Source organism: Phaseolus vulgaris, unplaced genomic scaffold (assembly GCF_000499845.2).
Source record: "Phaseolus vulgaris cultivar G19833 unplaced genomic scaffold, P. vulgaris v2.0 scaffold_29, whole genome shotgun sequence".
NCBI classification, from domain to species: domain Eukaryota; kingdom Viridiplantae; phylum Streptophyta; class Magnoliopsida; order Fabales; family Fabaceae; genus Phaseolus; species Phaseolus vulgaris.
Window position 1 is genome coordinate 228,846 of NW_027174097.1, and position 71,388 is coordinate 300,233.

At 44.1% G+C, this 71,388-nt stretch overlaps 4 protein-coding genes across 6 annotated transcripts; 2 read left to right on the forward strand and 2 right to left on the reverse strand.

The window, feature by feature from the left end:
* Positions 1–6,175: 6,175 nt before the first annotated feature.
* On the forward strand, positions 6,176–6,742 carry LOC137817309 (uncharacterized). Its single transcript, XM_068620562.1, has one exon. The coding sequence runs from the start codon at positions 6,176–6,178 to the stop codon at positions 6,740–6,742; it is 567 nt and encodes a 188-aa protein (XP_068476663.1).
* Positions 6,743–11,927: 5,185 nt separating this feature from the next.
* Positions 11,928–12,548, forward strand: LOC137817310 (uncharacterized). The gene has a single exon (XM_068620563.1). The coding sequence runs from the start codon at positions 11,928–11,930 to the stop codon at positions 12,546–12,548; it is 621 nt and encodes a 206-aa protein (XP_068476664.1).
* A 16,265-nt stretch (positions 12,549–28,813) lies between these two features.
* LOC137817301 (low-specificity L-threonine aldolase 1-like) lies at positions 28,814–33,549 on the reverse strand. 3 transcript variants are annotated; one of them, XM_068620552.1, is made up of 12 exons: positions 33,428–33,515; positions 32,954–33,018; positions 32,648–32,799; positions 32,069–32,522; positions 31,550–31,661; positions 30,949–30,999; positions 30,672–30,743; positions 30,450–30,582; positions 30,280–30,338; positions 29,963–30,063; positions 29,146–29,233; positions 28,814–29,033 (listed from the first exon to the last, which is right to left on the reverse strand). In XM_068620552.1, the coding sequence occupies exons 3-12, from the start codon at positions 32,667–32,669 to the stop codon at positions 28,995–28,997; spliced, it is 1,131 nt and encodes a 376-aa protein (XP_068476653.1). In that variant the 5' UTR covers positions 32,670–32,799; positions 32,954–33,018; positions 33,428–33,515; the 3' UTR covers positions 28,814–28,994. The 3 variants fall into 3 exon arrangements, with proteins under 3 accessions (XP_068476653.1, XP_068476655.1, XP_068476654.1); XM_068620554.1 differs by lacking the exon at positions 32,648–32,799 and having other exon boundaries at positions 33,428–33,519; XM_068620553.1 differs by lacking the exons at positions 32,648–32,799; positions 32,954–33,018 and having other exon boundaries at positions 33,428–33,549.
* A 32,836-nt stretch (positions 33,550–66,385) lies between these two features.
* LOC137817311 (uncharacterized) lies at positions 66,386–67,111 on the reverse strand. Its single transcript, XM_068620564.1, has one exon. The coding sequence runs from the start codon at positions 67,109–67,111 to the stop codon at positions 66,386–66,388; it is 726 nt and encodes a 241-aa protein (XP_068476665.1).
* Between the last annotated feature and the right edge of the window lie 4,277 nt (positions 67,112–71,388).

Here is a 71,388-nt window from a genome sequence, read left to right on the forward strand (position 1 = left end):
CACACCCCTAAGCTTCTATAATTTCCTAAACTAAAGCCTAGAGATGCTTTTACAAAAGAGGTGTCTAATGTTTCTCTCTAAGCACCTTTTATTACACAAGAAACTATAAAAAGAGAAAACAACCTTCCACTATTTCCTAATGCCTTGAGCTTGCTCCTTATAAGCCTATGAGGTGGGCTAATGACTCCTTGAGCGTCTATCACATGAGCCTCTACCTCTTCTTGTCCTTGATTATTGGCTTCCACTGAGATAAGAAACAAAGTTGAACTTTTACCTTATAGAGATTTAAATGACTTGATTCAACTTAGCATTAAAGTTGAAAAACAAATTTTGAGGCAACAATCAAGTCAAAAACAAAGTTCATACTATGTATCTTATGACAAGGATGAGTTTCCTAGAGTGGAAGAGCATACAAAAGAAACATCTCTAGAACATCCCCAAAACCTAGTCGAGTATATCTCACACACTCAAGCTAGAGAAATTCAATGTTTAGAATGTCTTGGTAAGGGCCATCTAGCATCTCTATGTTCCAATGAAAGATCTATGATCTTAAGGGACAAAGATGAGAATAGTAGTCAAGAAAAAGAAGCTAGAAAGAGTGATGAAAATGTAAAAATAGAAAAGCAAGAGAAAAACCTTGGAAAGCAAAAGGCGTGGGAGAAGAGTGTTTCTTCCCACAAGGTCATTCAACAAGAAGGAAAAGTTGAAAATACCTTTGAAAATATGCTTCTTGTTGAACAACCTAGCCTTACCTTTTGTAAAGGAACACTTGCAAGCCTGGTAAAAAAAGAAGAATCCTTAAAAGAGGCTTGCATAGATAAAAATGTAGTAGATTATTTTTCATATGTGCTAAGATCTCACCAAGTGAAGGTCAAGTTATCTATAGGCATCTACAAAGACAAATTTTTATGTGAGGTAGTGCCTAAAGAAACTTTTCATGTCTTATTGAGACAACCATTGCAAAGAATTAAAATTTTCATGAACAAAGGTTGTATCAACGAGGCTAGCTTCACACATAAAAGAGAAATTCTTCATGAAGGAGAACTCATGGGCCAAATTAGAGTTGATAAATCTCTAGAGCTTTTAAAAGGAAAACTCTTATCACCCATGAGAAAAGATGTTCAAAGACATTACCCTAGATACATTCCTTGTTTTAAAAATACATCTAAGGCGATGTCTCATGAACTTTATACTCCTTTACCTTTTGCAAATGATCCATGGAAAGATATAAAGCTAGATTTTATATTAGAGCTTCCTTGGACCACAAAAGGTATTGATTCCATTTTTGTGGATAAGCTCTTCTCTAGAGAAGTAATGAGACTTCATAGTTTACCTCTAAGCATAGTACTGAAAAGAGCTCCAAACTTTGAAAACCATTTTTTGAGGATACTTTTAGGAAAACTTGGAACTAAGTTGTATTCTTCAAATTCTTATCATCCTCAAAAGAATGGTCAAACTGAAATTGAAAACATAGCTCTTTCTACTATACCTAAAATAATCATGAAGTGCACACACAACTCTAGAGATGAGCATGCATACAATAAAGTAGTCCACAAGACTACTAATATTTCTACATTTGAAGTTGTATGTGGACTTAATTCTCTTTCTCCTTTTAAGTTGTCACAATTTCCTAAAGGATTTATGCCTAAGGAAGAACTAACAAATATTGAAAGTTTTAAAATGAGGATTAAAGAACACATACAACGACCAAAAGAGAAATATTGTAAAAAGTTGCCAAAAACAAAAGAAAAACAAAATTGGCAACTTCATAAAATTGGTATAACTGCTTCAACTAACTCATTTGCTTTATTTGATAATCCCTAGATGGACGTTTGATCCGGGAGGATGAGCTTAGTTGTCAAAGCAAGAGGCTGCTATCTGAGATCAACACTGTGGATCTGAGGATAGATTTTCTCAAGAAGGAGGAGATGATGGACACCATCCAGCCATATACATCCATCTCCCTAGCCATGAAGAAGAAGAAGCAATGGATTTGAGGACAAATCCTTTTCAAGAGGGAGGGGATGATGGAAGAGGCCCCAACACCAATCCTATCAAAGGCCACCAAAATGCTACATTTAAGGCAATCACTAGAGTCATAGTCAAAGAGGGGTCAAGGGGACATTTTTACATGTCATAGACTCTAGTGTGAGATAGTTCTTCTTCCTTTTCTAGTTAAAGTAGCATAGTTTAAATCTTTTTGTAAATGTGATGAAACATGCAAAGTGGTACTTAAAAGGCTAAACCTAAGTTTAATTAGAAATAACCATTTCTAAGTAAACTTAGGACCGACCCAATTAGCTAGACCTAATGGGCGTAAATTCTAGACCAACCACACAAGGAATACTTCAAGAATTTACCTCCATTTAGGTGCCACTTCACCCATGTGCTCCCATGTGCCATGTGCTCCATGTGCTTCCATGTGCTCACACTTGCATGTAATTTGGCTAGCATTTCATTTGTATTTGGCTCTTCAAATTCCAGCCCTCCAATCCTATATAAGGAGGTGCTTGGCTCTCATTTTGGTAAGATTAATTTGAGTATTGTTATGCTGCCAAACTTGAGCCATACATACTCCCTTTGCCTACAATCTCTCTAGATTTAGGTTATTGATCTTCAACCCATTCACCCACCAAAGAGGGCTGGTCGAACCTCCCTCACATCCATACTTTTCCTGCACCTACAAGGCTACCACAACTCTTAGGAGAGCCTTGTCAACCTCAATCCACTAAGCTTCCGCAAACCACCCAAAAATCACAAAAGAGAATAGCTCAATGCCATCACCATGCACCTCTATTTATACAAGGCAAGGGAGTTGGAAGAGTCACTCTTCTAGTTCCTTCTCTAAAATAGCGCCTAAGAGCCTTACATGAGAGGTGTCTTTTGGTTTTCCTCTTTGGCACTTTCCTAAGGCTACTCCTATATTATTTACAAAAGATATTAATTGGCTTGGACCTCATCTTTTGAGAAGACTAATAAGAAGAACTTCAAATGCTTTGGGCTTTTTCCATTTCTCCTATTAATGAGGTCTTTATTTGCTTGTTGAGATGACCCTTCAAGTATAGCATCCTTGGTCATCTTCATGTATTTTTGGATCATATCACCGGTTGTTTATAGCAGTAGAGACTAAAATCAAATCAATTAGTTTATAATGACTTAGAGAGAGAGAGATTACACAATCAATTTATATTGGTTCACTCAACCCCTGAGCTATATCCAGTCCCCAGAACAACCACTAGATATTCCACTAGCAATCAATCACAGATTACAAACACTCAACACCACAAAGAGGTGATCTCGACCACACAAGAACACTCACCCTCTTTGCTTTTCACACAACCATAGTCAAAACACCCTCTGACCTTACAGATTAACAAACTTTAGAAGTATAGAAAAGAAACGATTACAAGAATAAAAAAGGAACAGATTACACCTGGTATTTCAAGAATCACAGAGCTCCTAAGATCAGTTATTGAACCAATGCACAACCTCTAGGCAATCTTGCAAAACTTTAAATCAAATCTCTTCTAGAAAACGTTTTCAATCTCACTTTCTGTGTGTTTTTTAATGCAAAGAGAAACCATATTTATAGCTCTTAAATCTAGTCGTTTTAGGCAGTTAATCATGAGCCAAATTAGTTTTAATTCAACTAAAAACAGATTTAAAAGGTTTTTGAAAAGGTGTTAAGAAATGTGACAATCAACCGGTTGAAATGTCGTTTTAACCGGTTGAATTGGTTTTAACAATTAGTCAACCAAGTCAAAAACAGTTTTGTAAACCTTCAAACAAGCTAAGTGTAAAACAATCGATTATATCGTGAATTCTGTTGAAGATGGGAAACTTTGATGTGCCAAATCCAAGTGAAGCCTGAAGCTGTGTGTTGTTCTAGGTTTAGGTTTTGGGTTGGGGTTTAGAATCTTTGTAAGATCATTTTTTTTAATCTCAAACAAAGCTCATTTCAATCAGTTTTAAATATTAAAGTGTTTTTCCATGCAAAGGGAAAAACAATCGATTAAAATGTCGAGATAACCGGTTGTTTGTAACTTAGCTGGCAAAGAAGGTTTTGTACCGTCCCGTATCCGGGCGTTGACTAAGTCAAGGTCAAAGTCAACGACTGGAGCGTCAAAGTCAACGCAGGGCGTCACCTAGGTGGAGAGACGCCAAGTGCCAGCATCGCCAAGAGGAAGCGTCGCCAAGACAAGGCGTCGCCTAGGTGAAGGCATCGCCCAACCAGGGCGTCGCCAGATCAAACAGTGCTAAAGCAAGGCAATCACAATGTGGTTCCCCGATACCCATGGGTAGGAAAGACCATGGAGGGAGCGACGCCGTGGGAAGGCCTCAGGTCCCGATAGCTCGGGAGAGCGATAAAGAGAAGGAAAAGGTGGCTTCAAGGCCATAGTGATAGCATCAGCGTAGGGCAGCCTGACTCGCGAAGTACCCCTGCCGCCCCAGAGACGCCTTCGGGACAGATACGACCCAAGAGGAAGGTCACGCCCAGGGTAACCGGATGCAGGGTACGAGAGGAAGGCAGATACGCTCTCAGAGTAAGTGACTAGATGATTGGGGGCATGAGTTGGCACCCAAAAAGTCACCCCTAGCGCAGTAGCACTCCCAAGCAGGAGGACTCACACGTAGAAACGTCCCCAGGTGGGCCGAAACGCCCCCAGATGGGGTCACGGCGTCGTGAGGCCCTCCACGTGTACAACAGCCATGTCAGAATGGAAACACCCTTTAGTCAGGTGCCAGGTAATTAAAGTCATTCAATATAGTTTCCCTTTCGAGCATTCAGGTACTGTAATGGCTCCCAAGCGTTTCAACGTCTTAAATGCACTACGTTTTCTAAATTAAATACGCTGATTGAGTGCATTACATTTGTAATTAAAGGCGCTTTAAGGCGCTTTAATGCTGGGGTAGTTAAAATAGCACGAAGAATGTTGGAAAGGGGGTTGGAACTTTTGGCAAATTTTCCAGAGAACTCTCTAGTTGCTTGCTCGTGCTTGAGGTTACGTGCAAGGGACTGGGGAAAGATCTTTGCCTGAGGGAGAAAACACACACACATATACACAGTTCTTTTTACCACCTTCAAAGTGCCATACGCGGTGCTCAGAGACGTAGGTGAACAGTTTTGGTGTTTCTTGCTGGCTGACTTGAGCGTCGGAGTGCAAACGGCCGCTAGGGCGCCTCTTTGTCCTCTTTTTTGCAGGAATCCATAGGTAACCAGTGGGAAGGAGTCCCTAGCTGACGGTTGAGGTCGCGCACGAAGACGTCCCGGTCAACCGGACGGAACAGGTTTTAAAACTGTTTTATAACTGACAAGAGAATTCAACCAGTTAATTCGTGGTTTTAACCGATTAAATGTGTGTGCTTGTAACAGTTTTTTGAAAATCTGATTTTAACTGATTTGCTCCAACGTTAGCATTTTAAGTCTTATAAATATGTGTTTGGTTCAAACATTTAAAAAGATATGAGAGTGATTGAGATTGATAAAACAAAAACCTTTTAATTCTCTGAGTTGAGACTGATTTGAGAGATTACCAAAACTGTTTGTGAAAAGTTTTCAACCAAGTTTTTAGCAAGATTGCCTTGTGCTTTGCTGCCTTTGAAAGAACTAATCAATAGGGTGTTGGTGTTTTGTGTCTTACCAGGTGTTTTCTAATCCTGTTCAAGTTCTTGTAATGGTTCATATAACTTTTTGTATAACTATCTAAAATCTTATAAAGTTAGTTGGATTCTGGCTTGAGGTGGTTGTTGTGTGCAAGAAGGGTGAGTAGGCTTTGTGGGATTCAAAGTCACCTTCTTATGTATGGTGTTTGTGTAATCTGTGATTGATTGCATAGTGAAAACTCAGTGGTTTGACTGAGGACTGGATGTAGCTCTGTGATTGAGTGAACCAATATAATCTCTGTGTGTAATTCTCTCTATCTCATCTCTCATTAAACTGTTTGTATTTTCCGCTGTGATAAACAACCGGTTAAATTGCAACTTTACCCGATTAAATTTCTAATACCTGTTTCTGTTTGGCTTTTGAATTGGTTTTTTGAACTGCTTTCGTGTATTTTTTTTAAAGCTTCATTCTAAGCAAAGTATTTGTGAATTGGCATCAAGAGTTGCTTCTTGAAAGGTATTCAAGTTTTCTAATTTCCGGTTTTTGAAAATCTTTTTTATGGCTGATAAAATGCCCTTTGGGGAAGGAGCCTCAATAAACAGGCCACCTTTGTTTTGTGGAGTTAATTACCAATTCTGGAAAGTTAGAATGAAGATTTTTATACATTCAACTGACAAAGGCATTTGGGAATCAATTGAAAATGGTCCTTTTGTACCTCAAATTAAGAAAGACAATGTTTTAGTTGATAAACCTTCATCTGACTGGACAGAGGCAGAATCTAAGAAAGCTAAATTTGATTGGATAGCTAAGAACATTATAACATCTGCTTTGAGTAGTGATGAATTTTTCAGGGTTTCACAATGTAGCTTGGCCAAAGAAATGTGGGACATCTTGGAGGTCACACATGAAGGCACAAATGATGTAAAGAGAGCTAGGAAGCATGCTCTAATCCAAGAGTATGAACTCTTCAGAATGCATAAGGGGGAATCAATATGTGATGTGCAAAAAAGGTTCTCTCATATTGTGAATCACCTTATAAGTCTTGGTAGGAAGTTTAATAAAGAGAAACTCAACATCAAGGTGCTGAAGTGTCTTGATAGAACATGGCAACCAAAGGTGACTGCCATTTCAGAATGAAAGGATCTCACCTCATTGATTATGGCATCTCTTTTCGGCAAACTAAAAGAGCATGAAATGGAGATTCAAAGGCTTGTTGTTCAAGAGAGTGAAGACAAGCATAACAAGAGCATAACACTCAAAGCTAGCAAACAACATGTTTCCAGTGTAAGTGAAAAGGAAAACATAAGCTTTCTATCAAAAAAGTTTTCTACATATCCAGCAAAAATTTTAAAAACTCTTTCTATTCCTCCTATTTTCATTGAAAAATATTCTTTTTCTCACAAAAAATGTTTAATGGTTAGAAAACTACTTGATAATGAAAAAGAAAGAGAGGAAAAAGAAAAGAGAGAAAGAGAGAACGAAGTGAAGATAGAAAGAGAAGCAACAGAAAAGAAAGATAGGATAAATAATTTTTCTAAAAAGTTGATTAATATTGAGCCCAAAGGAAAGGAGTCTAATACTAGTATTTTCAATATCTCTTTTCTTTATTCAAGTATATTGTTTAAAAATGTTAATCAACTTAATACTCTCCATAGAAAAAATTATTTTCATCATAATTGTCAAAGTTTTCAAAAAAATTCTCCTATGGATAATTATCTACTTCTACCTTTGTTTATTCACATGTTCGAATACAACATAAATCATCTTATAAACATCTTTTGATTCAAAATGATGGGGATTTTGTTGTAAGTCAATGCATGAAAGTCAAGCCTTCTTTAGGACATTATGATACAAATGTTTTAAGTCACATTATTCCTAAAGAAGCTTGTGATGTTTTATTAAAACGACCCAACAATTTTCACCATAAATTTATTTACCAAGGTTGTTTTGATCAAATTACTTTCACTAATAAAGGCAATAGGTTTGTTGTTAGTCTCTCTATGCCCTCACAAGTAGTGGAAAACCCATTACAAAAACTTTTCATTTTTTACAAATCTTTATCTGAGGCTGCATAAAAAAAAAAATTTAAATTTTTTAGAACAATCCTGTGAGGAGTTACTTGATGCGAACCTTTTATACGGAGCTAAACCAGATTTGGTTCAAACACCTTGTGAAGCCTTGCTAGTAATACACCAGAACGCTAAAACATTGAAGCAACTTCATGAGGTACAAATAATGAAAACACCGTATATATTAGATGACCATGTTACCATGACACAGAAAATTAATTGCATACTTGTATCACCTAATCGAGGTAATTCTTCTTCCTATTAGATTTTTTCTTATTCTACGTTGTTTTCTGAATTTTGTTTGGTGTTCTATTTTCCTACCTTAGGAAATAAGAACCACCATAAAGGTACATGTACCTTCTAGTCCTCGGGCATTGAACGGCCTCAGGCGTTGACCAAAGTCAACATGGTGGGACCCCGAAGGTGGGGTCCGCTGGAAAGTACAACAGGGCAGGAAGGAGTCTCCTTAGGCTCATGGGTAAGGGACCCCAGGAGGGGGCGACACCAAAGCAGGGCGTGGAGTCCTCGGGCCTCGGCACCTCAACAGTAAAAGTGGATAAACAAGGTGGTTTTCAAGCCACACCCCAGTTACCAGTAGGGAGAGGCCTAGATTACAAGGGACCCGTGCATGGGATGTAGGGACGCGGTAGTACGCACCATCGTTAAAGAGCCACTGGGACAAAGACGACCCGTAAAGGGTCACATACCAGGGGTGATCTGCATGCATGGCACGTGAGTAGGGTAGGGAACTCTCAGGGCGGATGACTCAGAGATTGGATGCATGAGTTGGCATCCAAGCAGTCATCCCGTGCCAGTTGCGCCTCGGCAGGGAAGTCTTACGCACTAAATGGCCCTAAGTCTGGGTGCTAGTGTCGTTAAGACACGCCTACAAAATGCTTAAGTCATAGTAATACAGAAGGGCAAAGACACTAAAGGTATTTTATGATTGACAACAGACATAACCAGGTACGTTTTACAGTTTACAAGATTACAAAGAGAGAGAGCACATAGTGATTTCAGAGTTAGAGTTTGGTGTTCATTGCCCGAGAGACTAACTTGACCGTCAAAGTGCAAACGGCCGCGAGGGTTCTTGGAAGCGAAGGCAACAGAGATGCACGAAGACGTTAGGTCAATCGACGGGAACATTCGGCGCCCACCGTGGGGCCCGATCTAAAACATTTGTCCCAACCGCAAGAAAGTTTAAGATTCCTCAAGAAACTTTGAAGATTCATCAAAACAATTCAAGATTAGTCAAGAAACGTTCAAAGAATGAGGAATACCAGGCAAAGCTCTACTACACATGTTAGAAGTGAAGGTTTGACCCTGCAGTAGGTTATGGAGATGATGCAGGGCCTTCAGGAAGCGATGACGGCGTCAAGGGCTGAATAGGAGTGTATCGAGATGGACCTGGCGGCATCGCAGACAAGAAATAAGGAGTTGCACCGCACCAAGGAGGAGTTGCGGCGCGGGCTGTGAAACCAGGCAGGGAGTCGCGAAACAGAGGAGTAAGAGTGCATCACGCCTCCCAGAGAGTTCCCCGTGCCTTTTTCGCAGGCAATGATGGATGCGGTGATACCATCCACGTTCGTAGGGCCGAAAGCTACGTTCAATGGTATGGAAGATCCAAAGGCTCATCTCACCGCGTTTCATACGCAGATGGTGCTGGTTGGCGGTTCTGACGTTGTGAGGTGCAAGTTGTTCATGAGCACGTTGGTAGGGATGGTGATGGACTGGTTCATCAGTCTCCCAAACGGCCATGTGACCTCATTTGCACAGCTGTCGCAATTGTTCAGGGAGCAGTATATCGCGAATCGTGCTCCCCCATCCAATTCTTACAACCTCTTTGACGTGAGGCAGTATCAGGGGGAGACGCTGAAGAAGTTTGTGAATCGTTTCGGGGCGCAGAGATTAGGCGTCGTGCGGTGGCGCACATCGCAGTAGAAGGTGAGGTGAACGAAAAGCGCGTGTGTGTTGTCCCCACGCGCCCACGTGCGCAACCCATGAGGGTGCATGAGGCTGCAACGGGAAAGAAGAGCCAGGGGAGGAAGCAACCCTATGAGTCTAAGAAGCCCCAGGCTAAGGGGCGTGCGAGGGAGAATAAGCCTGTGAGGCACAGTTTCGTGGTGGAGCTGAAGGATCTCATAGATGTGCCCAACATAGCGGAAAGGCTGAAGATGCCGACGAAGAATGACATGGTGCTGGGACCCCACAAGGATGCATGGTGCGAGTTTCACCAGGCGTTCGGTCACCCCATACGCAGCTGCTTGGCGTTGGGGCATCAGTTGAACGAACTGGTGAAGAGTGGGTTTTTGAATGATTATTTGGCAGAGTCACAGGGGATTGGGACCCCAACAATGTCAGGAGAGGATCAGGGGCACGAGATGCCCGTATATGGGGAGATCCATACAATCTCAGGTGGATTCTCAGGTGGAGGGTGCACTGCCTCTCAGCGTAAAAGGTATACACGTTCGATGATGTTGGTAGAAGCGCAGGTGGTGGATGACGTGCTCGACGTTGACCTTGCTTTCACAAAGGCCGACCTTCGCAACGTCATTCCACGTGATAATGACCCTATGGTGGTTTCGGTGGTAACCGTAGGGAGGAAGGTGCACAGGGTGTTAGTGGACCAGGGCAGTTCACCGGATGTAATGTTCTGGTCCACCTTTAACAAGTTGCAGTTGTTTCCTGACTAGCTCAGACCTTACACAGGGTGTTTGTACGGATTTCCAGGAGATTAGGTGGAAGTGCGAGGGTACTTGGAGCTGAGGACCAGCTTTACGGATGGCTCTGCATCCCGCACAGAGAATATAAGGTATTTAGTGGTTAATGCACATTCAGCCTACAATATCTTGTTGGGAAGACCTGCTCTCAACAGGTTAAAGGCAGTGGCGTCGACGCGCCACATGAAAATGAAGTTGCCAGACCTGAGTGGGAAGGTGATAGTGATAAAGTCTGACCAACAAGAGGCCAAGAAATGCTATGAGAACAGTCTCAAAGCCAAGAGGGGGTGTTCATGGTGGTGGAGCGCCCACCAATCAAAGATGACCGCGCGGGAGTTGCTCGTGGAGAAAGTGCTCGGGAGAAGCGACCCGAGCTAGTTGGGAACGTGGTGGAAAGGCAGATTGGGGGTAAGACGTTTAAGCTTGGTAGATCATTGGACCAAGCAGAGCAAGACCAAGTGGCTGGGGTGATAGCGCGTCACTTGGACGCTTTTGCATGGTCCGCTTCGGACATGCCAGGTATAGACCCAGACTTCTTATGCCACCGCCTTACCATGGACCCTAAGGTCAGGCCTGTCCGCCAAAGAAGGAGGAAATTCAACGAGGAAAGGTGGTTGGTTGTCCAGGAAGAAACGAAGAAGCTGTTGGACGTCGATCACATCAAGGAAATTCAATACCCTAAGTGGTTGGCGAACGTGGTATTGGTAAAGAAGGCCAATGGGAAGTGGAGGATGTGCGTAGACTTCACTGATCTCAACAAGGCGTGCCCTAAAGACTCGTACCCCGTACCCAGTATGGAAGCCTTGATGGACAACGCCTCGGGTTGTAGGATGCTCAGTTTCCTTGACGCGTTCTCAGGGTATAATCAGATCAATATGCACCCCAGAGACGAGTGCAAAACAACATTTATGACCGAGACATCCTGTTACTGTTATACAGTGATGTCGTTCGGTCTGAAGAATGCAGGAGCCACCTATCAGAGGTTGATGGACAGGGTCCTTGCACCCATGTTAGGGAGAAACGTCCACGTCTACGTAGATGATATGGTGGTGACTTTACCGGAGAGGGGCCAGCACATAGATGATTTGGAAGAGCTATTTGCTACAATAGCGAAGTCCGTTTGAAGTTAAACCCCGAAAAGTGTGTGTTCGGGGTCGAGGCAGGGAAGTTCTTGGGTTTCCTACTCACCGAGCGTGGGATAGAGGCAAACCCATAGAAGTGTGCGGCAATCCTTGCCATGAGGAGCCCCGCCACGGTAAAAGAGGTGCAGCAGCTGACAGGGCGGATGGCCGCCCTGTCTAGATTTGTATCCGCTGGAGGGGACAAGGGCCACCCCTACTTCTAGTGTTTAAGGAGAAACAGCTGGTTTATGTGGACCGTAGAGTGTGAGGAGGCATTTCGCAAGCTAAAGGAGTATTTGGCCGCTCCTCTCATGTTGTGCAACCACAGTTGGGCATGCCGCTCCGGTTGTATTTTGCCGTGACGGAGCGGGCGATAAGCTCAGTCCTCGTTCAGGAGTAGGACTAGATACAAATGTCAATATACTTTGTGAGCAAAGTACTGCAGGGACCAGAAGTAAGGTACCAAGCCCTGGAGAAGGCAGCCTTGGCCATAGTGTTCTCGTCCAGGAGGTTTCGTCATTACTTTCAGAGCTTCATGGTGGTAGTAATGACAGACTTACCTATCCTGAAGGTGCTGCAGAAGTCGGACGTGGCAGGAAGAATGGTGCGCTGGGCGGTGGAGCTCTCAGAGTTCGACATTCAGTATGAGTCTCGAGGCCCCATCAAAGGCCAGATGTACGTGGACTTTGTGGTAGAGCTCTGCTCAAGAGGTATGCAGCCGAAAGAAGAGGTCAGCTTCAGATGGGTGCTTTCCATGGATGGGTCCTCCAATCAGCAGGGGAGTGGAGCTGGCGTGATCTTGGAAGGGCCAAACGGGTTGTTGATCGAACAGACCCTAAGGTTTGCTTTCAAGGCAAGCAACAACCAGGTGGAGTATGAAGCCCTCATAGCTGGAATGCTCTTAGCCAAGGAGATGGGGGCACGCAGTCTGCTCGCAAAGAGTGATTCTCAGCTGGTTACGGGGCAAGTGACCAGGAGTACCAGGCCAAGGATCCACAGATGGCTGCGTACGTGGAATACGTTCAAGTCTTGAAGAGTGCGTTCGCGGTGTTTGAGTTGGTGCATGTCCCAAGGGAGCAGAATGCCCGCGCTGACCTACTAGCCAAGCTGGCCAGTTTGGGTAAGGGGGGAAGGTAGATGATGGTGATATAGGAAACCCTCGAAACGCCATGAACGTTTGTCGTTGATAACATGGTAGGCGTCCATCAGATCAGCACGTTTAAGGGAAGGGCGAGGAGTCACCGGTCGTTGACTCAAGAGACTCTGAGGACGCCCAGTGTAAGCGCCTACCCGGTTTCGCTGGAAGAGGGAGATCCCATGCAAGTATGTGTAGGGAGATCACATGGATGACGCCCTATAGGCGCTACCTTGCTGATGGGATACTCCCACTGGAGTCCGCGGAGGCCAATAAGATAAAGAAGAACTCTGCCAAGTACACCCTCGTCGATGGTGAACTGTATAGACATGGTTTCACCCACCTGATTTTGGTGTGTGTAAGCGGAGACCAGTGTACATGTATAATGACAGAGCTCCATGAGGGGATTTGTGGCAGCCACATGAGAGGGCGGTCCTTGGCGTCGAAGGTTGTCCGTGCAGGTTAATACTGGCCCACAATGAGAGAATATTGCATAAGGCACGCCTAGCGGTGTAAACTGTGTCAACAGCACGTTGACTGGCATAAGGCGTCGCCAAAAGAGCTGAGGTCGATTTATAGCTCGTGGCCTTTTCACACATGCTGGTAGTGGCTATCGAATACTTCACAAAGTGGATCGGGGCTGAGCCAGTAGCATAGATTACAGCCCACAAGGTACAACACTTCGTATGGAAGAATATAGTGTGTCACTTTGGCGTGCCGAGGCGTCTCGTCTCTGACAACGGTACACAGTTTGCAAGCTAGCAGTTGGGCAAGCTATGTATAGAGGTCGGGATAAAGCAGGTGTTCGCATCGGTCGAGAACCCCTAGACGAATGGGCAGGTAGAGTCCGCCAACAGAGTCCTACTCAAGGGTTTGAAGAGAAGACTCAAGAAGGCTAAGGGGACCTGGGCGGAAGAAGTTCCCAGAATAGTGTGGGCTTACCACACCACGCCTCAGTCCACCACTGGAGAGACACCTTTTAGCTTGGTGTACAGGTCAAACGCGATGATCCTAGTAGAGATTCAGGAGAGCTCGCCGAGCTTTCAAAGTTTCGTGGCCGAGGAGTCTAACGAAGAAAGGAAGGTGAACCTAGATCTGTTGGACGAGGTAAGAGAGGAGGCGAGGATCAAAGCTGAAGCAGTAAAGAGAAGGGTAGAGCATAAGCATAGCTCCAAGATAAAGCCCCGGCAGTTCCGAGTCGCTGACCTGGTAATGCGTAAGGCTCACCCGTACCAGTTGGAGAACAAGTTGTCCCTCAAGTGGACTGGCCCCTTTAGGGTGACGGAAGTCCTGGGACACGGGGCGTACAGGCTTGAAACCTTGGAGGGAGGCCTCATTCCTCGTACCTGGAATGCAGCCAATCTCAAGGTTTATTTCAGTTAAAAACTCTTGCATTGTATACAGTTTAAGGGCACACTCTTTTTCCCTTACAAGGGTTTTTTAACGAGGTCACCCAATAAAAATAACATTTTCAAGTATTCCTGAGTTTTTTGTACCATGCAAGGGAGAACGTCGTCGCTCTGGTGTTTAAACACCTCGTGGGGGGTGGCAGCTCCTTCGGGATGCCTCCTCCTCGAGCGTGGGCACCAAGTGCACCGGTGGTCTTGGTGTTTAGACACCTCGATGGGGAGTGGCAGCCTCCTTCGGGATGCCTCTTCCTCGAGCATGGGCACCAAGTACGAAGCAGCAGGCTTCGGCCAGTTAGGTCCCCCTTCACCTCTGGGCGAAGAGGAGGCCAGAGACGCGCATTGAGGATAGACACCTCAAGACCGCAAAGTGCAAGTGAGTATCAAGCAAAGGAGTTCCTTGCCTAAGCGAGAAGGGGAGGCAAGGGCAGTTGAAGGTTCACGCATGCTCACTTCCATCACAAGTCGTTAAGTAGATAAAGGAGGGGAGCGTGAAGGGGTGTTACCTAAAGTTCGAAGTCTTAAAGTATCTCAAGGGCGTTGTATGAGATTAGCATCAGAACGCTGTTAGTAAAAGCGGCAAGTTAAAGGAACAGACCTCGATAAGCAAAGATGAATGAAGCATGTAAATTAAGGTGCAAATTACATTTAAGTTATAAGTGTTTACAGAAGAACAGTTGTGAAGCCTAAAGACTAAGTGGTATTCTTCTAAGAACGCCTTGGCACAATCTGTCCGTCGACAATGTGGTTCGTCGTGGAAAAGGGCGAAGTGTCCATCTCAGCATGTTTGCAAACAACCTGAGCAAGGGCATCTTCAAACCCAGTAGCATAGGCATCAAAAACATCGTCAAGGAGTTTTGCCTTGGCCTTTTCAAAGTCTTCAGTTTTCTAGTGAGCTCAGCCTCCACCTTACCTAGGTGTACCTCCCGTTCAACAGAGCGCTCCTCGAGGTTGGTCATTTTGTCATTGTTGGACGCAGCCTCTTCTTTGAGCTCCACCACCTCAACACGTAGTGGCACCCCTTTGCTAAGCAAGGTGGTGTACTTTTGGCCTTCATCGTGAAGCCTCTTGTTGGCCTCTAGCTCAACTTTTCGAAGAACACCCAGCTCTTGGGTTAGCGCGGTTTCCCGAATGAAGAAGCTTTGAGCTTGCTTTGCCATTTGCTCTTTCACCAAGGCTAGCTCTTCAGACAAGGCTTGTTGCTCTTTAGTCTTCAACTCAGCCTCGTGGGAAGAGGATTTGGCCCGAGCGAAGAATTCCCCAAGGCTGAGAGCCAAGCTCTCTTGCACTGCCTCGTCAGTAGAGCTTCCCGTGGCCCCTTTTTGGTAGCCTTTCAGGATTTGTTGAAGGACCAAGGGAAACTCAGGGGCAGGGGCAAGGGCTGCCTCAGGTACACTCTCGACTCCATCCTTGAGTGCAAGGAAGTTCTGAGGAGAGGAGGCACTGGGGGGTTATCCCTGAGTGAGGTAGGGCGCCTAGCGGAAAAGGAGTGAGAGGTGGCTACTGTTGTGGCCTTCCGCCTTTTGAAGACAGGGCCCTCCATGGTTTCCTCATCCTCGTCCGAAGCGATGAGCACCACCTCTTTGTTTTTTCTCTGGGGGGGCTGGAGGTGGAGAAGCCCTGACTGTTGCCAAAGGCACTGCAACAATAGGGGCTGGAGAAGCGGGACCAGGAGTGGTTTGTGGAGAAGCAGGGGTGGGAGTGGTCTGAGTGGAAGGTGGGATAGGAGCAATCTGGGTGGCAGGAGAGGCAGGACGTGCTGAGGCACCGACCTTAGCAGTGGCGTCATCGCAGATAGACAGAACCTCAGCCAACCTAGTCCGCTTCTCTGTGTTTAGCACCATGCCTACACCAAAGAAAGAAGAGATCAGAACCAAGTAAACAAGGAGAATCAGAAAATCAGTACAAGTTTGAGTTAACAGATACAGAAGAGCTATAAATAGAGTGGTGTATGAAGAAGATTAGGAAAGGACTCATATACCAATATAACCAGCGAGCCCAGTTGGGCTATATTCGTTTTTGATAAGTTCTACAATGTTGAAGATCACCCCCAGGCTAGCCAAAACCTGGCATACCCCGCGATCAGATGAAGATAGCTCATCCAAGGTCTTGGCCTTCTTGAGCTTGAGCTTCTCCACCTACTATAGTGGGAATCCATCAAGGGCAGTGCGGTCGCGCTCATAGCAGCACACCCTGAAGAATTTCCCTTTAAACCCTTTATAGGATTGCTGGAATAGGGTGAGGATGACTCTCCCTGTTATCTCGCTGAAGCTAACCCAGAGGTTCTTCCCAGGGTTTTTGGCTTCGAAGAAATGTAGGAAGACGTCTACTGAGGGGGCATGGCCAAAGAAGTTGCAAAGAATGGGGAAGGCCCTGATGAAGGCCCAGCTGTTGGGATGCAGCTGAGCAGGGGCAACATTTATCTCAGTTAGAAGCTCCCTCTCAAAACTGTTGAAAGGGAGGCGTTGCCTAATGCGCCTGAAGACGGTTTGGTAGAAGAAAAAGAATGGTTCCCCGTCGTTGGCGCGGTTATCTACACAAACAGGTTCACTCTCTACACAGGGACGAATGAAGATGTATGCATCACAGTCCCTCCCGAACAATTTACCCTTGAAATCGGGTTCACTGTCCAGGTGCGCCCTCCAGTCAACGAGAGAGGTGAGGGAGGAGGTTTCAACGAGGAGGTCATCAGAAGCCCAGGGGTACAGGGGCTTATAGTTGACGCTAGGAGGAGGAGGGTTGGCAGTGACTTTTGTTCGTGTCATGATGGAAGAAAGCTAAGAAAAACAAGGAAAGGAAGAAACAAAGGTTAAGCAAGGGGAAAACTATGGTGTGAAGCTAAAAAGCCTAGAAAACCCTATTCTCGTGAAAAACCCAGAAAACAAGGGAACGAAGAAGTTGCAGAAGAAGATGCAAAATGTGGAAATATAAACAGTCCCAGGCAGTTATCAATGCGCAGAATCAAAAGTAAAGAGCAATCAATGGAGAAAAATCATACCTTTGATGATTGATGAGCTAAAGTTTCGGTTTTTCGTGAAGGAAGAAATCAGAGAGCTCGAGGAAGAAGATGAAGAGTGTAAGAAAGGTTTCGAGTGAGGGAACCGTGCATGAAGCACGCGTTTTTGAAAGACTTAACATAAACTTGAGAAGCGCAAGCGACGTTAAGTCCCAGCCGCATGATTAAGGCACGTGTGCATTGATTACAACATGAACAGGAAGGCGTCACTTCAATGCACTATGTACGTCCTATCATGGGAAGCCATGTAGGTCAGTAGGGCGAGGCCGTAGTCTCTTCGCTAAACAAGTTGACAACTCGAGACTGAGGGACTTGTGTACCGTTCGGTCCTCGGGCGTTGACCGACCTCGGGCATTGACCAAAGTCAACATGGTGGGACCCCGAAGGTGGGGTCCGCTGGAAAGTACAGCAGGGCAGGAAGAAGTCTCCTTAGGCTCACGGGTAAGGGACCCGAGGAAGGGGCGACACCAAAGCAAAGCGTGGAGTCCTCGGGCCTCGGCACCTCAACAGTAAAAGTGGATAAACAAGGTGGTTTTTAAGCCACATCCCAGTTACTAGTAGGGAGAGGCCTAGGTTACAAGGGACCCGTGCATGGGGTGTAGGGACGCGATAGTACGCACCACCGTTAAAGAGCCACTGGGACAGAGACGACCCGTAAAGGGTCACGTCCCAGGGGTGATCTGCATGCAAGGCACGTGAGTAGGGCAGGGAACTCCCAGGGCGGATGACTCAGAGATTGGATGCATGAGTTGGCATCCAAGCAGTCATCCCGCGCCAGTTGTGCCTCGACAGGGTAGTCTTACGCACTGAATGGCCTTAAGTATGGGTGCTAGTGTCGCTAAGATGCGCCCACAGAATGCTTAAGTCACAATAATACAAAAGGGCAAAGACACTAAAGGTATATAAGGATTGACAACAGACATAACCAGGTACGTTTTACATTTTACAAGATTACACAGAGAGAGAACACACAATGATTTCAGAGTTAGAGTTTGGTGTTCATTTCCTGAGAGACTGACTTGACCGTCGGAGTGCAAACGGTCGCAAGGGCACCCTTTTGTCTCTATCTTTTCAGGTGATTCCATCGGAGGAAAAGAGCGTAGGAGCGGAGGGTTCTTGGAAGTGAAGTCAACAGAGACGCACGAAGACGTTAGGTCAACCGGCGGGAACAGTACCATACCAAATACTTTGTTTGTTTTCAGTTTCTACATCCATCAACTTTTATTCTTTTTCATTCTCATTATGTTTGCTTTCTTTTTCAGGTGGATTCATAAACCAGGAGAATCTTTCATTTCACATAAGGTGACATTTTAAACCGGATTTGATGACAAATCCTTTTGAAGGGAGGGAGTGATATGATTCCAATAGCACAATATGAATGATTCTTGACATTCTTAGGAATCATCTTGAGTTGGATATGAGATAGGCACTTTAAAATAGAATTGGATCAAGGTTCTATGATCAAGAACTCACCAAGACTAGTACCAAAACCCAAACTCATATGGAAGTTCCATGTATTGTCAAATTGAACCGAACAAATTGAGTGAAAAGGCAAAGGCACAGAACAAAATGCATAAGAACATAATTGCACCGAACAATTAACCTAGAAATGAAGAAGAAACAAAGCTGAACGGTAGAAAATGAAATGAACCGAAGCAAAACACAAAGGAATTAAAAATGCCGAACTGAAAAAGCAAAGAATCAAGCTAAGACATGAACATAACAAGAGAAGGAAGGAAGGAGAAGAGAAAGCTCATGAAGATGGAGGAATGGTTGGATGATCACGCCACTTAGAGGATGGAGACTCCAAGATGAATGTGCAAAGCCGCCACTTGAGGTAACCAAAGAACTCTCAAGATAAGACTAAGTGAGGAAGGCACAAAGCTCTCCAATTCTCTCTCAAAAATTGAGTAGAGTTTCTCTAATTTAAAATTCAAATCTCCAAAAATACAAAGGCAGCACCTTAATTTATAGGCTAGGAGGTGCTGAAATGTAAAGCTAAAACAAATGCTAATTCCCCCCAAATAAAATGAAAGTGGCGCCAATCCTAAGTCATGAGGAAGGTATGACTTCCTCTCTCACTTCGGCACCTCCCTATTATTTCTACACCTCTCTACTAAACGCACACCCCCCTAAGACTCCTATACTAAAGACCTAAAGATGCTTTGACAAAAGAGGTTTCTTATGTTTCCCTCTAAGCACCTTCAAACAAAGAAATTACAAAAAGAGAAAACAAACGTCCATTAGCTCCTAAAGCCTTGAACATGCTCCTTGTAAGCCTTTGAGGTGGGCTTTGACCTCCATGAGCGTCCTCCATTTGAGCCTCAACCTCTTCTTGCTCTTGATGATTGGCCTCCATGTCCACTTGAGCTTGATCTCCATCATACTCCCCGAGTTGGAGAGAATTCGACCACGAATTCTGGAGACCTACAGAAAAAGGAGTTAGATCACTGATATTAAAAGTATGACTACCTAAGAATGTATCAGGCATATCTAACTCATAAGCATTGTCATTAATCCTCTTTAGGACTTGGAAAGGTCCATCTCCACGAGGCATTAGTTTGGACTTCCTTTGAGTAGGAAAACGATCCTTCCTCAAATGAAGCCAAACCCAATCACCTTCCTCAAACAACAATGCTTTTCTCCTTTTATTGGCAAGTTCAGCATACTTGCCAACCTTCTTCTCAATTCTCTTCTTGATGTCTTTATGCAAAGTTTTCACAAAAGAAGCCTTTTCATCCCCATCTTTGCACAAGGCATCTCCAAGAATGGGAATAGGAAGAAGATCAAGACGTGTTAAGGGGTTAAACCCATAGACAACCTCAAAAGGAGAATGTGAGGTGGTAGAATTTACTACACGGTTATATGCAAACTCAACATGGGGTAGTAAATTCTCCCACACTCTAGGATTCCCCGAAATGAAACATCTCAATAGTTGTCCCAAAGTTCTATTCACCACCTCGGTTTGACCATCAGTTTGTGGGTGGCAAGTGGTAGAAAATAAAAGTTTAGTTCCAAGCTTGCCCCACAAGGTCTTCCAAAAGTGACTTAAGAACTTGGGATCTCTATCAGACACTATAGATCTAGGGATCCCATGCAAGCGAACCACTTCTTGAAAGAAAAGGTTTTCAATATGACATGCATCATCCACTTTGTGGGAAGGAATAAAGTGAGCCATCTTTGAAAAACGATCCACTACCACAAAAATGGAGTCCTTTCCCTTTGATGTCTTGGGTAATCCTAAGATGAAATCCGTAGATATGTCAACCCAAGGCATTGAAGGGATAGGAAGAGGAGTATATAAACCATGGGAATGCATCTTAGATTTAGCTTTGCGACAAGCTATGCATTTATCACACAAACTATGAACATGTTTATGCATATGAGGCCAAAAGAAATGTTCATGCAACACATCCAAAGTTTTAGCAACCCCAAAGTGACCCATTAAACCCCCCTCATGAGCTTCTCTAACAAGAGATAATCTAATAGAGCTTTGAGGCACACAAAGACGTTTTCCTTTAAAAAGAAAGCTATCTTGTATAAAAAAAATCTTTGTGTCCTCCCTTAAGACACTCTTGATAGATGAGAGAAAAATCAAGGTCATCATGATAAAGTTCCTTAATGTGATCAAAGCCAAGATATTGAGAACTTAAAAGATTTAGCAAAGTATATCTTCTAGAAAGTGCATCCGCCACAATGTTTACTTTTCCTTGCTTATGTTTGATCACATAAGGAAATTGCTCAATGAATTCCACCCACTTAGCATGCCTCTTGTTAAGCTTGTTTTGGCTTTTCAAATACTTAAGAGATTCATGATCACTATGTATCACAAACTCTTTAGGAAAAAGATAGTGTTGCCAAGTAAACAAAGCCCTAACAAGTGCATATAATTCTTTATCATAAGTGGAATAATTGAGATGACTTCCCTTCAATTTCTCACTAAAATAAGCTATGGGGTGGCCCTCTTGAAGGAGGACAGCCCCAATGCCTATACTTGAAGCATCACACTCAATCTCAAATGTTTTAGTGAAATTAGGAAGGGCTAAGATGGGAGCATTAGTCAATTTTTCTTTTAAAGTCTCAAAAGCTTTTTGTTGTGCTTCTCCCCATTGAAAAACCACATCCTTTTTCACTATATCATTGAGAGGTGCGGCAATGGTACCAAAGTTTGGTACAAATCTTCTATAGAAAGAAGCAAGTCCATGGAAACTTCGGACTTCATTCAAGGTTTTCGGTGTAGGCCAATTTTGAATGGCCATCACCTTTGTTTTGTCCACATGGACCCCTTTGCTACTCACAACAAACCCTAGGAATTCTATATGATCAAGTGCAAACATACATTTAGCAAGGTTAGCATACAAATGTTCCTTCCTAAGGGTTTCTAAAACTTGCCTAACATGCAACCTATGGTCATTCAAAGATAAGTTATAAATGAGAATATCATCAAAGTAAACAACAACAAACTTACCAATGAAAGGTCTAAGAACATGATGCATGAGGCACATGAAGGTACTTGGTGCATTAGTTAAACCAAAGGGCATAACTAACCACTCATACAAACCAAAGTTGGTCTTAAAAGCCGTCTTCCATTCATCACCCGGTTTGATACGGATTTGATTGTAGCCACTTTTAAGATCAATCTTTGAAAAAAATTTTGAACCATGCAATTCATCCAACAAATCATCAAGCCTAGGTATGGGATGCCTATACTTAATTGTAATGTTATTGATGGCCCTACAATCCGAACACATTCGCCATGTGCCATCCTTTTTAGGCACTAAGATGATAGGCATAGCACAAGGACTCATGCTATCTTGAACCCACCCTTTTTCAATCAAAGCCTCAACTTGTTGGCGAATTTCCTTGGTTTCACTTGGATTGGTCCTATATGTTGGACGGTTTGGTAAGGAAGAGCCCGGTATCAAATCAATTTGGTGTTCAATCCCTCTCAAAGGTGGAAGTCCTTTTGGAGGATCTTGAAACACATCTTGAAACTCTTCTACCAAATTTTCCAAACAATGAGGACTATCAACAAGTGGTTCTAACTTAAGAGTTCTAGGGATGGCTAAGAAAAGAGGATGGTGAGCCACTATTTCCCTTTGAAGCTCATGCCTAGACACAAGAAGTGTAGGCTTAGAACTCTTATCTTTTTTTATCTTTTTCACTCTCCCTCTTTTTTTCATGATGATTTGGTCCTCATGGACTTCTCTAGGAGAGAGAGATTTTAAAGTAACCTTGTGACCATGGAAATCAAAAGAAAGTTTGTTGGTAAAGCCATCATGAAAAACTTTTCTATCAAATTGCCAAGGCCTTCCCAAAAGAGCATGTGTAGCTTCCATGGGCACAACATCACATAATACCTCATCTTTGTATTTTCCAATAGAGAAATGGATAAGGACTTGTTTATTCACAACAATTTCTCCAACTTCACTAAGCCATTGCAATTTGTAGGGCTTTGTATGAGAGATAGTAGGCAATCCAAGTTTATCTACTACTCTTGTACTAGCCACATTAGCACAACTACCCCCATCCACTATAAGACATCTTGTATGGAAAATATTTTCCCTTTGACTTTCATCAAAAGGTTGTGAAACTTGTCCAAGAAGTCTTCTCACAACTAACAAATCTCCTTCAAGTGGACTCTCACTCTCATTCTCACTAGACGCCCTAGATGGTGAAGAATGCCTAGGTGAATCCGAATCATGCCTACTCATGACAATGCCATTATGCACAAACATATTCCTTTTAGAAGGACAATTAGCTGCAATGTGACCATAACCCATACACTTAAAGCATTTCTTACTAGACGATCTAGTCGGGGATTTAGGCCTAGAAGTAGATGGCTTAGGTTCCTTGGGTTTGAAAGAAGAATCTTTAGAAGGAAATTTTGAAAAAGACTTTTTGTTCCTCCAAGAATTGTTGTAGTAACCATCATTGGGAGCATTTTTGAAAGAATTTTTCTTAGCAAGTTGGGCTTCCACTTTCATTGCAAGATGAACTAAAGAACCCAATGATGAATACTCTTGTAACTCAACAACATCTTGAATATCCTTCCTTAGACCACTCACAAACCTAGCAATCATAGCTTCCTCACTTTCTTCTAATTCAATTTGAAGCAAAAGCGTTTCTAACTCTTTGTAATATTCATCCACATTTAACGTGCCTTGTTGAAACCGTTGGAGTCTCAACATGAGGTCTTTCCTAAAATGTGGGGGCACAAACCTAGCGCGCATTTGATCCTTTAAAGAGTTCCAAGAGTCCACGGGAGGACCCTTGTGATAGATAATGTCCTTTACAACACCATGCCACCATTTCATGGCATAATCACTAAACTCTAAGGTGGCTAGCTTAAGCTTGTGCTCATCTTGGATCTCATGGATCTCAAATATTTGTTCACACTTAGCCTCCCAATCTAAATACACATTAGGATCATTAGAGCCATTAAAACAAGGAAGCTTGACCGAAGGTAGCCTAGCCTTTGCATCTTGGTAGTATCCATCTCCACGGTGATGTCTCTCCCCTTGGTTGTGATGTCTATGGCCATGGAATTGAGGTGGAGTTTGCCTTCTCCTATGGTTCTCCTCACGGCCAAAGTCATTTGAAGAACCCCTTGATGAAGGTCTATGTGAATGATGTCCACCATTGATAGAGTGAGATGGCCTAGCTTGTTGCACCTCCATCTTTTGCAATTTTTCTTCCAAACGCCGAATGGTGCGTTGAGCTTCATGCAATTCACCAAGGACTGAAGCTTTGGAAGGAGAGTGCTGCTTGTAAGATTCTCCACTTGAATAGCCAGCCATTTGCAAATAAAAACAGCAAACACAAAAAACAGCAAACAAGTTAAGAAACAAAGTTAGGAAAAATGATTTTGGCAACCAAATTGCCGAAGTGAAACTGGCCTAAAATTCACTCTCAAAGAAATAATGTCCCTGCACCAAGCTGATCTTAAGGCCTTAGGAATCCTCAAATGAAAGATGTCAAAGCAAGGCACACCAATCTCAAAGCCAACCACAACAAAACCAAAGAAGCAATAAAGACAAACAAGAAAAGGTATAAGCAATGAAAGGCTATAACAAAAGGAATACTAGATGCATGACAAACTCAAAGAGTAATGAATAAAAGACAAGCAAGAAAATAAGGAACTCAATGAAAAAGTAGGCACACAAAAGAAAACTTAAAGAAAAGCACTAGAGTAGATGAAGAAAACAAAAACAGAACTACTGGAAAATATTTTTGAGGATGTCAGTGGACATGTTTGAGGATCACTCGCCGGAGGTGGACATTACGTTCACAAAGCAGGATCTTCGGGACGTTGTGCCTCATGACAACGATCCCATAGTTATTTCGTTGATAACAGCAGGGAGGAAGGTCCACCGAGTTCTGGTGGACCAAGGAAGCTCGGCGGACGTGATGTTCTGGCCGACTTTCACGCAGCTGGAATTGCCCCTTGACCAGCTAAGGCCCTATGGAGGGTGCTTATATGGATTCGCTGGTGACCAGGTGGAGGTCAGGGGGTACATTGAGCTGAGAACCACGTTTACAGATGAGGCTGGGTCGAGGACGGAGAAAATCAAGTACCTCATCGTAAACGCCCCTTCAGCATATAACATCCTGTTGGGAAGGCCCACTCTTAACAGGATAGGCGCAATTCCATCGACTCGGCACATGAAGGTGAAGCTGCCGTCCATGGAAGGGGTGGTGATCACGATCAAGTCGGACCAGAAAGAAGCAAAAAGGTGCTATGAGAATAGCCTGAAAAACAAAAGGTCCGTGAGCTATGTAACAACCACCCCACCTCCCGGTGTGAAGCCCAGACCGCCGGTAGCAGAGGATATCGCTGGAAGGGATGTAGAGATGATAGACGCTGAGCTGGGGGAGAAAGAGGCTGGCCTGGATGAGGAAGAGGCGCGGAATCGCCCCGAGGAAGCGAGGGAACTGGGAATCGCCAAGGCGGTGATCGCCAGAGAATCCAGGCCCAAACCTGTTGAGCAGTGGCTCGAGAAGGAGATCGGAGGGAAAGTTTTCAAGCTCGGAAGATCTCTGGAGGTCGATCTCCAGGACCAGATCGCCAAGGTGATTGAGCGGCATCTGGACGCGTTTGCTTGGTCCGCTTCGGACATGCCCGGGATCGATCCCGACTTCTTGTGCCATCATCTGGCGATGGACAACATGGTGAGACCGGTGCGACAAAGGAGAAGGAAATTCAACGAAGAGAGGAGGCAGGCGATCAGGGACGAAACCCAGAAACTCCTCGCCGCAGGCCACATCAGGGAAGTCCAGTACCCTGAATGGTTGGCGAATGTCGTACTGGTGAAGAAGAGCAACGGGAAATGGCGCATGTGCGTCGATTTCACCGATCTGAACAAAGCTTGCCCGAAGGATTCGTATCCTTTACCAAGCATTGATGCCCTGGTTGATAGTGCTGCAGGGTGCAAGCTGCTGAGTTTCCTGGATGCCTTCTCGGGCTATAATCAGATCAAGATGCATCCCATGGATGAAGAAAAAACAGCCTTCATGACGGAGAGGTCGTGCTACTGCTATAAGGTGATGCCGTTTGGGCTGAAGAACGCGGGGGCCACGTACCAGAGGTTGATGGATCGAGTACTTGCACCGATGCTGGGAAGGAACGTGCAAGCCTACGTCGATGACATGGTCGTGACCTCGCAGGAGAAAAGCAAGCACGTGGCAGACTTGGAAGAATTGTTCACGACGATCGCCAAGTTCAAGTTAAAGCTCAACCCGGAGAAATGCATTTTCGGCGTGGAGGCTGGAAAGTTTTTGGGTTTTCTCTTGACTGAAAGGGGAATAGAGGCTAACCCGGACAAGTGTGCCGCCATCTTGGCGATGAGAAGCCCGGCTACAGTGAAAGAAGTCCAGCAGCTGACAGGTCGGATGGCAGCCCTATCTCGCTTCGTGTCAGCGAGCGGAGAAAAGGGACATCCCTATTTCCAATGCCTGCGGCGCAATAAAAAGTTCGCTTGGACGAAAGAATGCGAGGAAGCTTTTGTCAAGCTAAAGGAGTATCTGGCGAGCCCGCCGGTTCTGTGCAAACCACTGGCGGGTACCCCTCTCAGGTTGTATTTCGCTGTGACTGAGAGGGCAGTGAGCGCGGTGCTCGCTCAGGATCAAGATCAGGCTCAGAAGCCTATTTATTTCGTGAGTAAAGTGTTGCAGGGCCCAGAAACGAGATATCAGGCCCTGGAGAAGGCTGCGCTGGCTGTGGTGTTTTCGGCGAGGAGGTTGCGCCACTACTTCCACAGTTTCACAATACTGGTGATGACTGACCTGCCCATCCAGAAGGTCTTGAAGAAACCTGACGTTGCGGGAAGGATGGTGAAGTGGGCAGTAGAGTTGTCAGAATTTGACATTAAATATGAGCAGTATTGTGGACATGTCCACTTGAGCTCCTAAAGAGTATAGAATTGAACATGCTCGCTGTAAGCCTTTGAGGTGGGCTTTGACCTCCATGAGCGTCCTCCATTTGAGCCTCAACCTCTTCTTGCTCTTGATGATTGGCCTCCATGTCCACTTGAGCTTGATCTCCATCAGGGAGCCTGATGCAGGACCATCCACGCCTCCATGTCTGTATCAATAATAGATTAAAACTGTATAGAATTTTTTATTTTAAATTTTCTTAGAGTATTTTATAGATGAAACAAATTTACTCTAGAAACCCTAACTTGTTACACAAGTAAGAGCTTCTAGAGCACCTTAGAAGAGTACACACAACCTCCTTAAGCCACCACACTCACCATAATTAAGTTTACTTAACTAGAGTTATGGTAGCTTAAGGAGCAAGCTACCTTCATCTATAAATACTCCAAAATACTCTCATGTCCAAATTTGCAAATATTGAATGAAGAACTCTGAATTTGAGATTCATTCTCTCCCAAATCTCCTTTTTGTAGAGAGCCTTTAAGGCCTAGTAATTCCTAGATAGTTGGTCAAACCTCTTTTTACTTCCTACCACCAAAACTACTCTAATTCCTCACCAAAACCTCCCATTCTCTGTGCAAACTCTTCACCATTCTGTTGCCACTACATTCAACTTCTATAATCCATCACCTTGGATTGCATCAATACCCTTTCTAGAACATATATTTTTCCTTTTGGATTTACCTTTCCAAAAGTCAAAATATGTGTTTCAAAAAGGATATTCCAGAATGGTTTTTTTCTCTTTCGAAATGCCTATTCCGAGAAACAACTTTACATTATGGAACACCAGATGAATTTTTTCACTTTTGGAAACCCCATTCATAGTTTTTTTTTTCTTCTTATGGAAACCCCATTTCGAAAAATAACTTTCCATTTTGGAACACCCCATTCTGAAATGCATTTCGCTAACAGATTTCTAATTCCAAAATTCAAATTTTAGAACTCATTCCCAAAAGTCAATTTTTGGAAACACACACCATTATACCCAACCCAAAACAGTACAACATGCCTCAGTTTTTATCTGAAACCACCAACAAAGCCTTCTCAACACACCAATAGCTCCACTGTACATCCACTAAGATCAACCTTTGCTGTAACAACCTCCACAATACCACCTGCAACCCACACATTACCATGAAAGCTATGTTTTGAAATAAAATACTAAGACAATTTCAAGATTTCAAAAAATAATGGAGTGGAGGAAGAAGAATGATGGGTGCATGAGGAAACACCCTCATATCAATCGGAAACAAAAAGTGGTAATAGGACTGGGCCAAAACCCGATCCGAACCAATAAACCATGTGAAAAGGATGTATACGACTTATCGAGTACGTGAACCTTTCAAAATTATGTTTTATTTTTTTCTCAAATTTTAATTATGTTTTTCTCAAAATGATTACAAGTTTTTGGACCTAAAAATTTAGATAAACTAAAAGTATTCTCTCTAAGAAATTACAACAAACATAAAGAAAACATAATTTAAAAAATAGTTAAAAAAGAATTATCTAAAATTACAATTTAGTTCAATTTACAATGCAATTGAGTAGGTACCATTTTTCTGCCAACCAATAAGGTTATGCAATTTAAATTTGTACTATGATATTTTGATACTCAATAAATTCTTACACATATTTTACCTCTTTTATTTTATCTTTCATGGTTTTTTTATAAATACAAAAATTCATTTTTTAATAATTATACTACACTACTTGAAAGTGAAAGTTGTTGGTGAAGTGTAAAATATTATTTCTCTTTAAACTTTTGGGACTCCAATCTCCTTCAATCCATTCCACGGTCACCCACTACTTCTGCCAAACAATGGTCCCATATAAATCTCAATAATTAAAGCATACAGAGTTATGGAATTGCTCAAAATATTTGAACTTATATTAAGATACATTTTTTAAAAAATTTAACACAGATTTTATTTTTGAAATACTTTCATTCTCAGTTTTCAATTTTTTAAAATTACATAAGTGTATAATTTTATATTTTCATCTTTTATTAACTTGGATTAATTATGCATATACCTTTTTTTTTATCAAAAATTCATCTTTCTTAAATGTCATGTTAATATTTGTCATACATAAAATACTTGTAGTATAAAATTATCCTTGTGTTAATTTTCTGAAATTACCCAGGGTGTAGTTAATGCTTTTCTTATATTTTTGTTATGAATTTAATAATGCGTTAGTTACGTTACAAATTCACCTACTAATAAAAGATGTATTACAAAATTATATTGCAAACTTTTGCACAATACCCTACACATACATTATGATACGACAGGTAACAACGAGCCAAATTAGCAGGGAAAGACGATATAAGTAAAAATAATTGATGACAGGGAACAGCATCAAAGATGCAAATCCTTGTGTCCTTTAAGGTGTACACTGAAGAAAATAAAATGAGCAAAGGCAAATGGAACACGGCATTTCTTCTTCAGCTCTAATATGTCAACAACGTGCCAACTTTAAATTCTTTCACTAGTCGTCCATTTCTTTTTCTACTCCCTTAACAACTTGCTGCAACATGCAACAAAAGAAAGTTTCATCTTCTAGCTTTCTGCATAAAATATATGCCAGGCAAAGGAAAAAGAACAATACATGTTGGATCCATTGAACAAGAAGAGGTTACCTGATTTGTAGTCAACATCGCCTTAAAGCATGACAAGGCGTATTGCACATCGCTTGCCGATATTTGGTGGTGGAGAACAACTCTCATTCTGAAATAAACAGACACTGTCATTAACCTCTTGCCTTGCTCACAGAGTGGAATAGTTATCTTATATCAACAAATTATTACTTCACGTATAGAAAGAGAAGTAAGAACAATGGTCAAGCAGAAAGTAACATAAGTTTAGGAAATTAATAACGTGTTTAGCAAACGTTACTCCTGTTCCCAAGCCCCGACTTAATCCACCAAAAATGTTTTTCTGAACAAGTATTTCCTTTTCTATAAAAAAAAAAGCATGCATTACATAATATTGACGTTTATTCATAAACACTGTAGGAAAAAGAGAATACAACAGATGCACACACCGTCAAAATTGAAAGTATTGCAAAATAAGAGTGAATTTTAAGCTTAGGGAAAAGGTCCCGTAATAAAAATATTTTAAAACTGATGCACAACAAGTTTCTCCAACATTTGAATAGTTTAACGCTCGGATAAACATGCCACATCGACTTAAAGACACTTATATTATGCTGATATATAAAAAAGTAGAAAAGATCAACATGCTGATTCACTGATTACGTTTGGTACACGAATAAAGAGATATTAGTCAACAAAAATAACAATTAAAACTTGGATTTCGAAGGATTAGAGGTTCATTCATGTCATTGTTAGTGCATTAAACCTCAGAAGGAACTCATAGTAGTGACTTGACTTCATTGTAAAGTTTGCAATTATTTCAATTATTTATAATAGACTGAACGTTGAGGGGAAACAAGACCTTGATGAGCTCTCTTGCATCAAAAGGATACCACGTTCTTCCAAGTACTTGCATATTTTCTCTGCCCTAGTCTGGATACCATCTTCAATGTCAATGAATACCTGGTACCACAGAAAGAAAAATTTAGTGGTTCCTTAAGGGATGTATGTAAAATTATCATTTATGTTGTTTGCACTTGGCGTTCTAGGCTGAGTACTGCGACAGAAATTAAGAAATAAAGCGCAATCAAGACAGAGTGCACAAACACAAATAAACAGAGCAACAATGAAGTTTCACCATATAAACAAGATACACTACACTAAATTCTAAATACTCACTATATTGGTCTCCACACCAAGGGTATCCACTCTCAGTCCTTTAAGTTCCCTCAATCCATCTGAAAGAAAGGAAAAAGTTACAGTAGAATAGAAAGTTTAAAAGAAAATGGTTTCTGAGTTTAAGAAAATTATAATTCATGAAACGGACTAGCTAAAATTTTGACATTTACCAGCTAACAGTCTAGCTTTCTTGTGATCATTTTCCAGCTTTCCAATATTTTCCTGCAAGGCAACAAGTGCTGCAGCACAAAGGATGCCAATCTGTCTCATTCCACCTCCTAAGGTTTTCCGGAGTCGTCTGGCCTGAAAAAAATAGATAAACAAGACTTGAACATCAGTTGTCCAGTAAGAACCTACCTCCATTTACTTTCCCTCTAAAATTATAAAACTACCTTTGCAATAAAATTCTCGGAACCAACAATAACAGATCCAACTGGAGCACCTATACCTTTAGATAGGCAAACCTAATTCATAAGTTCAAAGAAATAAAGTCAGTTTGCTTTACTATTATTAAATAGGTTATTATAGACGCAACAAGTTTCATATGAAACAGGCCATAAAATCAGTCCTCTGGAACTTTACTCAATAAGTTAGATAAAAGCAAAACTTCAAAAGGCCAAGAAGATATACTGAATCGTAGGCAAACAGGAAAAAGAACAGAAAACATACGGAAACTGAATCGGCTGCTTGGACAAGCCTATCCACTGGAATACCAAGTGCCTGAAAATCCAAACTTTTCAGTTATAATGCGTATATTAGCAGGAAGGAGAAACAAAAAACGAACAGGAAGTAAAAAACTGAAAGCTAGATATATAATTAAAGGCAAGATATGATTCTCATAACTCAGACTGTCAATGAGAAAATTGATAAAATTATGCTACTCATTGGAAAATAGGCAGTGAAGGGTCTGATCATATTTAACTGCTTATCTCACTTCATAATAAACAAATGTAGAAGTCACATTTAATCATTCAAATGGTAACCAACCTGCTCTTTCAGATTGATTTGACTGTAAATTCACATTGTCATATCCATTCCATTTATGAAAGTAATTATACCCGTATAAATAAATTGTGACCAAGCCCTGTGCTAGGATGGCAGACAGGGAAGTCACTAAAGGGTTATCCACAGTACAACTTGCCTATGATTATGTACATTCTATGTTCATTATTATTGGAGTAGCACTAGCCGTGAGAAAAAAATTTACACATAAAGTGTGTATAAAGCCTTACAACTGAGGAAAGCATGAGTAAGAGACAAATGTACTTACAACTGATGCGTTAAAAATACGGGCTCCATCAATGTGAAGCTTCAGTCCGTGCTTCTTAGCTAACTCCCCAACTCTGTCTGTATATTCAACTGAGAGGCATCTGCCACCAGAGCTGCATCCAGGTAAAATATAAGCCATGATGCTTTATATAATTTTGAATCAGTATCAGCAGAAAGGGACTTTTAAAATCCAAAGAAAAACTAGCAGATTCCCTGGGCCTGAATTCATTTTAGTAGCTGTGGGGTAATTATAACCAACAAGAGTGTACAGAGCAATGAAGTGGTGTCACCGCATTAAGAAAATACTGCCCCATGTCTTTAGTAACACCGCATGGGGCAATCCTTCAGGTTTACAAAAACAAATAAAATGGTCTGCTGCGATCACTGAAGGCCTTGTAAGAGGTAGCATCTCCACCCAGCAACCAATATATACATCAAGAAAGGTTATAAATGTCTGTAAACAAAGAACAAATTTACGATATTCAATTTGGAAGATTAAATTAAGTTCCTAAGTGCTTACTTTGCGTGAGTATTTTCCAAGCAAATAAGCTTGGTGGTTGGATACAGTAACTCCCCCCTAGGGTCCCTGATAGCAGTTTCAATCAAATCAATGTCCATGGTTCCATCATCGTTATTCTTCACTGGTCTTGGATGCACCCCGCCAATAGTTGCAATGCCGCCATTCTCGTAAATATAGATATGGCAATTGTCTCCAAGAATAACTTCACTTCCCCTGACATCACAATGAACAAGTACACATATAAGGTTCCCCATTGTGCCAGATGGGACAAAAAGAGCAGCTTCTTTGCCCATTGTCTTTGCCATCTCTGCTTCTAAGCGGAAAGCAGTAGGGTCATTGCCTAGAACATCGTCATCAACTTCAGCACTCGCCATGGCAGCCCGCATTGCTTCAGTTGGCTTCGTAACTGTGTCTGACCGAAGATCCACAATTCTAGTTACCATCTTCTCCTCAACTAAAATAAAACAAGCCAAAAAGTAAAAAAGTCGATCGCCATCCTCAATTTCTCACCATTTCCATTCGGTACAAATTCAATTTCAAAAGAACCAAATCACCAAATTTAAACAAACAGATGCTTACGGTGACATTTCTCTGCCACCATTGTTGGATTCAAATTAACTAATTCAGAAACACTTGCAAATTATCACGAGTCAAAAAAAGTTTCCCAATCTACAAATGATTAGTATTTTCGATAATAACAGCAGCCTTGGCAGAATTCCACGAATAACAAACTAAAGACAGAAGCCCAGTTACACGTATCAGTAGTAATCTCCGCAATCCACGTGAAATCATAAAAAAGAATAAATTAAAAATTGCCAAGAAATTTAGGAGCCGAATTGAACAATTCAAGCAAGACAAAAGAAAGGACGGAAAAAAAGAAATCACCGAAAGTTTCCCGCAAAATAAGAGGTGCAATGATAATCTTGAAACAGTCTCCACTCTACAGAAAACTGTAGTAAAATAATAACAAAGATATGAGGAAATAGAGCATTACAGAATAGAGTGTTGTGGAAGACAAAAATATTGAGGATTTTCCTATTTTGGAAAAGGAAATTGTATGCATAAAATAATAACACTAAAAATAGAAAACAAAAGATGAAACTGTGGAGATAAAAACACAGGAAAAGACGCAACTGCTGCAAAAGACATGACACATACCAGAGCAAGGCAACCCGTGAACCTTTTTTTATCTTTTTTTTTTTCTTAAATAGCGTGATTCGCAGAAGTAAAAGCAAAGAGCGGATTATTCTTATAATTTGGTTTTAGTGGTTGAGAAATGAAGAAGAAGAAGAAGAAGAAGAAGAAGAAGAAGGTGGTTGTGCGATGAATTTTGAGTTGAGAAGAGTTAATCCAATTTACCAGAGGAAGGTGGAAGAAGATTAACCCTAGCTCTCCCTCAGACTAAGTCGAACTGAAGTTCATGCACTGGTTTTGCGACTTCCACTGGAAGGCAGTTATAGTTATATATATATATATATATATATATATATATATATATATATATATATATATATATATATATATATATATATATATATAGGGAATCTACCACCTTCTATACTCTACTCTCCTCTACTCTATTAATTAATTATTTATTTATTTATTTTAAATTTATGATTCTAATAAAAGGTGACTTCTCGTAACAATCCTATTCCTGCTATTTAGAAAATGATAGTTTGAAATTTTTTTGAAATTATATACAATTTTTATATTTTTTTATGTAATGAATTTAAAAATAAATATATATAAAAAATATATATAATTAAATAATATAAAAAATATTAAAATTATAATATGAAAATAAAAAATTTGGGTTTTCAATCTATACCTATCCTTTTTATCCCATTTGTCGCTTTTCACCTTTTGGGAACGCTCATCTTAACACTATACCAAAATGCTATCTATGCTGGCATTGACTCATCTCTTTGCCTTTCCTCTTCCTTGGTATTCAAATATCAAATACCCTTTTATAATATCAATAAAATTCACAACTTTACAGTAAAAAATTCCATTTATATATTTTTTTGACTTTTCCAATTTTATTATAGACTTTATATTTAGCAAAATATTTTTTATATTTAACAATTTTAAAATAAAATAATTCATTATTAGATTGTTAACATATCAGAATTTTGGATTCTCAACTTATCATAACAATAACAATATACATAATACTCTTTTTTTATTTTTCATTCTCTCTTAATATATTTTCTTTACATTATTACTCTCCTTATACTTTTAAAAAAAGTGCATCCAGCATTATCGGTTCTTTTTAAAAGAGGCAAAGTCAATTGATTCATTCTCATTGGCATGAATTTTTATAAACTATTTTAAAACTTATCTCATCTTTTAATTATAATTTAGTATTTATTTGGTCTTTTCGGATTCCTTTACCAGTGTCCTCATCCATCCCTGGTGGGCAGCCGGTTAGGTGTGTAATTTTGGCGGCTAAGGCTGTGTTTGAATTTTAATAGTACACGAAATCAAATTTTAGTTTCTATTTTATACATTTATGCTTTTAAAATCTAATTAAAAACATCACCTCAAATTTCAATTAACTTAAAAGCTGCGCTATTTCTTTCTGATCCTGCCTGTTGATCAGAACGTTGGAACCTGCCTCGTCAAGCTTGGATCGACGTGTGCACCGCGTCAACCTCCGTCCTCCGTCACGATCCACCTCAAGAACCTGCAAAAGAACAGAGCGGCGCCGCTGCGGCCGATCGCACTCCAATGCCCAAGTCAGTGACTGAATCACCAAATACTTCAAGAGCAACGCTCAAGAACTCTCAAGGAACCGTGCAATGTTCTCTCACAGTATGCTCAAGAACTCGCAAGCGTAAAGAATATAATCTGAACGTGCGTACCTCAAAAGTTCGTTGGGGAACCCTTAAATACCTGGTCACTTTCTTTCTCCTAGCAGTTACCTGGACACGTGGTTCGCATCCAGTACACGTGCCATCATCTGGAGCCTCCTTGACTTGGGCGCAGCTTCTGACTCTCTTTCGGCTAAGTTACTTTATGCATGGTACTGCCCAGTGCATAGCTAACTTGGAGCGCGATCTCTACTGGGATTGGCGAGTTAGGGTGCCTTCGTACACCTTCCCTGTGCTCTCGCCGGCCGCCTTCATAATCTGCACCACCTTCGTCTTCGGCGATGTGCTTGCTCCGGCTATCTCTAATCACTTGGTCGCCTGAGTTTACATCTGGCGACTTCACCTTTAACCCGATGACCGTCGGTTCTGGTATACTGGAGATTGGAGCACGCCAACTTAATAACTGGCGACTTCACGAGCCCCGACCTCCTTCCCTTCTGCCAACCTGGCGTCTCGTCAACACGCCTATACTGTAGCTTGGTGCCACGTCATCACTTCCGACTACCAGGGCGGTACACTTTCTAACTCTAAACTGAAATTAAAACACACTAATGCATTTTTATATATAACTCTTTCGGCTTGTGTGAAGAGGAATATCACTACTCTAAAACAATTCATATTTCAGTCTAAAATTATTACGGTTCTAATTTTTATTCCTTAAAATTAATTCATATTTTCAGTCTCGATGAAATATTAATTATTTATTTCCTAATTTATCCTCCAACAAGCCACGTTAATAAGTGATATTTATATTAGAAAATGTTAATGTATTTATTATAGAAAAACGTTATATTATAGAAAAACGTTATAGTGAAAATACGAAAGAAAACAAATTTTCCCTTGGTCGATTTTCGTTAAAATGAGAGTACTTCACTTAAAAAATAATTGAGTCGTTTCTGGTTCAAATGAGAGTAATTCACTTGAGTTAGATTTTTTTATTTGAAATTTCATATGACTTAATATTTTAACATTTCAGTAGATTTGCATGACTTACTTAATGATTATATGATATTAGTGGAATATTAGAATACTTCAATAAGTTTATACTCAATAGACATATAAAACAAAATGAAGATAACTGCTTAAAACATTTCAATAAGTCATTATTTATTGTATTATATACGGAATGCATGCTAATATTTTTATATAAGCTTCATAAAATATATTAAATTATTATATTAAATAAAAAATAGATTTAATTATCATTTTTATCCCTCATTTAGAACCAATATTCATTTTAAAATAGTGGTTATTAAAAAAATTAATTTGGTCCTAACGTTTTTAAAATATATTTAAGTTTATCCCTTTTCTTAATTTTGGACTAGCAACATTAAGTGTTTTTTTATGTGGCACAGAGAAGTGAAAACATGAACTGTGACCTGTTGTATGCATGGACACTTTGATGTATATGTAAGCCACGTGTGCGGTTTAGGATTTTGTACCGTCCCGTACCCGGGCGTTGACAAGTCAAGGTCAAAGCCAACGTCGGGGTCAAAGTCAACATAAGTCGTCGCCTAGGTGAGGCAACGCCAAGTGCAAGCGTCGCCAAGAGGAAGCGTCGCCAAGATAAGACGTCGCCTAGAGCAGGCGTCGCCAAGGTAAAATGTCACAAAAGCAAGGCAATCACAGTGTTGCTCCTCGATACCCATGGGTAGGAAAGACCATGGAGGGAGCGACGCCGTGGGAAGGCCTCAAACCCCGATAACCCGGGGTAGCAATAAAGAGAAGAGAAAGGTGGCTTCAAGGCTGTACCGTCCCGTACCCGGGCGTTGACTAAGTCAAGGTCAAAGTCAACACCAGGGGTCAAAGTCAACACCAGGCGTCGCCTAGGTGAAGAGACGCTAAGTGCCAGCGTCACCAAGAAGAGGCGTCGCCAAGGCAAGGCGTCGCCTAGGTGAAGGCGCCGCCCCACCAGGGCGTCGCCAGATCAAACAGTACTAAAGCAAGGCAATCACAGTGTGGTTCCCCGATACCCATGGGTAGGAAAGACCATGGAGGGAGCGACGCCGTGGGAAGGCCTCAGGTCCCGATAACCCGGGGCAGCGATAAAGAGAAGGAAAAGGTGGCTTCAAGGCCATAATGATGGCACCAGTGTAGGGCAGCCTGACTCGTGAAGTACCCCTGCCGCCCCAGAGACGCCTTTGGGACAGATGCGACTCGAGAGGAAGGTCACGCCCAGGGTAGCCGGGTGCAGGGTACGAGAGGAAGGCAGATACGCTCTCAAAGTAAGTGACTAGATAATTGGGGGCATGAGTTGGCACCCAAAAAGTCACCCCTAGCGCAGTAGCACTCCCAAGCAGGGGGACTCACACGCAGAAACGTCCCCAAATGGGTAGAAACGCCCCCAGATGGGGTCACGGCGTCGTGAGGCCCTCCACGTGTACGACAGCCATGTCAAAATAGAAACACCCTTTAGTCAGGTGCCAGGTAATTAAAGTCATTCAACACAGTTTCCGTTTCGAGCGTTCAGGTACTATAATGGCTCCCAAGCGTTTCAACGTCTTAAATGCGCTACGTTTTCTAATTAGATACGCTGATTGAGTGCGTTACATTTGTAATTAAAGGCGCTTTAAGGTGCTTTAAATGCTTGGGTAGTTTAAATAGCGCTGAGAATGTTGGAAACGGGGTTCGAACTTTTGGCGAATTTACCAGAACTCTCTAGTTGCTTGCTCGTGCCTTGAGGTTACGTACAAGGGACTGGGGAAAGATCTTTGCCTGAGGGAGAAACACACACACAATACACAGTTCTTTTTACCACCTTCAGAGTGCCATACGCGGTGCTCAGAGACGGAGGTGCACAGTTTTGGTGTTTCTTGCTGGCTGACTTGAGCGTCGGAGTGCAAACGGCCGTTAGGGCGCCCTTTTGTCCTCTTTTTGCAGGAATCCACAGGTAACCAGTGGGAAGGAGTCCCTAGCTGACGGTTGAGGTCGCGCACGAAGACGTCCCAGTCAACCGGACGGAACAAAGGCCATAGTAATAGCGCCAGTGAAGAGCAATCTGACTCCTGAAGTGCCCATTCCGCCCCAGAGACGCCCTTGGGATAGTTACGACTCATGAGAAGGGTCATGCTCGGGGGCAGCAAGGTGCAGGGTACGAGAGGAAGGTAGATACGCTCTCAAAGTGAGTGACTAGAGGTTTGGGGGCATGAGTTGGCACCCAAAAAGTGACCCCTTGCGCAGATGCACAACCAAGTAGGAGGACTCACATGAGGAAATACCCCCAAGTGGGGTCACGGTGCTGTGAGGCCCTCCACGTGTAATAGCAGCCAAGTCAGAATAGAAACGTCAATTTGTCAGGTACAAGGTAATTAAAGCTATTTAATAAGGTTTACGTTTCGAGCGTTTAAGGTACTATAAATGCTCCCAAGCGGTTTAAACATCTTAAAGGCGCTGAACGTTTCATAATTAAATGCGCTTTAAGATGCTTTAAATGCTAGAGTAGTTTAAATAGCGCCTTGAATGTTGGAAAGGGGGTTCGAACTTTTGGCAGACTTTCCTAGAACACGCTCTAGTTGCTTGCTCGAGTCTTGAGGCTACGCACAAGGGACTAGGGAGAGAGGTTGTTTGCCAGAACGAGAAAATAGACACTATACACAGTTTCTTTTGACCACCTTCAGAGTGCCATTCACGGTGCTCCGATACGGAGGTGTAGAGTTTTGGTGTTTCTTACCAACTGACTTGAGCGTCGGGGTGCAAACAGCCGCTAGGGCACCCTTTCTTCCTTCTTTGCAGGAATCCACAGGTAACCAGTGGGAAGGTGTCCCTAGCTGACGGGTGAGGTTGCGCACGAAGACGTCCCAGGTCAACCGGCCGGAACATTTTAGCGCCCACCGTGGGGAAGATTTAAAACATCAGTCCCATCACAAGCTACGAAGATCTATCAGAGCCACCATAACGTTGGCAGAAGTTGGAGGAAACGGTGAAGAATGAGGGCCACCACTAGACAAGGTACCGCACGCGCGGCGAGTGAGGAAATGTCCATGCAGCAGGTCATGGAAATGATGCGGGGGCTGCAGGATGAGATGGCGGAGTCGAGGATGGAACAAGAACGCATACAGGCGGATCTCGCAGACTCGCGCGGGAGAAACGAAGAGCTCCATCGTGTGAATGAAGAGTTGCGCCGGGGTTTGAACAATAACCAAGGGCAACGTGAACAAGATGAGACCGAGCGTCTCACCCCACCAAGGGAGTTTTCCACACCCTTCTCGCAGGAGATCCTGGATGCAGTAATCCCCAACACGTTCACGGGACCCAAGGTGATTTTCACCGGGATGGAGGACCCCGAGGCGCATCTCACTGCATTCCACACGCAGATGGTGTTGGTAGGTGGCTCCGATGCCGCGAGATGCAAGCTCTTTATGAGCACGTTGATGGGGATGGCAATGGATTGGTTCATCAGCCTTTCAAACGGCCATATCACCTCCTTTCGGCAGTTTTCGTAGCTGTTTAGGGAGTAATACTTGGCGAACAAGGCTCCACCGCCAGTTTCCTACGACCTGTTTGACGTAAAACAGTATCAAGGGGAGACCTTAAAGGAATACATCAACCGCTTCGGGGCCCAAGTAGTAAAGGTTGGTACTTCAGAGGAGCCCATGATCGTGTACGCATTCAGAAAAGGCGTATGCCCCGACCCTTTTTGCGAATCCATTATTCGTAATCGCCCTAGGACCTTCGTTGAAATACGGCGTCGGGCGGTGGAACATATCTCCTCTGAAGGAGAGGTGTGTGAGAAGCGCACCAGCGTCGTACCCTCACGCCCGAGAACACAGACGCGGGCTCAACCCGTCAGGGTCAACGAGACCACGACGGGGAGAAAGAAGCCAGAGGGGAGATGCCCCTATGAGACCAGAAAGCCCCAGCCCCGGGGTCCAGCAGGAGGGGATCGCCCGACCAGAGAGAGGGCAAGGCCGGCGAGGTACAACTTTGTGGTGGAGTTGAAAGACCTGATTGCCGTGCCCAATATAGCTGAAAGGTTGAGGCGACCGGCGAAGACTGACAAGGTGTTAGGGCCTCGGAAGGACTCTTGGTGCGAGTTCCACGAAGCTTTCGGTCATCACATCGATAACTGCCTGTCGCTGGGTTACCAGCTAGATGAGTTGGTGAGAAGCGGGTTTCTGAAGGATTATGTCGCAGAGCCCGCCACGACCGCGGCCCTGCCAGCGCCAGCGGAGGAGCAAGCGCACGAGATGCCTGTCCTCGGCGAAGTCCATACCATTGCTGGTGGCTTTTCCGGTGGAGGGCCCACCGCCTCCCAGCGAAAGAAGTACGCGAGGGGGTCAACTCAATTGAAGAAAGAATCTCAGGTGATCCGTGGGAGTCGGACCTCGTGTTCACGAGGGCGGATCTGCAGGATGTTGTGCCGCACGACAACGACCCCGTGGTCATTTCAGTCGTCACGGCGGGCAGAAAGGTGCACAGGGTTCTTGTCGACCAAGGAAGCTCTGCAGATGTCATGTTCTGGTTGACATTCAACAAGTTGCGGTTGTCTCCCGACCTTTTGAGACCCTACACAGGGTGCTTATATGGGTTTGCAGATAACCAGGTGGAAGTCCGAGGCTACTTGGAGTTGAGGACAACGTTCACGGATGGAGAGGCCTCGCGTACCGAAAGCATCCGGTACTTGGTCGTAAACGCCAATTCCGCCTACAACATCTTGTTGGGCAGACCGGCGTTGAATAGGCTGAACGCATTAGCCTCCACGCGCCATATGAAGATGAAGCTGCCGGATCTCAGCGGCAAGGTGATTGTCATTAAATCGGATCAGGAGGAAGCACGGAAATGTTATGAGAATAGCCTGAAAACGAAGAGAGGCGTGTTTATGGTGTTCGAGCGTCCGCCAAGAGCAGATGCAATGATGGAGATAGAACCCCTGATTAAAGCGACGCCCACGGAGTCAACGCCTAGTCAGGCCACACTCGTTGGGGCGACGCCCGAGGCAGATACGCACATGGAGGACATTCACCCTGTAGAAGAGGCGACGCCCAGTAAGGAAAATAGCAGGGATCAGCAGGCGGCTAACGTGGTGGAAAGGGAAATTGGCGGCAAAACATTTAAGTTGGGGCGTTTGCTGAGCCAAGAAGAGCAAGATGAGGTGGCAGGGGTGATTTCACGCCATTTAGATGCTTTCGGATGGTCTGCCTTGGATATGCCCGGCATCGACCCTGATTTCCTATGCCATCACCTTAGCATGGACGCCACGGTCCGCCCCGTGCGTCAAAGAAGGAGAAAGTTTAATGAAGAGAGGCAGCTTGTGGTAAGGGAAGAGACGCAGAAGCTGCTGAGTGTTGGTCACATCAGGGAGATTCAATACCCTGAATGGCTGGCCAACGTCGTCCTGGTGAAGAAGGCGAATGGGAAGTGGAGGATGTGCGTGGACTTCACCGACTTGAATAAAGCGTGCCCAAAGGACTCGTACCCACTACCCAGCATCGACGCGCTTGTGGACAGTGCCTCCGGTTGCAAGATACTTAGCTTTTTGGATGCATTCTCGGGATACAACCAGATCAAAATGCACCCTAGAGATGAGAGTAAAACTGCGTTCATGACGGAGACTAGCAGTTACTGTTACAAGGTGATGCCTTTTGGGCTAAAAAACGCAGGCGCCACCTACCAAAGGCTGATGGACAAGGTCCTAGCGCCCATATTAGGGAGGAATGTATATGCCTACGTGGATGATATTGTAGTGGCGTCGAAGGATAGGATGCAGCACGTGGCGGACCTAGAGGAGTTGTTTGTCACTATATCCAAGTACCGCCTCAAGCTAAACCCCGAGAAGTGTGTCTTCGGGGTGGAGGCCGGTAAGTTCCTAGGTTTCATGCTCACGGAGAGGGGAATAGAGGCGAACCCCATTAAATGCGCAGCAATCATCGCCATGCGAAGCTCGACATCAGTGAAGGAAGTGCAGCAGCTGACGGGGCGAATGGCGGCACTATCAAGGTTTGTTTCTGCTGGGGGAGAGAAGGGGCACCCGTATTTCCAGTGCCTTAAAAGAAATAGTCGTTTTGCATGGACTGACGAATGCGAAGCGACCTTCATCAAGTTAAAAGAGTATTTGGCGACGCCACCGGTCCTTTGCAAACCTGTAGCGGGCGTGCCCCTCCGGCTGTACTTCGCGGTAACAGAGCGAGCAATCAGTTCTGTGCTGGTTCAGGAACAGGATCAAGTTCAAAAGCCCATATATTTCGTCAGCAAGGCTTTACAAGGCCCGGAGACGAGATACCAGGCGCTGGAGAAGGCAACGTTGGTCGTGGTATTTTCGGCCAGGAGGCTCCGCCATTACTTCCACAGCTTTACAGTGGTGGTGATGACGAACCTCCCTATACAAAAGGTATTGCAGAAACCTGACGTAGCGGGAAGGATGGTGCGCTGGGCGGTGGAGTTGTCAGAGTTTGATATCCGGTATGAGCCCAGAGGATCCATCAAAGGGCAGGTATATGCAGATTTTGTGGCAGAACTCTCGCCCGGGGGCGAACAAGAGGTGGAGGCGGGCTCGCAGTGGTTGCTCTCGGTCGACGGCTCTTCCAACCAGCAAGGAAGTGGTGCAGGGATAGTCTTGGAGGGACCCAATGATGTGCTGATTGAGCAAGCTCTGCGCTTCTCCTTTAAGGCAAGTAATAATCAAGCTGAGTACGAGGCTCTGATTGCAGGGATGCTCCTGGCTAAGGAGATGGGCGCGCAGAACCTCTTGGTGAAAAGCGATTCCCAACTGATTATGGGACAAGTATCAGGCGAGTTCCAAGCAAAAGACCCACAGATGGCGGCGTATTTGAAATACGTCCAATTGCTGAAGGGAGCGTTTAGCGCTCTTGAGCTAATACATGTCCCACGAGAACAAAATGCCAGAGCTGACCTGCTGGCCAAGCTGGCCAGCTCAGGCAAGGGGGGCAGGCAGAGGACAGTAATCCAAGAGACGCTCAAAGCCCCGAGGAAATTCGTAGAGGACAACAGGGTGAATGTCCTCCATGTTAGTACAGCGAGAGGGAGGCCAAGGAGTCATCATTCTTTGACTCAAGATACGGTGAAGACGCCCCATATTAGCACATACGCGGACACGCCCGAACGAGGAAGGCATGCGCTGATATGTGCTTTAGCCGAAGGAGATACCTGGATGACACTATACAGACGGTATTTGGCGGATGGGGTGATCCCAGCGGAACCTGAAGAGGGCAAGAAGGTTAAGAGGAATGCCACAAGGTACACCCTGGTGGATGGAGTATTGTTCAGGCACGGGTTCACCCACCCTATCCTAACATGCGTAAGCGGCGACGAGTGCACCAGAATAATGGCGAAGCTCCACGAAGGCATTTGTGGGAGTCACGTAGGGGGAAGATCCTTAGCCTCTAAGGTGGTACGCGCAGGTTTCTACTGGCCAACAGTAAAAGAGGATTGCGTGCGGCACGCCCAGCGTTGCAAGCAATGTCAAAAACACGCTGACTGGCACAAGGCGCCGCCGGAAGAGCTGCGATCCATATACAGCCCGTGGCCTTTCCATACGTGGGGGATCGACATCCTAGGTCCATTCCCATTGGTGATAAGGCAGATGAAGTATTTGATTGTTGCCATTGAATACTTCACCAAGTGGATAGAGGCGGAGCCCGTGGCCCAGATTACTGCGCACAAGGTGCAACACTTTGTTTGGAAGAACATTGTGTGCCGCTTTGGCGTACCTAGGCGGCTAGTATCCAACAATGGAACCCAGTTCGCCAACCAGCAGTTGAGAAACCTGTGCACAGAGGTAGGCATCAAGCAAGTGTTCGCATCAGTCGAACACCCCCAGACTAACGGGCAGGTAGAGTCAGCGAATAGATTTTTGCTGAGAGGGCTAAAGAGAAGGCTAGAAAAGGCTAAAGGAGCGTGGGCGGAGGAAGTGCCAAGGATCGTATGGGCATACCACACCACGCCCCAATCTTCCACCATGGAGACGGCTTTCAGCTTAGTATATGGGTCGGATGCGATGATCCCGGTTGAGATTCACGAAAGCTCGCCACGCTTCCAAAATTTCGTGGCTGAGGAATCCAACGAAGAAAGGCGGGTGAATCTGGACCTACTAGATGAAGCCAGGGAGGAAGCAAGAATAAAGGCCGAAGCAGTAAAGAGAAGAGTAGAGCGACAATATAGCTCTAAGGTGAAGCCACGACAGTTTCAGATTGGCAACCTAGTTATGAGGAAGGCTCACCCATACGAGCTGGAAAATAAATTGTCTCCCAAGTGGACCGGACCCTTCAGAATCACCGAAGCTAAGGGGAACGGTTCATACAATTTAGAGACTTTGGAGGGGAGTCCCATTCCGCGCAGCTGGAATGCGGCCAATTTGAAGTTTTATTTTAGTTGAACTATGTAAGTGAATAGCCCTGTAACAATTTTATTGTAGGGGACACTCTTTTTCCCTCTCGGGGGTTTTTTAACGAGGTCACCCAAATAAAAAGAAAGAGAAGTTCAAGAAAAGCTTTGCCTCAGTTTTTATCTTCTTTCCACTCGAAGTGCAAGGCCAAGGGGTAAAAAGATAAAAGACAAAGATTCGAAATAGGCGACAGGCGTCGCCAGGAAAGGGGCATCGCCAGATGCAGGCGTCGCCAAGAAACATAACGAAGGAAACGTGCACAATATGTTAAAGGAAGTGAATGTAGGCGAAGGTGTGCAAAAATGAAGCGGCGTTACAGAAAGCAAAAACATGACACCAGAGAGTTAATATTACAAATAGAGTTCGAGATAAAGGTCAATGAGATAAAGGAGGCGAACAGGTACATGCCCTATGCTCAAACAAAAAGTACAAACAGACCACTTTTCAGTGGCCTCCGGAGTCGGGATGGGAGGAGGACGAAGCTCCGCTCTCAGCCTTCAGTGCCTGGGTAAGCTGTGACCTCCATTGCTGGTTTATCTTCGAACCTGCACCAAGGGAAACAGACATGGTGAAGACACCACAAGGCAGAACATGCAAAGATTTAGAAAGGATCGAGAGTGGAAGTTTCTAAGGCAGTCACTCGTACATATATACTTCTCCAAGGTTTCGGCGTTGAACTCCAAACTAATCAGAGTGGCGGAGTATAACCCCCGCCTCAGCCAGGATCCGGCAAACCACCTGGTCGTTCGGGGTGAGTTTCTTGAAGGGTTTGGACTTCAGGGCTCTCGTCTCCCTCACCCAGTACAGTGGAAAACCATCTAAGGCGGAAGGCACGAGATCGGAGCAATAGACTTTGAAAAACCTACCCTTCCACCCTGTGAAGGAGTTTTGGAAAGGAGTCAAGAGAACCTTGCCGGGAACGTTACTAAATGTCACCCAGACGTTGTTCCTTTGCCTCTTCACCTCAAAGAAGTGAAGAAAGATATCAACCGAAGGCGCACACCCCAGAAAGCCAAAGAGTATGTCAAAAGCCTTGACGAAAACCCAGCTATTAGATACAACTGGGCCGGGGCAGCGTTAATTTTCGTCAGCAGTTCCCTCTCAAACCTGGAGAAGGGCAGGCGCACGCCGATGCTCTTGAATACCACCTGGTAGAAGTAGAAGAAGGGGACCCCGTCGTTGGCCCGTTCGTCCCCGCACACCGGCTCCCCCAAGGTGCAAGGGAGTACGACGATGTCGTCATCATGCCTCCTAGCGAAGGCACGATGATCGTAGGAACACGAATCCCCTTTGTGTTCCCTTATGGCCCTGGTAGAAAGCAAGCATGAGCACTCGTCAAGGAGCTCGCGCGAGGCCCATGCATACAGGTCCTTGGGGCTAACCCTAGGGGGAGGAACATGGGAAGACATGTCGCTACAAGAGGTGAGCAAAGAGCTGGGAGTTCAAAGGAGAATGGCGCGTTAGGAATACGGGAGGTAAAGCGCCAACTAGAAGGAATGCAGAAGGAACTCTCTGCGTACCGGTGCAAGGAGGGTGCGAAACACAGGGATGATAAACGCAGGTATAAGATTCTGAAGATCTAAATATAGCAGTTAGAGCTCCAAGCGACGCAAATGGGAGCACCGTGCGATCGAGCCACGTGTCAGACGATGGGAGGAGGATCCTGGCGCCACTGGTTAACATTCAAAAAACGTCGCGTCGACAGAATGCCCAAGGGTACGATGCGCCGCTGAGAATGGGAGCATCTTGTCAGAAGCTCAGAAAATGTCAGGATCAAGTCAAGTGAGGGAACGTCCCATCAGCCATACGGGAAATGCCACGTGGATGGCGCGGGCGAGACCCCGAGCTCTCCGCTACCCCAGACATTGACCAAAATCGAAGTCAAAGTCGACGCCAAGGTCAATGTCAACAGGTTGATCGCACCAGGCATCGCCAAGACGCTGAAGGCGTCGCCAGTAGAAGACGCCGAAGGCGTCGCCGGTATGAGACGCCGAGGGCGTCGCCCGTATGAGTTATCAGCGGCGTCGCCTCCCCGATACCCACAGGCAGGAAAGATTGCGGAGGGAGACGAAATCGAAGAAGTCAAAACTAGTCACCAGAGGCGTCGCCTCCCCGATACCCACAGGTAGGAAAGACTGTGGAGGGAGACGAGATCTCCAGAGGCCGAGTGAACCACCGGCAGGGTTGCTCCCCGATACCCATGGGAAGGAAAGACCATGGAGGGAACGACCCCCTGGGGGGGCTTCGAGCCTTCCCGGTGCTCGGCGTTTCTAGACACCCTGAGGACGATACGGCGCTGCTATAGCAGACCTCTCCTCCGGCGTGGGCGCCAAGCACCAAGAATTAAGGGACAGATCACCTTGATGCTTAAGACACTCCATGGACGATACGACGCTGATTAGACAGGCCTCTCCATGGGCGTGGGCATTGAAGCGCGACCTTGTCCCAAGTGTTTAAGACATAGAGCAGGTCTCGACCTTTGCGTTCGCAGCGATGGCGGAGCGGCCAACGCCTTCACGAGGCAGAGGCCTCATAGATACGAAGGCTGAGCAGGTTTGAGGTGCATGTTAGAAGTGAGGTACCGGGTGCACGGGACCGCCCAACACAGCGAAAGAAACGGGTAAAAATACAGGCAAAGCAGTTGAAGTACACAAAAATGAAGAACGAAGGTAAGAATATCATGCAACCAGAACTCGATACCTCAGAAGTATAAAATTGTCATACAAAACCCATGGCTCCGACAAAGGTGCAAATAGTTCAAAGGGTTTACAAATTCATCGGAGATTGGCAAGAACAAATATAAAGCGCAAAAAGTAAAGGTGGCAGTTGAGAGTCAGCGTTTCAATCATCCAACTCAAGGGGCACGACGCGCCCATCAACGACATGGTGGGTGGAATCGCAGTTAGAAACGTTGATCCCCGGATTCTCGCAGATGGCCTGGGCCAGAGCCTCCTTGAATCCCTCCTCGAAGGTGCCGGCCATGTCATCGATGAGCGCCTTCTTGGCCTTCTCCAACTCTTCGATGGTAGAGTCACGGGAAGCCACCTGCTTCTCCAGAGCCTCCTTCTCCACTCGGAGCCGGCTGACCTCGATCTGCAGTTTGTCATGGTCAACCCGGAGAAGGTCCAATGTCTTGGCCTGGGTAGCCATCTCCTCCTCCATCCACTCCAGTTTTTCAGCTTGCCCATAGCATTGATCCTCCAAGTCTTTCTGAAGCTCTTCGGAGGTCCGTTATTTGAACCTAGAGAGAGACTTCCCGAACGTAGAAATCAGCCTGAAACTCCATCACCTCACCCAGCTGCCTTTCAGCCTCCTCTTTGGCCTCTTGCGCCAACTTCAGAGAGGCTTGGTAGGCCTCATTTTGGCGTCCCAGAGCTTTCTTCTCCTCCTCCAGAGCGGCCACTCTTGCTTCCAGGGCCTGGAGGGCTTGTGTGTTTAAGTTTGCGTTTCTAGCTTGGGCGCGCCAATCAAGGGCCACAACCAAGAAGGCTCCCAAGTAGAAGGGCATTCCTTCTTTCCTGTCGGAGCCTTCTAGCATTAATCCCCCGTTGAAGCCTCTCATCAGATGCATGATAGGGGGAGGAATAGCAATAAGATCGGGGGCGGCAGAAATGGAGGCAGGATCAGTGGGAACCTCTGCTGGTGGTGGAGGCAGAGCAGACTCGGCCCCTTCACCTTTCTCCTCTTGGACTATTGTGGGAGGGGGGAGAGGTAGCACTAGGGGGGTTGTCCCTGAAGGAATCCCCTCCCTGGGGTGATGCTGCTGGTAGGATGGGAACCCTCGCAGCCTTTCTCCTCTTGAAGGATACCACGCCATCAGAGTCCTCATCATCGGAGAGGATCTCCAACACCCTCTTCCCTTTGTCCCGGGGGGCTGGGGCAGGTGATGAGGCCACAGCCAGTGGGACTGCGGCGATGGGTGGAGGTGAGCTGGGTGTTTGAAGTGTTTGGGGGCTACGTGGGGGTGGTGAAGATGGGCCTAGTGGAGTTTCGGTGGTGGTTGGTGTTGGTGAGGGTGAGGATAGTGGGAGGCTTGGATCAACAGCGGAGGCGGAGGAGGTGCCAACCTTGGTGGCACGTGCAGCCTTCAGTGCTTTCGCCAAGACCATCCTCTTAGAAGAATCCATCACTGATCCTACATTCAGACAAACCAAAGAACAGAAGTTAAGGCCAATGCAGTTATATAAATCCACAAAGCACGCAGATAAACAAAACATAAAGACGCTTAGCAACGAGGGAAACAGGTGGAGAAGGCCAACAGAACAAGCATGAGGCAGTAAAATACAGATAAGAAAGGGCAACAAGAAACGAGCCTCCCTACCAAAATAGGTGGACAGGGTGTGTGCGTTGTATTCGCACGCTATGAGCTTCAGCGTGTCGAAAACGATCCCCAGGCCAGCCAAAACCTTGCATACCCCCCTGTCAGCAGAGGACAACTCATCCAGGGCCTTAGGCTTGAGCAACTTGGGATGCTCTGTCCAGTATAGTGGGAAGCCGTCCAAGGCTGTGGGGTCCTGTTTGGCGCAACACACCCTGAAGAATTTTCCCTTCCAGCCTTTATACGAGTTCTGGAAGAGGGAAAGGAGGATTCTGCCAGCGATCCCGGAAAAGCTCACCCAGAGGCTTTTCCCTTGCTTCTTCACCTCGAAGAAATGTAGAAAGACGTCCAAAGAAGGGAGGACGCCTAGATATCCACAAAGAATCTGAAAGGCCCGAACAAAGGCCCAACTATTGGGATGTAGTTGGGCAGGGGCCGTATTAATCTCCGTGAGGAGTTCCCTCTCGAAGGGTGTGAACGGAAGGCGTACGCCAACGCGTTTGAATACAGTTTGATACATGAAGAAAAAGGGGGTCCCACTCCTGGGTCTGTCATCCACACAAACAGGTTCCCCTGGCCTGCCGGGGCGGACGGAAATGTGGGCATCGTGGGTGCGGCAGAAGGCATTGAAGTTGTATAAATGGGGGTCACCGCGATGGTTCTCCAAGTCTTGAAAGGTCGTCAGGGTGGTGCATTCATTTAGAAGATCGTTAGGGGCCCATTTATAGAGGGCCTTGTAGTCGGTCTTGGGGGGAGAACTGGACCTTGGTTTCAGGCGCACCATGATGCGGATAAATAGCTGGAGAAAGAAGAAAGGAAAAGGGTTTTAACAAGCGATGCCAAGGCAGAAAGGGGAACAAAACCCTAGAAAATGCCACCCACGTGAAGAAACCCAGAAAGGGGGAGAAGAGAGCGAAGAAGAACGGAGGAGCGAAATAATACAGAAATGCAGAAACATAAACAGTCCCAGGCAGTTCAATACACAGCAATGCAATGCGATGAAGAAGAAGAGTCATGGAGGTAGAAAAATCATACCTTTGAGTGTCGAAGTAGGGAAGGAATGGAAGCGTGAAGGAGAGAGCAGGGATTGCAGAGAAAGAGCTCGAAGGAGATGAACAGTGCGGGAATGCAGAGAAAGTGGATGAAACAGTGATTTTGAGCGCGGGGTTTTGGGTAACTTAAACGTTACATTTGCAACCCAAGAGGCGCTAATCGGGGATCGTGCGATTGAGCCGCGTGTCAAAGGATTAGGCGCTCAATGGGAGCGCAAGAGACTTTTGAGGCTGACCGCGTGATGAACCACCTGGCACGCGATTAAGCGTGGCCCCAGAAGGTGTTACCTTCCCCGCTTCAGAGGATGTCCAATCATCCATTAAGAGCACCTCAATGGTTCAGAGAATGTCGCGTCAATAGTTTGGGGAGTGTCACGTCAGCAAGAATGACACGTCACCAAGGTGCCACGTGGATGGCGTGGGCGAGGCCTTAATCTTTTCGCTGAAGACAAGTCATCAGCTTAAGACTGGGGGGCCTGTGTACCGTCCCGTACCCGGGCGTTGACAAGTCAAGGTCAAAGCCAACGTCGGGGTCAAAGTCAACATAAGGCATCGCCTAGGTGAGGCAACGCCAAGTGCAAGCGTCGCCATGGCGGGGCGTCGCCAAGAGGAAGCGTCGCCAAGATAAGACGTCGCCTAGAGCAGGCGTCGCCAAGGTAAAATGTCACAAAAGAAAGGCAATCACAGTGTTGCTCCCCGATACCCATGGGTAGGAAAGACCTTGGAGGGAGCGACGCCGTGGGAAGGCCTCAAACCCCGATAACCCGAGGTAGCAATAAAGAGAAGAGAAAGGTGGCTTCAAGGCCATAGTAATAGCGCCAGTGAAGAGCAATCTGACTCGTGAAGTGCCCATGGCGCCCCAGAGACGCCCTTGGGATAGTTACGACTCACGAGAAGGGTCACGCTCGGGGGCAGCCAGGTGCAGGGTACGAGAGGAAGGTAGATACGCTCTCAAAGTGAGTGACTAGAGGTTTGGGGGCATGAGTTGGCACCCAAAAAGTCACCCAAAAAGTACCAGAAAAACAATCGGTTGTTTCGTAGAAACAATCGGTTGTTTATACCAACAAACAACAAATAAACTGAAATTAAAGAGTTAGAGATAGAGAGATTGTACACAGTTGTTTATACTGGTTCACTCCATATCCAGAGCTACATCCAGTCTTCTCAGAAACCCTGAGGAAATCCATTAAGCAATCACACCTTGATCACTTACACAACAACCAAGAGAATGACCTTGAACACCTCAAGAAACACACTCTCCTTGGTCAACACACCAACACTAAGATTGCTGATCTTGATCCCCTCAAGAACACACAACCAATCTCAGCAAAACACAGAAACGAATACTTGTTCAACAGAGTACAAGGATTACACTTGTTACAGAAGATAATCTGAAATCAATACAAGCAGAATCCTATTCCATACACTTTGATCAATCACAAACTCTTAGCAATCTCAACTCTTTGAAAAACTCAAACTCTCTTTTTGGAAAAACTTTGTCAAAAGATTCTTAAATCTCCAATCTGTTTTTCTGAATATATTCAAAGATATAGTTTGTTATCAAATCTTAACAAACTCTTAAATTACATTAAAAGATTGGTCAAAACATTTAATGACTAGAGCGTAAGCAGTTAAATCATTTAAAGCTCAGTCAAACATAAAACAGTTTTTCTGTTATGGTCCCAAAACAAACAATCGGTTGTTTCCTCGAATCAATCGGTTGTTTTGGTACTTAACAGTTCATCCATTTTAAAAACAGTTTTCAATCTTTTCCTCAAAACACCTAAGTATAAACAATCGGTTGTTTCAACAAAACAATCTGTTGTTTTAACTTAGTTTGAAAACATTTTACTTTCACAAAGATTGAGAATGCTAATGCTTTAGATTTAATCAAACGGTTGATTACAACATATAAACTACCCCAGAACTAAGCTAAACCAGCACAACAACATCAAGCATAGAAGAGGCTTCAACATCCTTCAAAGGATTTGGATTCTTCAAAACTTGAACACCACTTGGTTCAACAGGTAAGACCATTATGGATAGTTTTCTTGTCAAATTGCCATGGTCTTCCCAATAATATGTGGCAAGCTTCCATGGGTACTACATTGCATAAAATTTCATCTTTATAATTTCCCACAGAAAGATCGACTTTTACCCGCTTATCTACAGTTAAGTCCCCATCTTCATTCAGCCATTGAAGTTTGTAAGGTTTTGGGTGGGGTATAACTTGTAGATCAAGCTTTTCAACCAACCTAGTGCTACAACAATTGCAACAAGATCCACTATCCACAATAAGAGAACAAGTGTTTTCTAAAACTTTACATCTTGTATGAAAGATGTTCTCTCTGTGTTTCATGGTTTATGTTAGGTTGATTGTTGAGGGTTCTTCTAATCATCAATAATTCCCCCTCACATGGATATGCCACCTCACTTTTCTCTTTTTCTTCTCCCCCACTAGACTCATCATCTTGGCTGCTATATTCATCCCTCTCTCGTAAGATCATGGTTCTCCTATATGGGCATTGGGATGCTATGTGACCTCTACTATGACACTTAAAGCATTGTATGTCTCTACTACGGGTTTGTAGGCTAGACACTTCCTTTCCTAAAATTTTGGGAGTTTCTTTGGTTTTATATTTTGAGAAACTATCCTCCCTTTCCTTTTTATACTCTTTCTTGGGGTGAGAGTGAGAGTAAGAACTCTCCCTGCGACTTGAGCCTTTTCTCAAAATTTGTTGTTCAACTTTTATACAAAGTTGGATCAAGTCATTCAAGTCCACGTATGGCGAGAGTTCCACTTTATCTCTTATCTCAAGATTGAGACCACTAAGGAACCTAGCTATGGTGGTGGTTTCTTCCTCCCTAATAAAGGCTCTCATCATGTAAAGCTCAATCTTTTGCCTATACTCCTCTACACTCATGTTCTTTGGTTGGAGTCTTCGGAGCTTGTCCATCAATTCTCTATTGTAGTAAGAAGGAATATGGCGACATCTCAAGGCTCCCATAAGATCATTCCAATATTCTATGGGAGGGTCCTTATGGAGGTGCATATCTCTCTCTAGGGCTGTCCACCAATACATAGCATTTGCTTGAAAGCTTAAAGTGGTTAGGGGTACCTTCCTTTCCTCACTCACATGATGGCAAGCAAAAAGTTGTTCTACTTTCATTTCTCAATCTAAGTAAGCCTCAACATTTTCCTTTCCATAAAATTAAGGTAGGTCTATCCTAGTCTCTTCTAGTTCTTCAAGGTGGAGGTTGATAATATTCATTAACTCTAAGACTCCCCTCAGCATGTGAGTCACTCGACCTAGAACTAGATGCATGTGATTTTTTTAGTTTTCTAATGTATTCATCTTTTTCTCTAACAATTTTCAACTCTTCTTCCAAGATGGCAAGATGGGCATCTCTTTGTTTCTTCAAAAATTTGAGCTTCATGTTGCAATTGTCTAAATGATAATGATTGAAAATCTCTAGCCAATTGTTTCAGAAGAGATTTTGTGGATTTTCTATCACTTTCACTATGACTTGAAGAATGAGTATACATGTTTAGAGTTATGTGATAAGAGTCATTTCCAAGAAGAAAGATAGGTGGAGTGAAGTAGGTAATTTTCCAGGAAAGGGAGGTGGATCACTAGGATCTCTTAAGTACCAAGCCTTTCCTTGCCATATACTATCCCACAACACTTTCACAAACCTTTCTCTAAGAAATTTACTTAGAGCACAATCAAAGATGAAAACAAAATTTTATGCAATAAAAATGCAAAGCAATACAAGACACAATTTAAAATTACTATTTATAAAGCTTTTAAACTAGGCGTTTCCTAAGGTGAGGCTTCTTGACACTCTGAACCTTGAAGACACACTCACTGACTAAGATGAATTTAATCCACTAATTAGTCAAAGTCTTGCAAATTACAACTCAAAGAAATTTAGGTCAACAATTTTTATGCAAAAAAATTAAAGGCCTATTTTATGCATTCCTTCACTTGTAGCTTCTTTTGGTATTTTAGTGTATATTTTTGTGAGTTTGATGTTGTCCCTTGCTTTGCCTCTTTAGGATATTCAACCTTAGATATTCGGTTTTTACCTCTTTAGTGATGTAGCTTGCACCAAAAAATTTCATCTCCACAACTCACCAAAGCAATTAGGTTACTTCCACAGAGAGAGGTCAAATAATTTCAAAGCAACAAAAATCAAATTTAAAAATTAAGGACTAGTTCAAATGGAATTGGTAATTGACATGACTTGAAAGAGTGGTCAAGAAATTGACAACCAAAAAATTAAATCTCACAAGAAAAGGTAGCACACAAACTGAATCCTAGATAATGACACTAGAATAGAAGAATAAAACCAAAATAGCACTACAAAATTTTGTGTAAATTTTCCTTTAGCTTGCAGAATTTATGATGGACAAATTACTTCAAATTTAAATTTGAAATTTTAACCACAAAAACTTCAATGTTTAAGCTCAATATGTAGGCTTTGAAATTTAACAAAAATAGTACGCCAAATAATTACAATAATTTTTCCAAATTAACTATCGATTAAAATTTTCCAGAGTCAAATTCTTTTTGAACTTTGTTCGTTTTTCATTTACCATTTTTTTCTATTTTGAATTTTGATATACTTTTTTTTTCACTTTTCTTTAACACATCAAAATGCTCAAATTCAGAATTGAAGAATTTTTCACCAACACAATTGTTTCCGCCGGTTGACCTAACGTCTTCGTGCGTTTCTGTTGACTTCGCTTCCAAGAACCCTTCGCTCCCACGTTCCCTTCCTCCGATGGAATCACCTGAAAACAGAGAAACAAAGGGTCGTTTGCACTTAGACGGTCAAGTCAGTATCTTGGGCAATGAACATAAAACTCTAACTCTAAGATCACTGTGTGTTTTCTCTAACTCTCTCCCTTCCTAGAAATGCGTAACTTGCACTCATGAAAGAATAGAGTGTTATGTGAAATGTCCAAAATGTACCTGGTTATGTCTATTGTCAACCTTATATACCTTTAGTGTCCTTGCACTTCTGTTTAGCTGTGACTTAAGCATTCTGTAGGCGCGTCTTAGCAACACTAACACCTAGACTCAGGGTCATGCAGCGTGCAAGACTGCCCTGCCAAAGTGCAACTGGCGCGGGGTGACTGCTTGGATGCCAACTCATGCACCCAATCTCTGAGTCATCCGCCCTGGGAGTTCCCTGCCTAACGAACTGTGCATGCAGATCACCCTCTGGGATGTGACCCTTATGGGTCATCTCTGTCCCAGTGGGTCTCTGATGGTGGTGCGTACTACTGCGTCCCTACACCCCACGCACGGGTCCCTCGTGATCTGGGCCTCTCCCTACTGGTAACTGGGTGTGGCTTGAAAACCACCTTTCTTTGTCCATCTTCACTGTTGAGGTGTCGAGGCCCGAGGCCTCCACGCCCTGCCTCGATGTCGCCCCCTCCTCGGCCACCCTTACCAGTGAGCCTAAGGAGACTCCTTCCTGTCCTGTTGTACTTTCAAGTGGACCCTACCTTCGGGATCCCACCATGTTGACTCTGGTCAACGCCCGAGGACTGGACGATACACAAGCCCCCCAGTCTCGAGCTGTCAACTTGTTCAGCGAAGAGACTATGGCCTCGCCCTACCGACCTACGTGGCTTCCCTGGGACGTGCACAGTGCATTGAAGTGACGCCTTCCCGTTCATGCTGTAATCAACGCACACGTGGCTTAATCATGCGGTTGGGACTTAACGTCGCTTGCGCTTCTCAAGTTTACGTTAAGTCTTTTTAAAAACGCGCGCTTCATGCACTGTTCCATCACTTGAAACCTTTCTTACACCTTTCATCTTCTTCCTCGAGCTCTCTGATTCCTTCCTTCACAAAAAACCGAAACTTTTGCTCATCAACCATCAAAGGTATGATTTTTCTCCATTGATTACTCTTTACTTTTCATTATGCGCATTGATTACTACCTGGGACTGTTTATATTTCCTTATTTCGAATCTTCTTCTGCATCTTCTTCGTTCTCCTGTTTCTGGGTTTTCACGAGAATAGGGTTTTCTGGGCTTTTTAGTTTCACACCATAGTTTTCCCCTCGCTGAACCTTTGTTTCTTCCTTTCCTTGTTTTTCTTAGCTTTCTTTCATCATGGCGCGAACAAAAGTCACTGCCAACCCTCCTCCTCCTAGCGTCAACTATAGGCCCTTGTACCCCTGGGCTTCTGACGACCTTCTCGCTGAAACCTCCTCCCTCACCTCCCTTGCTGACTGGAGGGCACATTTTGACAGTGAACCCGACTTCAAAGGTACAACGTACGGGAGGGAGTGTGACTTTTACATCTCCGTTCACCTTTGTGTAGAGGGTGAACCTATTTGTGTAGATAACCGCGCCAACGACGGGGAACCCTTCTTTTTCTTCTACCAAACCGTCTTCAAGTGCATTAGGCAGCACCTCCCTTTCAATAGCTTTGAGAGGGAGCTTTTAATTGAGATAAATGTCGCCCCTTCCCAGCTGCATCCCAACAGCTAGGCCTTCATCAGGGCCTTTTCCATTCTTTGCAACTACTTCGACCATGCCCCCTCAGTAGACGTCTTCCTACACTTCTTTGAAGCCAAAAACCCTGGAAAGAACCTCTGGGTTAGCTTCAGCGGGATAACTGGGAGAGTCATCCTTACTCTGTTCCAGCAGTCCTACAAAGGGTTTAAAGGGAAATTCTTCAGGGTGTGCTGCTTTGAGCACGACCGCACTGCCCTTGATGGATTCCCACTATACTGGGTGGAGAAGCTCAAACTCAAGAAGGCCAAGACCTTGGATGAGCTCTCCTCAGCTGATCGCGGGGTATGCCAAATTTTGGCCAGCCTGGGGTGATCTTCAACACCGCAGAGCTTATAAAAAACGAATATAACCCAACTGGGCTTGCTAGTTACATTGGTATAGGAATCTTCCCCTGTTCTTCCTCATATACCACTCTGTTTATTGCTCTTCTGTATCTGTTAGCTTACGCTTGTACTAATTCTCTAATTCTCCTGGTTTACTTGGTTCTTATCTCTTCTTTCTTTGGTGCAGACATGGTGCTAAACGCAGAGAAGCGGGCCAGGTTGGTTGAGGTTCTCTCCAGCCGTGATGACATTGCTGCTAAAGCGAGTACCTCAGCACGCCCTGCCTCTCCAGCCACCCAGATCGCTCCTGAGCCGCCTTCCCAACAAGCCATTCCTACTCCCTCTTCCCCTCAAGCTGCTCCTGCTCCTACTTCTGCTTCTCCAACCCCCATTGTCGTGGTTCCTCTGGCAGCAGTCAGGGCCTCTCCACCTCCAGCCCGCCTAGATAAAAACAAAGGGGTGGTGCTCATTGCTTCGGACGATGAGGAGGACACCATGGGGGGCCCTACCTTTAAAAGACGCAAGACCACCACAGTTGCCCCCTCTCACTCGTATTCAGCTGAACGCACTACCTCACTCAGGGATAACCCTCCCAGCGCCACCTCTCCTCAGAACCTTCTTGAACTTGAGGATGGGGCCGAGAGGGTACCTGTGCCAGCCCCTGCTCTTGAGCTTCCCTTGGTCCTTCAGCAAATCCTGAAAGGATACCAAAAAAGGGCCATGGGGAGCTCTACTGACGAGGCAATGCAAGAGATCTTGGCTCTCAGCCTTAGGGAATTCTTCGCTCGTGCCAACTCTTCTTCCCACGAGGCTGAGTTGAAGACCAAAGAGCAACAGGTTCTGGCAGAAGAGCTAGCCTTGGTGAAAGAGCAAATGGCGAAATAGGCTCAAAGCTTCTTCATTCGGGAAACCGCGCTAACCCAAGAGTTGGGTGTTCTTCGAAAAGCTGAACTAAAGGCCAACAAGAGGCTTCACGACGAAGGCCAAAAGTACACCACCTTGCTTAACAAAGTGGTGCCACTACGTGCTGAGGTGGTCGAACTTAAAGAAGAGGCTGCGGTCAAACAAAGCCAAAATGGCCAACCTCGAGGAGCGCTCTGTTGATCGGGAGGTGCACCTAGGTAAGGTGGAGGCTGAGCTCACTGGGAAAACTGAAGCCTTGAGAAGACCAAGGAGGAGCTCACCGAGAAGAATGAAGCTCTTGAGAAGGCTAAGGTGGAACTCAACGTTCAAACTGAAGACATCGAGAAAGGCCAAGGCAGAACTCCTTGATGACGCCGCCGAAGCCTACGCTGCTGGGTTTGAAGATGCCCTTGCTCAGGTTGTTTGCAAACATCCTGAGATGGATACTTTGCCCTTTGAAACAGCGAACCACGTCATTGACGGGCAGATCGTGCCATGGCGTTCTCAGAAGAATACCGCTTAGACCTTTAGGCTTCAAACATGTACCCTTATGAACACTTATAATTTCAATACAATTTGTACGTCAATTTACTTACCTTATTCATTCTTGTTTGTCGAGGACTGTGCCTTTAACTTTCCTTCTTTACTAACAACGTTCTGATGCTAACCTTACATGACATCCTTGAGGTACTTTAAAACTTTGAACTTTAGGTAGCACGTCTTCTCACCCTCTTCCTTTAACTGCTTGACTACTTGTGATGGAAGTGAGCATGCGTGAACCTTCGACTGCCCTTCCCTCCACTTCTTGCTTTAGACAAGGAACTTCTTTGCTTGATATTTACTTGTACTTTGCGGTCTTGAGGCGCGTTTCTGGCCTCATCTTTGCTCAGAGGTGAAGGAGGACATAACTGGCTGAAGCCTACTGTTCGTACTTGGTGCCCACACTTGAGGAGGAGGCGTCCCAGAGGAGGCTATCACTTCCCCTCGAGGTGTCTAAACACCTAGATGACTGGTGCACTTGGTGCCCACGCTGGAGGAGGAGGCGTCCCAAAGGGAGCTGCCACCTCCCACGTGGTGTCTAAACACCAAGACGATAGTTGCACTTGGTGCCCACTCTCAAGGAGGAGGCGTCTCGAAGGAAACTGCCACTCCTTCTCGAGGTGTCTAAACACCAAGGCGACCAGTTCATCACCAGTCGAATTTTGCTAATCACGCTTGATTTCCACACTCGAGGTTAGGCGTACCATAGGGCACTGCCGCTCTTCCTCGAGGTGTCTAAACATCAAGGCAACGGGTTCGTTTCTTACTGAACCGTACTGTCCACGCTTGGCGCCCACGCTCGAGGAGGAGACTCGAGGAGGAGGCGCCCCGAAGGAAGCTGCCACTCCCTCTCGAGGTGTCTAAACACCATAGCGATGGCGTTCTCCCCTGCATTGTACAGGAAACTCAGGAATACCTCAAAATGTAATTTTTATTGGGTGACCTCGTTAAAAAACCTTTATAAGGGAAAAAGAGTGTCCCCTTAAACTGTATACAATGCAATGTTAGAAAAGATGGCTTTAAACTAGAGGGGGGGTGAATTGTTTAAAGGGGTTTTCGCAAACTTTTCAAAGCTAGAATGAACTTATTTCCGAAACCAATTGATTCAGCAATTCAGTTAGCCAAAACAGCAAGCAAAACTGTAATACCAGGAAAAACAATCGGTTGTTTCTTCAAAACAATCGGTTGTTTATACCAGCAAACAACAAACAAACTGAAATTAAAGAGTTAAGGATAGAGAGATTGTACACAATTGTTTATACTGGTTCACTCAAAACTAGAGCTATATCCAGTCTTCTCAGAAACCCTGAGGATATCCACTAAGCAACCACACCTTGATCACTTACACCACAACCAAGAGAATGACCTTGAACACCTCAAGAAACACACTCTCCTTGGCCAACACTAAGATTGCTGATCTTGAACACCTCAAGAACACACAGCCAATCTCAGCAACACACACAAACGAATTGTTCAGCAGTTTACAAAGATTACACTTGTTACAGATGGAAATCTGAAATCAATACAAGTAGAATCCCTATTCAGCACTTTGATCAAGCTCTCAACTCTTTAGCAATCTCAGAATACTTTAAAAAACTCTTCTTAGTTCAAAACTATGTTTCAAGATTCTTAATATATCAAAATTGTTTTTCAGAATATATCTAAGAATATAGTTTGTTATCAAATCTTAACAAACTCTTAATTGCATTTAAAATAGATTGGTCAAAGCATTTAATGACTGGAGCGTATTCAGTTAAAGCATTTAAAGCTCAGTCAAAGAAAACAGTTTTTCTGTTATGGTTTTAAAACAAACAATCGATTTTTTCCTCGAATCAATCGGTTGTTTTGTTACTTAACAAAAACACCATTCAAAAACAGTTTTCAAACTTTCTCAAAACACCTAAGTGTAAACAATCGGTTGTTCGACAAAACAATCGGTTGTTTCAACTTAGTTTGAAAATCATTTTGCTTTGATAAAATTGAGATGCTAATTGCTTTGAGATTTAATCTAAGTGTTGATTACAACATTGAACTACCCCAGAACAAGGCTAAAACCAGCACAGCAGCATCAAGCAAAGCAGAGGCTTCATCATCCTTTAAAGGATTTAGATTCTTCAAAACATTGAACACCACTTGGTTCAACAATCTCCCCCTATTTGATGAAGACAAATCCCTGATGCTTGTGTTGTTCTTTGATTAAATATGAGGCAATTCCTGCAATAGAACTTTGAGCAATACATTGAACTTATGATATTTTGTTAGCATACAGATAAACAATTAAAGCTTAAAACATTCAATATCAGAACCAAATAATCATCACTCAAACTGTTTTTAAAAAAAAACAGAAACTTAAAATAAATTGGAAACACAGCATATATCTCCCCCTATTTGTCTTCACAAATAGACAAAGATAAGAGATAAAATAAAACATTGTTCCAATTACATCAGAATAAACCAGCAACAGCAGAAGTAAAGAAATTTAGAACCAGAAAAGAGAACAGCCAAAAACAATCGATTGTTTCGATGGCCAATCGGTTGTTTTTCTCTCAATCTTCTTCATCAGCAAACTGAAGGTCAAAGATTTGATTCTGTACAGCTTCAATCTATTCGTCCAGAGTCATAAACCTTGCATCCATGTTGTCAAACCTCGTATCTATCCTCTGAAAGTTGCTAACACATAGATCATGAAGGCTCCTTTGATTTTCAGCAAAGGTATCTAGCCTATTCACCATGAGTCTTTCAAAAGGAGACATGGTTTGCATTCTTTCTCCTTGATGTTCAGTATCAACACTAGGTCCTGCATCTTGAAAATCTTCAGGTGGATCTTCATGTTGAACATCCATGTCAGCAGGTTCATCTTGTTCAAGGTGAGCAGCACCACTTGATGATGCACCATGATCACCATCCTTACTTAACCATTTTCCACCTATTTTTGTGAAGCCCATCTTGCTGAGTGATCCATTGTTCAACTCTTGAGTTGACTTGACTAGCTCAGAAGTTTCATCTTCAAGATTAACTTCAAAATAATGTAGAAACTTAGATATTAAAACAGCATAGGGATAGTGGTAATCGCCTAACCTCATAGCTTTTTGCATATGTTCCTTGATTATGTGAATCCAATTGATCTTCACTTTCTTGGTGATGCAGAAGATGTAAACCAGATCTTTTTCAGTCAACACTGAGTGATTACTCCCCCTTGGAGTTAGGATCCAAGTTACAATGAGAGCAAGCAACCTCTCATCAATCTTCAAGCCTCCAACCGAGCAAGTGCTAACTTGAGATTGTTTGTTCTTCAAGCAACTTTTGTAGAACTGGATTTTGTTGAAATCTTCTACCACACCAAGGTTTCCTTTGTTGATTCTTAATCCAGAGAACTTAAGCCCAGCTACAGCAGCCCAAACCTCATGGGTTATCTCCATCTCCACGCCTTTCACATGAGAGACCAAGTTGTTTCCCTCAAACTTCAAGTTGGTGTAGAAGACCCTCACCAAATCTGGATAAATGTTCCCTTTGAGCTCCAGAAACTTTCTGAGTGACTAGTCTTTGAGAAGCTTCCTCACATTGTCAAGTTTTTGACTCTTCAGCCAGTCAAAGCACACAACCTTGGGGTTGTTTATTTTCTTGACACTTGTTTCATATCTATACTTCTCAATGAGTTTGGTGTGACCAGAAAACCAGCTTTCAAGCCTTCCTCCAGACCTTACAGCTCTGGTTTTTACTCTTTTAGAGGTGGGAGGGGTTGATTCCATGACAGCTGAGATGAAAACTCACTTCACAGAAATTTGCAAGAGATGGTGCAAGAGATGTTGCAAGAGATGTTGCAATTGGTTGTTCTTGATGAAAGAAATCTGCACCTGATTTTATAGTAGAAAGAGAATCAATTTGAATTTAATTTCATTCAATGGGTACCTAATTTTCAGAGAGAGGACTTGACTCTGTTCTGCACTGAAAATGTCAGAAAATGCTGAAAATCACATGGTCTTCACATGTGATCTTTGACTAGTCATTAAGGCTCTTGAATTTCCAAGATTTTGGAATATATTCCTTTATGACTGTTGTAAATCCTTTCTGAACATGATCAGCTTTCAACACAGATCCTTTGACCAAGATTCTCCCTTTGAAAAATATCTGCAACGGCTAGAAATTCAAAAATCAGTTAAATCAATTTCTACACAGTGCTGTCAGACTCAAAACAATCGGTTGTTTCGAAGAAACAATCGGTTGTTTTTCTGCAGCAGTTAAAAACTTGATTTTGTAATTTTTAACCATAAACAGAAACAGATTAAGGCACATGACATTGATTAAAAGACAATTAATCATAAGAAAGAACTTTAAAACAGAAATTGATAACAAATAAAAGGAAGGTCTTATCCTTGTGTTGTTTCTTTAATGAGCCAATTGCTTGTTGATTAAGAAAGCTTCTTTTCACTGTTTTGACCTTTTGCATATTATTGATTCAGCTTCAATGACTGCCTTTTTCTTCAACAACTTGATCAGTTGGCTCAATTCTTCCTTTTTCTCTTCATTTTTCCTGCATAATCCAATACAAGTTGCAAGATTTGGTCCCCTTACAAATTTGGGTCCATTTGGCTTTTCTTTGCTGTTAGAAACATCACATTCGTTAGGAATCCATTTCATAAAACCTTTAGGAACATAATATTTTCTAATTTTGCAGAATCTAACAGAGTGGCCTTTCTTCATGCAGTAAAAGCATGTAACAACCGGTTGTTTCGTCTTAACAATCGGTTGTTTTTCTGATTTTCTAAAAAAACTTTTTGAAAACATATCTTGCTTGTTCTGTGGATTGAAGCCTAAACCAGCCTTTCCAAAAACACAGCTTTGAGATGCTAGGACATTCTCAAAGTTTGACTTTCCTTTTGAAAGCTTGTCCACAGTTTCAACAAGATAGTGAACCTTTTTCTCAAGATTTTCACAATTTGTGCAATTGAGAGTATCACACTTGCAAGAGGCATGTTTGAAATCTTTTTCCAATTTTTCAAAATCACTTTTTGCTTTTCTCAGTTCCTCTTCAAGTGATTTAACTTTCTTTTCAAGCCCATTGTTAAGATCTTTCAATCGGTTGTTTGAAAGAACCAATCTATTAGCTTCATCATCTGTTTCTTGAAAAGCTTCAAGCAATTCACTATAGTTTTGTTCATTTAAGGAAGCACATGAACTTACCTCACTTGAACTGCATGAATCATCATCATCATCCTCAGCAACTAAGCATATGTTGGCTTTTTCATCTTCACTTGATGAAGAACTTGATGATGACACTTCATTTTCATCCCAAGCTATGTAGGCTTTTTTTGTTTTGCCTTTCTTCTCCTTGTAGCTTGTCTTTTTCTCTTTACTCTTGTTGGGACAATCAGCCTTTATGTGACCTTGCTCACCACCACCAAAACAAGTATAGTTATTTGAATTAAATTCATTGGGTTTCTTGTTTCCATACCTATCCTTGTTGTTGTTTTTGTTGCGGTTTCTCTTGAGGAATTTGCTGAATTTTCTTGACAGCAAACTTAGATTTTCCTCATCACTATCATCACTTGAATCTTGCTTTCCCTTATGTTTGGATGCTTTCAAGGCTATGCTCCTTGTGTGCTTATCTTCACTTTCTTGAACATTGAGTCTATTCATCTCTAGCTCATGTTCCCTAAGCTTTTCAAACAAAGAGGCAACACTTAATGATGTTAGATCTTTAGATTCGGAAATAGCAGTTACCTTTGGTTGCCATGCTCTATCAAGACATTTTAAGATCTTGATGTTCAGCTCCTCTTTATCAAACGTCTTGTCAAGGCTCATAAGGTGATTGATGATGTGTGTAAACCTTTTCTGCACTTCAGCTATGGTTTCACCTTTCAGCATTCTAAACGTCTCATACTCTTGGATGAGAGCATGCTTTCTAGCCCTTTTCACCTCATTTGTTCCTTCATGAGTGACTTCCATAGCATCCCACATTTCTTTTGATGATTTGCATTGTGAGACCCTGAAAAACTCATCAGAATTTAAAGCAGAGGTTATAATATTTTTGGCAATGCAATCGAATTTGTCCTTTCTACTTTCTGCTTCAGTCCATTGAGACCATGGCTTCTCAATGACAGAACCATCTTTTTCAAACATTGGGATAAAAGAGCCATTTTCAATTGCATCCCAAATTCCTTTGTCAAGAGATTCCATAAATATTTTCATTCAAACTTTCCAAAACTGGTATTTCAAACCACAAAACAAGGGTGGTCTGTTTATTGAGGCACCTTCCCCAAACGGTAGTCTATAAGCCATTTTGAAAGATTTTAGGATCAACTTGAATAACTTTCAAGAACCAAGCTCTGATACCAATTGTTAGAAAAGATGGCTTTAAACTAGAGGGGGGGTGAATTGTTTAAAGGGGTTTTCGCACACTTTTCAAAGCTAGAATGAAATTATTTCAGAAACCAATTGATTCAACAATTCAGTTAGCCAAAACAGCAAGCAAAACTGTAATACCAGGAAAAACAATCGGTTGTTTCTTCGAAACAATCAGTTGTTTATACCAGCAAACAACAAACAAACTGAAATTAAAGAGTTAAGGATAGAGAGATTGTACTCAGTTGTTTATACTGGTTCACTCAAAACTAGAGCTACATCCAGTCTTCTCAGAAACCCTGAGGATATCCACTAAGCAACCACACCTTGATCACTTACACCACAACCAAGAGAATGACCTTGAACACCTCAAGAAACACACTCTCCTTGGCCAACACTAAGATTGCTGATCTTGAACACATCAAGAACACACAGCCAATCTCAACAACACACACAAACGAATTGTTCAGCAGTTTACAAAGATTACACTTGTTACAGATGGAAATCTGAAATCAATACAAGTAGAATCCCTATTCAGCACTTTGATCAATCTCTCAACTCTTTAGCAATCTCAGAATACTTTGAAAAACTCTTCTTAGTTCAAAACTATGTTTCAAGATTCTTAATATATCAAAACTGTTTTTCAGAATATATCTAAGAATATAGTTTGTTATCAAATCTTAACAAACTCTTAATTGCATTTAAAATAGATTGGTCAAAGCATTTAATGACTGGAGTGTATTCAGTTAAAGCATTTAAAGCTCAGTCAAAGAAAACAGTTTTTCTGTTATGGTTTTAAAACAAACAATCGATTGTTTCCTCGAATCAATCAGTTGTTTTGTTACTTAACAAAAACACCATTCAAAAACAGTTTCCAAACTTTCTCAAAACACCTAAGTGTAAACAATCGGTTGTTTCGACAAAACAATCGGTTGTTTCAACTTAGTTTGAAAATCATTTTGCTTTGATAAAATTGAGATGCTAATTGCTTTGAGATTTAATCTAAGTGTTGATTACAACATTGAACTACCCCAGAACAAGGCTAAAACCAGCACAGCAGCATCAAGCAAAGCAGAGGCTTCATCATCCTTCAAAGGATTTGGATTCTTCAAAACATTGAACACCACTTGTTTCAACATGCAAGAGTTTTTAACTAAAATAAAACTTGATGTTGGCTGCATTCCAAGTACGAGGAATGGGGCCTCCCTCCAAGGTTTCAAGCCTGTACCCCCCGTTTCCCAGCACTTCCGTCACCCTAAAGGGACTAGTCCACTTGGGGAACAACTTGTTCTCCAACTGGTAGGGTGAGCCTTCCGCATTACCAGGTCAACGACTTGGAACTATCGGGGCTTTAACTTGGAGCTATGCTTATGCTCCACCCTTCTCTTTACTTCTTCAGCTTTGATCCTCGTCTCCTCTCTTACCTCGTCCAGCAGGTCCAGGTTCACCCTTCTTTCTTCATTAGACTCCTCAGCCACAAAACTTTGAAAGCATGGCGAGCTATCCTAAATCTCTACTGGATCATCGCGTCCGATCCGTACACCAAGCTGAAAGGTGTCTCTCTAGTGGTGGACTGAGGCGTGGTGTGGTAAGCCCACACTATTCTAGGAACCTCTTCCGCCCAGGTCCCTTTAGCCTTCTCGAGTCTTCTCTTCAGACCCCTGAGCAGGATTCTGTTGGTGGACTCCACCTGCCCATTTGTCTGGGGGTGCTCGATCGATGCGAACACCTGCTTTATCCCGACCTCTGTACATAGCTTGCGCAACTGCTGGCTTGCGAACTGTGTACAGTTGTCGGAAACAAGACGTCTCGGCACGCCAAAGCGACATACTATATTCTTCCATACGAAGTGTTGTACCTTGTGAGCCGTGATTTGTGCTACCAGTTTAGCCTCGATCCACTTCGTGAAGTATTCGATGGCCACTACCAGATACTTCATCTGCCTTATTGTGAAAGGGAAGGGCCCTAGAATGTTGATTCCCCATGTGTGAAAAGGCCACGGGTTGTAAATCAACCTCAGCTCTTCTGGCGGCGCTTTATGCCAGTCGGCATGCTGTTGACACTGCTTACACCGCTGGGCGTGCCTTATGCAATCTTCTCTATCGTGGGCCAATAATAACCCGCACGGACAACCTTCGACGCCAAGGAGCGTCCTCCCACATGACTACCGCAAATCCCCTCATGGAGCTCTGCCATTATACGTGTACACTGCTCTCCACTCACACACACCAAGATTGGGTTAGTGAACCCATGCCTGAACAGCTCCCAATCCAGAAGGGTGTACTTGGCAGAATTTCTTTTTATCTTCTTGCCCTCCTCAGGCTCCAATGGGAGTATCCCATCAGCCAGGTAGCGTCTGTAGGGCGTCATCCATGTGTCCCCTTCTTCAACCACGCATACCTGCATAGGATCTCCCTCTCTCACCGAGACCGGGTAAGCACTTACATTGGGCGTCCTCAGCGTCTCCTGCGTCAGCGACTGGTGACTCCTCGCCCTTCCTCTAACCGTACTAATTTGACAGACGCCCACCATATTAGCAGCGAAAAACGTCCGTGGTGCTTTGAGGGTCTCCTGTATCACTGTCCTCTGCCTTCCCCCCTTGCCCGAATTGGCCAGCTTGGCTAGCAGGTCGGCTTGGGCATTCTGCTCCCTTGGGACGTGCACCAACTCAAACACCGCGAATGCCTTCTTCCAGACTTGGACGTACCCCAGGTACGCGACCATCTGTGGATCCTTGGCCTGGTACTCCCTGGTGACTTGACCCGTAACTAGCTGGGAATCACTCTTTACCAACAGACTGCGTGCCCCCATCTCCTTGGCTAAGAGCATTCCAGCTATGAGGGCTTCATATTCCGCTTAGTTGTTGCCTGCCTTGAAGGCAAACCTCAGGGCCTGCTCAATCAACAGCCCGTTCGGCCCCTCCAGGATTATGCTAGTTCCACTCCCCTGTTGATTGGAGGACCCATCCACTGAGAGCACCCATCTGAAACTGACCTCCTCTTCCGGCTGTGTACCTTCTAAGGAGAGTTCTACCACAAAGTCCGCGTACATCTGGCCTTTGATGGGGCCTCGGGGCTCATACTGAACGTGGAACTCCGAGAGCTCCACCGCCCAGCGCACCATTCTTCCTGCCACGTTCGGCTTCTGCAGCACCTTCCGGATAGGTAAGTTTGTCATTACCACTACTGTAAAGCTCTGAAAGTAATGACGAAGCCTCCTGGCCGAGAACACCACGGCCAGGGCCGCGTTCTCCAGGGCCTAGTACCTCACTTCTGGCCCCTGCAGTACCTTGCTTACAAAGTATATTGGCCTTTGCATCTGGTCCTACTCCTAAACGAGGACTGAGCTGATTGTCCGCTTCGTCACGGCAAAATACAATCGGAGCGGCACGCCCAGCCGTGGCTTGCACAACACGGAAGGAGCGGCCATATACTCGTTTAGCTTGAGGAATGCCTCCTCACACTTCGCGGTCCATACGAACTGGCTGTTTCTCCTCAAACACTGAAAGTAGGGGTGTTTGAGGATACGAATCTGGACAAGGCGACCATTCGCCCTGTCAGCTGCTGCACTTCTTTTACCGAGGCAGGGCTCCTCATGGCCAGGATCACCGCACACTTTTCTGGATTTGCCTCTATCCCACTCTCGGTGAGTAAGAAACCCAGGAACTTTCCTGCCTCGACCCCGAACATACACTTTTCGGGGTTTAACTTCAAGTGATACTTCGTTATTGTAGCAAATAGCTCTTCCAGATCAGTCACATACTGGCCCCTCTCTTGCGAAGTCACCACCATATCATCTACGTAGGCGTGGACGTTTCTCCCTAACATTGTTGCAAGAACCCTGTCTATCAGCCTCTGGTAGGTGGCTCCTGCATTCTTCAGACCGAACGACATCACTGTATAACAGTAATAGGATGTCTCGGTCATAAACACCGTTTTGCATTCGTCTCTGGGTGCATCTTTATCTGGCTGTATCCAGAGAACGCGTCTAGGAAGCTGAGCATCCTACAACCCGGGCCGCTGTCCACCAAGGCGTCAATACTGGGTAGGGGTTACGAGTTCTTCGGGCACGCCTTGTTGAGATAAGTGAAGTCTGCACACATCCTCCATTTCCCATTGGCCTTCTTCACCAAGACCACGTTCGCCAACCACTCAGGGTACTGAATTTCCTTGATGTGGCCGGCGTTCAACAACTTCTTTATTTCTTCCTGGATGACCAGCTGCCTCTCTTCGTTGAACTTTCTTCTTCTCTGGCGGACGGGCCTGACCTTAGGGTCCATAGTGAGGCGATGGCACAAGAAGTCCGGGTCTATACCTGGCATGTCCAAGGCGGACCATGCGAAAGCGTCTAGGTGACGCGCTATCACCCCAGCCACTCGGTCTTGCTTTGCTTGGTCCAATGATTTTCCAAGTTTAAACGTCTTGCCACCAATCTGCCTTTCCACCATGTTCCCCACTGGCTCGGGTCACCCTATGAACAGGCATCTCGTGCCCCTGATCTACTCCTGATGTTGTTGGGGTCACGGTTCCCTGCGACTCCGCCAGATAATCGTTCAGGAACCCACTCTTCACCAGTTCGTCCAACTGATGCCCCAACGCCAAACAACTGCGTATGGGGTGACCGAACGCCTGGTGAAACTCGACCATGCATCCTTGTGAGGTTCCAACACCTTGTTAGTCTTCGTCGTTATCTTCAGCCTCTGTGCTATGTTGGGCACAATTATGAGATCCTTCAGCAACACCATGAAATTGTGCCTCACTGGCTTATTTTCCCTCGCACGCCCCTTAGCCTGAGGCTGCTTAACCTCGTAGGGTTACTTCCTCCCCTGGCTCTTCTTACCCGTTGCAGCTTCATGCACCCTCATGGGCTACGCACGCGCCGGCGCGCGTGGACGCGTGGGGACAACACACGCACGTTTCTCGTTCACCTCACCTTCTGCTGCGATGTGAGCTACCGCACGACGCTTAATCTCAGCAAAGGTCTTGGGGCGGTTTCTGATGAGCGATTTACTGAAAGGGCCAGGACAAATCCCTTTCCTAAACGTATGAACCATCATCGTCTCGTCCTTGGTGTTGACCCTCACCACCTGTGCTCCGAAGCGATTCACGAACTCCTTCAGCGTCTCCCCCTGATATTGCCTTACGTCAAAGAGGTCGTAAGAATTGGGCGGGGGAGCGCAATTTGCGATATACTACTCCCTGAACAACTGCGGCAATTGTGCAAACGAGGTCACGTGGCCATCTGGGAGGCTGATGAACCAGTCCATCACCATCCCTACCAACGTGCTCAAGAACAACTTGCACCTCACGACGTCAGAACCACCAACCAGCATCATCTGCGTGAGGAAAGCTGTAAGGTGAGCTCTGGATCCTCCGTTCCAGTGAACGTAGCTTTCGGCCCTACGAACGTGGATGATTTCGCCACATCCATAATCGCCTGCGAGAAAGGCTTGGGGAACTCTCTAGGAGGCGTAACGCATTCTGTCTCCTCTGTTTCACGACTCCCTGCCTGGTTTCGTAGTCCGTGCGGTAACTCCTCATTGGTGCGGTGCAACTCCTCATTTCTTGCATGCGACACCGCCAGGTCCATCTGGTTACGCTCCTGTTCAGCCCTTGACATCGTCATTGCCTCTTGGAGACTCTGCATCATCTCCATAACCTGTTGCAGGGTCAATCCTTCACTTCCAACTGGTGCAGTAGAGCTTTGTCTGGTATTCCTCATTCTTGAACGTTTCATGCTGAATCTTGAACTGTTTTGATGAATCTTCGAACTTTCTTGATGAATCTTGAACATTCTTGATGAATCTTCGAACTTTCTTGAGGTTGGGACAAATGTTTTAGAATGTGCCCCACGGTGGGCATTCCCGCCGATTGACCTACATCTTCGTGCGTTTCTGTTGACTTCGTTTCCAAGAACCCTTCGCTCCCACGTTCCCTTCCTCTGATGGAATCACCTGAAAACAAAGAAACAAAGGGCGCCCTCGTGGCCGTTTGCACTCCGACGGTCAAGTCAGTATCTTGGGCAATGAACACCAAACTCTAACTCTGAGATCACTGTGTGTTTTCTCTCACTCTCTCCCTTCCCAGAAATGCATAACTTGCCCTCATGAAAGAATATATTGTTTTGTCAAATGTCCAAAACGTACCTAGTTATGTCTGTTGTCAACCTTATATACCTTTAGTGTCCTTGCCCTTCTGTTTAGTTGTTACTTAAGCATTATGTAGGCGCGTCTTAGCGACACTAACACCCAGACTCAGGGTCATCCAGCGTGTAAGAATGCCCTGCCAAAGTGCTACTGGCACGGGGTGACTGCTTGGATGCCAACTCATGCACCCAATCTCTGAGTCATCCACCCTGGGAGTTCCCTGCCTAACTCACGTACCGTGCATGTAGATCACCCTCTGGGATGTGACCCTTACGGGTCGTCTCTGTCCCAATGGATTCCAAAATTAAAATGACTCAACCACAATTAATTTGCACCAATTGAATTAACAATATGACTCAAATAAAAGCAAAAACAAAACAGTTTAATCCATAGGAACCTAAAACAATTGAAATCGGAATGTTCAAAACAATTGAACACAAATGCACCAAACAGAATTTTCCACAACAATATGAACTAAAATTGAAATTAAAAACAACAAGACAATTCATAAAATGATGAACAACACGGAATGAAACACAATTCAACCGATTGGATTTCTTGAATTTTTGTTGGAGCTAGCGAAAAAATGATGAAGGAGGTGGAACAAGGAGGGCTCCAATGGAGCTATGGTTTCATTGAAGGTGCATGAGAGGTAGGGAGAGTGATTGGTTGGGCCATATCACTTGGAGAGGTGAAGAAGAAGATCAAGGTGTTTATCTTAGAGAGGTCTAGATAACGGAGTGAGAAAACATGCAAACTTGGCAGCAATTCACTCATATATTGATCTTGCCAAAAATTAGAGTCAAGCACCTCTTTATATAAGGTAGATGTCTGGCCAAGTACAAAGAAATGGGTGAGAAAATTCAAAAGAAATAGGTTTGAAATTGGCGCCTATTTTGGAGTCACCGGGCAAGGATGAACAAGGTGTGCTTCATGTGGCTCT

Excerpts from the sequence above, each read along its gene's own strand:
- LOC137817309 (XM_068620562.1), top strand. The coding sequence starts at position 6,176 with ATGCCCTTTGGGGAAGGAGCCTCAATAAACAGGCCACCTTTGTTTTGT.
- LOC137817310 (XM_068620563.1), top strand. The coding sequence starts at position 11,928 with ATGTCAATATACTTTGTGAGCAAAGTACTGCAGGGACCAGAAGTAAGG.
- LOC137817301 (XM_068620552.1), bottom strand. The coding sequence starts at position 32,669 with ATGGTGGCAGAGAAATGTCACC. Across the intron at positions 31,000-31,549 it reads GTATTTTTAACGCATCAGTT|GCACTTGGTATTCCAGTGGA; the intron begins GTAAGTACATTT and ends TTGGATTTTCAG. Across the intron at positions 30,583-30,671 it reads CCGAGAATTTTATTGCAAAG|GCCAGACGACTCCGGAAAAC; the intron begins GTAGTTTTATAA and ends TATTTTTTTCAG.
- LOC137817311 (XM_068620564.1), bottom strand. The coding sequence starts at position 67,111 with ATGGGGGCACGCAGTCTGTTGGTAAAGAGTGATTCCCAGCTAGTTACG.